At 45.0% G+C, this 72,089-nt stretch overlaps 3 long non-coding RNA genes across 4 annotated transcripts; 2 read left to right on the top strand and 1 right to left on the bottom strand.

Annotated features, from left to right (window-relative positions):
- Positions 1–7,581: 7,581 nt before the first annotated feature.
- On the top strand, positions 7,582–8,841 carry LOC121139741. The gene is made up of 3 exons (XR_005876655.1): positions 7,582–7,689; positions 7,995–8,332; positions 8,438–8,841. It is a non-coding gene; the product is annotated as an uncharacterized LOC121139741 (long non-coding RNA).
- A 13,564-nt stretch (positions 8,842–22,405) lies between these two features.
- LOC110341401 lies at positions 22,406–41,778 on the bottom strand. Its single transcript, XR_002383334.1, has 3 exons — positions 41,662–41,778; positions 24,168–24,268; positions 22,406–23,133 (listed from the first exon to the last, which is right to left on the bottom strand). It is a non-coding gene; the product is annotated as an uncharacterized LOC110341401 (long non-coding RNA).
- Positions 41,779–57,734: 15,956 nt separating this feature from the next.
- LOC110341402 lies at positions 57,735–61,418 on the top strand. 2 transcript variants are annotated; one of them, XR_002383337.2, is made up of 3 exons: positions 57,735–57,902; positions 60,046–60,161; positions 60,887–61,418. It is a non-coding gene; the product is annotated as an uncharacterized LOC110341402 (long non-coding RNA). The 2 variants fall into 2 exon arrangements; XR_002383336.1 differs by lacking the exon at positions 57,735–57,902 and having other exon boundaries at positions 59,505–60,161.
- The last annotated feature ends 10,671 nt before the right edge of the window (positions 61,419–72,089 follow it).

Raw genomic sequence — 72,089 nt, forward strand, 5'->3', positions numbered from 1 at the left:
AAAACCACCCAGGCAGAGGAAGCAGGTCACAGGGGGGGTTACATCTTTCTCTGGTTTCTTCTGGTATGCCTTCTTCTTTGTTTCCTGTCCCCTGTGATGTGAATGGCATCTACCACCCACTCCTGAAACTGTGACATTAATGTCTCAGAATGTGCCCAGGAACACAGAGCAAAGTGAATATGAGCTGTTACAGTGTCCTTTCTGTTACTGAGATAAATGCAGCAACCAATGGCACCTCAGAAGGGAAAGGGTCTGTTTCAGGCTACAGTTTATGGAGGGGAGTCAGCGCAGGAACTCAAGGCAGGAACCTAGAGACAGGAACTGAGGCAGGAGCCATGAAGGATGCTACTTTCTGGCTTGCTTCCCACAGCTTACACAGCCTACTTGATTATAACATCCAGAACCACCTGCCCAGGGGCAGCATCACCCACAGTGAGCTGAACCCTCCAACGCCAATTATCAGTCAAGAAAATGCCCTATAGACCTACCTAAAGACAGTCTGATGGGGACATTTTCTCAACTGAGGTTTCTTTCCAGGTCATTCTGGCTTTGTGTTAAGTTGATAAAAAAAAAAAAGAGGAAAGGAAAAGAACTCTCTGAAACTGTAAATCTTCGCTCTTTAGGTTTTCCATTAATTTTTTTCAAAGCACCATAAAAAGTAACTAATATAATATCCATGTGCAAAAGAGCTAAGTTGTAGTTCTGCACCATCCATCATACACAAAAAAACTAATTCAGCAAGTAAAGACTCTTACTGCGCAAGCCTGGTGACCTGAGGTCATCTCTCAGAGCTCAAAGGTGAAAGGGGGTAACTCCATAAAGCTGTCCTCTCACTCCCCATGCACACAGTGTGTTGTATGGCACTACCAAGGTGACAAAGACACACGTCTACTCACTCCAGATAGGGAACTGATGACAGTTCCAAGTAACAACACTACCAAAGTCCACCTTGGTGGACCAATGAGTTTACTGAGGTTACTAAGAAGAGCAACTGTGGAGGGTTACTTATCAGAGTAGAGGTGATTCAAAGGCATCTGTATCACCAAAGCCCACCCCAGCTTGGGTGATGACTCACAAAAGCTAGAATTCTAGAGCTCCCTGCAACACTTGCAGATCTGAGAGTCTGCTCTTCTGAGAAGTTCTCACTGTTTTTATAAAAGAAAAGCAGGAGCCTTGTGAATATAGTAAGTTTCAGGAACTTCTGAGACTTGTGAGTTGTTTACTGCTTAAAAAGACTCTCTTTAGAAGTTCCTGAGTCTTAAGGAGCTTCCCTGGGGGATGTCATATCTCAGTTTTGAGGAAATCATTATACATATACAACTCTAATGCACACGCCTACAGACTCACACACTAACAATATTTTTTTTTAATGGTGGTTTACTACTTCAGTCTCTGCACTCTATAAAGATAAGTGTTCAAGGCCACTCTGAGCTATATAGTGAGTTCTGCAACAGGCTTGGCTGCATAGTAAGATTTAGTTTCAAGAACAAATTGTGTGTGTGTGTGTGTGTATGTGTGTGTATGTGTGTGTGTGTGTGTATGTGTGTGTATGAGACAGGGTTTCTCATTGAAACAGTCCTGGAGTCCTGGCTGCCTAGCTGGCCTGGAACTCACTCTGTAAACCAACCTGACCTTGAACTCATAGAGATCTGCCTCCCTCTGCCTTCCAAGTGCTGCACTTAAAGGCATGTGCCACCACTGCCAGGTAAAATAATAATTTATAGACCATCCATCTAATAAAGGGTTAGTAGTTAAATATATAAGGAACTTAAACAATTTAATAATAAATTAACTTGAAAAATAGTCAAAGAACCTAAGTGACATTTGTCAAAGAAAGCATAAGTGTTCAAAAGATATTAAGAAAATACTCAGCATCATAAGTAGGGAACTGCAAGCTAAAACCACAATGTGATATCACCTCATACCCATTAGGAGATCTGTACTCCAACGAGAAAAGATAATGTGCAGAGATGTACAGAAACAGGAGCCCTGATGGGAATGTGGGTTACTGCAGATACCATGGGAAAGAGTATGGAAACTCCCTAGAGAGTCAAGAATACAGCACTCACAGGAGGTAGACATGGTGTACTCCCACAATGTCAGCATGCAGGAGGCAGAGATTTTCTCTGAGTTTACAGTCAGCCTTATTCTGGGCAGGCCAGGATACGTTTAATGATACCTTCCCTCAAAGAAGATCACATAGAACGGCCGTGTGTTCTAGCAATCCTGTTGTGGGTTACTGATCTGAAGGAAGCCCGTCAGAGTAGGAAAGCACTCCTGTGCTCACAGAAGCGCACAGTACCCTAGCCTTAGTCTAAGTGACCCGTAGGAGATGAACAGATGTGGTGACACTTTGTTTATAATCTACCAAAGCTCACCTGAAGCTCAGAGTGCAGAGCTAAGCATCTAGTTAGCCACAGAGGCCAGGCATTGGTGGCCACACCTTTAATCCCAGCACTTGGGAGGCAGAGGCAGAAGGATCTCTGTTAGTTCAAGGCCACCCTGGGCTACACGAGATTGAGCCAGTCTAAAGGAGAAACAAAGTAAGGCAGTGGTGGCTCATACCTTTAATCTCAGTACTTGGGAGCCACACGCCTTTAATCCCAGCGCTAGGGAGGTGGAGACAGGAGTGATATAGCTGGGCAGAGAAAGGAAGATAAGGCAGGAGGAGACAGGAGCTCAGAGCATTCAGTCTGAGGATTTAGGTAGAGGTAAGAACTAGTGGCTGGCTGCTTTGCTTCTCTGATCTTTCAGCATTTACCCCTATACATGGCTTGGCGTTTTTATTAAGACCAATTAGAATTCATGCTACAAACAGGTAATAAAATGTGCCACATATACACCACAGCATAGTCTTCATTCTTTTCAAAGTAAATAGGTGCTGTGTACATAGCACAAAGGATAGAGCATAGCCTAGCATACCAGAGGCCCCTAGTTCGCTCCCATCACTGCCTTAAATGGGTTGATGAAGACTCCAGAGTGATGGAGGATCAGGACATCAGCCTCATGCTTGACCTCAGCCCACTAGAGGCGTACCTGGGTGACATCAGACCCAGAAGGGAAGTTGGATCCTTCTTCTTTCAGGGTTGGAGAGAAGCTGCTCCAGAGGACCTGAGTTCAGTTCCCAGAACCCGTATTAGGCAGCTCATAGTACCTTGCAACTCCAGCTCCATGGGATCTAGCATCTTCTTCTAACCTCTGCAGGCAATTTCACTGTTGATGTACACATACACACACACACACACACACACACACACACACACACACACCATATATATATGGACTAGAGCTATGTCTCAGTGTTAACAGTATGCACTGCTTTCACAGAGGACCTCAGTTGTCTCCCAGGACCTACAATAGACAGCTCACGGTTGCATATAACTCAAGCTTCAGGAGCTGTGAGCTCTCTTCTGAATCCCAAAGGCTCCTGCACTCATGTGCACATACCCACACTCACATACACAAACATGAGTAATGCACATGCCTACACATGTGCCCATAATTAAAAGCTAATCTTAAAAATATTTTAAGGGAAATTTATATGTGTGTGAGATAATAAACATGCTAATTACTTTAACTTAGCCATTCCACATGTATGCATACTCCTAAGTATCATGTTGACACCATCAACACAGATCATTTTTACTGACAATTTAAAGAACACTAGCAACAATACAGTAAAAATGACAAGAGCAATAACACAAATATTAATAACAATGAATCACCAATGGCTTTGCAAAAACAGAACAGAACAAAACTGAATCAAAGGCATAAATGTCAGAGTTACAAATACAAACTCCGAGAATAAAACATAAAAGTAAAACCTTGTGGCCTCATCCTAGACAAGGGCTTCCTGGATACAAAGCTAAAAAGCATGAGGAACAGCAGCACAAATGAGCAAACTGTGCCTCATCAAATTTGAAAGGCTTGGCTCTGGGAGTGTGGCTTAGTGGTAGAGTTTATCTAGCACAGACAACGTCCCTGGTTCTGTGGTTCTGCCGCTAGCACCATAGAAATTGTTTTCCATATTTTTGTTTGTTTTGTTTTCCAAGACAGGGTTTATCTGTGTAGCCTTGGCTGTCCTGGAACTAGCTCTGTAGATCAGACTGGCCTCAAACTCACAGAGACTCTTCTGCCTCTGCCTCCCAAGTTCTGACATTAAAGGTGTGCGCAACCACTGCCTGGCATTTTTTAAAATTTTTAATTGGAGGTTTTCATGCTTCAAAGGCTACTATAAAGAAAACTTAAAAGTTAGCTCACATGATGGAAGAAAAAAATGCAGCTCATACATTTGAAAAAGGATTTTTCAGTTCATCTCTGCTATCGTAACAAAATACTTCAGACTGGACGGCTATAGTAGAAATTTATTTCTCACAGTTCTGGCATCTCAGAGTCCAATATCAAGGTGCCTATAGCTTTGATGTCTAGTAAAGGCTGGCCTTAAACTCTCCATGATGACCAGGCTGGCCATAAGCTACTTATCTTCCTGCCCTCACCATCCAAGGGCCAGGATAGCAGGTGGGCATGCCCATATCTGGCTTTACGCTTTGCTTTTGAAGTACCTCCTTATTAATGTGTCTTCACATGGTAAAAGACAGAAAGTATGAAAGGACTCACTCTCTCCCTTACACCCTGATATGAACACTAACCCCTTTCATGAATACAGAGTCCTCATGCTAAACCAATTATCTTCCAGGGGCCCAAAGTCTTTCAATATCATCATCTGTCCAGGTCATCCTATAAATGTCCCTGGTCACTTTCTATCTGCAGTGTGTTTTAAGACCAAGAATGACTTTGGATGTTTGTAGAAATTAGATTTTTAAAGTTACCCTTTCCATTTTTCGTTCGTCTGTTTGTTTCTGACCATTCCTTTTGTTTGCCAAATCCCAAATCTCTGGCCAACAGTTATTTCACAGACATTTACTATGGAGTGGTAAATGGCTGTTAACATCCCCAGTTTCAGATGCTGGTGAACGCTCATGATAAATGGGGGAACAGAACAAAGCTTGTTCTGTCAAGGCGCTGCTACCAAGGACCATGTCTGGCATGGCCTCCATGGCAGCAAGGCCCTCAGACACCTGTTTATTATAGCTCCAAATTGGAACTACCCAAATGCCCACTAGTAGGCAGAATGGATATAAACAGGTATTGTATTCTATTTCATTGCCAAAGGTGAAAGAAATACTTCAAAATACAAAATGGCATGAGAAAAAACAAAAGTGTTCCAATATCTACCAAAGTTTTTCAATATCACATAGGTTCACACGTACATAGCTTAGTAAGGAACTCATATTCAAAATACATGAAGAATGCTTATAATGTCTGCCTTAGTGAGGGTTTCTATTGCTGTGAAGAGACACCATGACCACAGCCACTCTTATAGAGGAAAAAATTAATTGGAGTTAGCTTACAGCTTCAGACATTTAGTCCATTATCATCATGGAGAGAAGCATGGCAGCATGCAGGCAGACATGGTGCTGGAGAAGAAGCTAAGAGTTCAACATCTTGATCTGCAGGCAGTAGAAGGAGATGGTATGTCACACCGGAAGCATCTTGAGCATAGAAGACCTCAAAGCCTGTCCCCCACAGTGACACACTTCCACCAACAAGCTCACACCTACTCCAATAAGGCCACATCTCCTAATAGTGTCACTCCCTATGGGCCAAGCATTCAAACACATGATTCTACTGGGGGCCGTATCTATTCAAACCACCACAAGATCATAATAAATGACAACTCCATGGAAACACAATTCAAGGATTTAAACTGACATTAAAGAGGATGCATGCGATGAGTAAGTATGTAAGACATCAGCATCATTTCATATCATGGAACGGCAAAACAAATTCACAGTGAGATGCCACTTACCACATACCGGGGTTGAAAAAAGAAATCAAAACAGGAGGCGATTATGGAGAATTTGGACTCCTCATGCCCTACTACTGGGAGTACAAAATGGTGCAGCCACGTTGTATCGGGGAGCTCAGCTGGTAAAGGTGGATGCCTGCAAACTTGATGGCCGAGTTCAGTCTAAGAAGCTATATGATGAAGAGGAGAACTAACTCCCTAAAGCTGTCCGTTGACCTCCACACACACACTGTCTGTGCATACACACACCTACACACACACAGAGCAAATACAAAACAGAACAAATGTAAAGGAATAGAGCTCTCATGTGACCCAGAAATTCTACTCCTCAGTTAAAATCAAGAAAAGTTAAAAGTATGTCTTAGAGATGACTTGCATATGAATACTCACAGCTTTCATTTTTATAGCCAACACGTCAGATTGCTCCAAATGCCCCCCAACAGACAAGAAGCTCCATAAGGTGGGGTATGATTCAGCTGCACAAGAACGGGGTACGGAGGCCGGCTACAAGGATGAACCCAATGCCACAGAACACAGACACTAAAGCCACACATTTTATGCTTGCACTTGCATGGACTACCTCAAACAGTGGAAAGCAGACACAGAGACAGATAGAAAGCAGGTCACTGGTTGCCAGAAACAAGGTAAAATGAGGGACAAAGAGTGGTTGCTAACAGAGTGGTTTTTATTTTTGGTTTTTGAGGTATGGTGAATGTGTTTTAAGGGTAGGTCCTGGTAGCAACTGCACAAGTGAACACGGTAAGAACCACTGGAGTGATTTAAAAGGGTGAAGTTTATGACATATGAGCGACATCCCAACAAAGCTGTTACTTTCAGAAGTGTATTGTCTGAGGGGACAGATCCATGTGTGCCACACCTCAAATTAATCCTCTCTCTCTGTCTCTCTGTCTCTCTGTCTCTCTCTCTGTCTCTGTCTCTCTCTCTGTCTCTCTCTGTCTCTCTGTCTCTGTCTCTGTCTCTCTGTCTCTCTCTCTCTCTCTCTGTCTCTCTCTCTCTGTCTCTCTCTCTGTCTCTCTCTCTCTCTCTGTCTCTCTCTGTCTCTCTGTCTCTCTCTCTCTCTGTCTCTCTCTGTCTCTGTCTCTCTCTCATTTCCCCCCCCAAACTTATTTTTGTAGATTTATGCATCTTTGGACTGGAAATGGCTTTAGCCGTCTTATTTTTATTCTGAGTTGATAAAGGCCAGCCAGCAAAGTTACTTTGACTAATGAAATATGTCACATGGACTGCTTTAACCTTCCTGTGAAGCTCAGAGGGAGCGACAGAGGCGATGTGCCGAGGCAAGAACCAGCCTTGTAAATACAGCCTTTTATACTGATGTCATTTTTTACAGGGTTACAGGCCATACAAAGCACAAGTGTGTACCCTTTCTCTCCAGCCCCTCCTCTAGCTCTCCATGCAACTTTAACAGAATTGAATTCCGTTTCTCCCTTCACCAATTTAACTCACTCCGGTAAGAGTGCCGTCGCCCTCTCTTCTCTAAGGGGATGAGATAATTGTCTGATAAAACCTTAAAGTGTGTGTGGAAAGCCTTGCTTCCTGCTATGGTCTGAACAGGACGCAACCCCCACTGTCCCACCCACACTGGGCTGCTTCGTTGCTTTTGGTGAGCCTTTAGGAGGTGGTGCAAGCAGAGAATTTGGGGCGTGGCCCAAGCCTTTATAACCCAGCCCACTTCCTGTCTGCTCTTTGCTTCCTGTTCCGCCTACACCAGAGGAAGTGCACTGGTCTACAACTGCACGTCAGCCTGCCGCCGTGCCTCCCCCGTCATAATGAAGGCTGCCTTCAGGCTGTGAGCCAAAGTAAGCCCTTCCTCCATTAAACCACCTCTTGTCCAGTATTTGCCTGACACAGCAACAAGACAAATCACACTCCTTCGTTGACTTAACTCACTTCTGTAGAGCCCTGTTGGCTTCGTCCTTCATCCTCGAATCTCCTTCCAGAACCTGGGGTGGAAAGAAATCTGGGGCTTATTTATTCATTTACTGGTTGTCTTATTTATTTATTATTTATTTAATGCTCTCCAAGGCCAGCTGAGCAGCTAAAGTCCATGCAAATGGTTAAAACTCATTACTATCAAAGCACTAACTTGGCTTTCTCCTTTCAGGAGCTTCTAATGAAAAAGCAAGCCGCACTTTCCAGTGAGGATTTTCAAAGGAGTCCACAGTATTGGAAAAAATATTAAAATTGAGAAGAAAAATCCACGGAAATAGATGTACATGTTCCAAGAGCAATGAAAGAAGGGAAATGAGAACACAGAAGGAAACACTCCATTCTTGGAGGAGAAAAAAAAAAACACATCACATTTCTTTACCACTCTGGTCAAATTGTCATTGAATTCTGGCAAAATTAGCAAAGAAAAGAGCTGGACCTACCCGGCTTCTCACATGCCATCTAAAAGAACTTGTAAGATAGCTGCCATAACCCATATCTAACAGAAGTGAGGTCAGAGGCATTCATGTTTCTTATTCTTTATCGTAGTCTGTCCCTTCTATTATAACAAAATACCTCAGGCCTGGTAATTTACAAAAAAATAAAATGTTTTCCCAGGTCCCGAAGCTGTAAACAATCTTGGTGTCTGCTGAGGATTCATTCTGCACTTCAGAGATGGTGCCTTCAGGGGAATCGGCCCTGTGCAGAACAGCCTCATGTGGTGGAAGAATGGGAAGGAGAAGGCTTAGTGCCCCACTGTCTCTTTCTGAGAGCATCTGATCCAAGGTCCTGATTATTCCCAAAGGATCACTGAACACTACTGTAATATTAAAAAACAACAGCAACAACAACAACCCTCAGCTCTCTCATTCTTAAAGAGAATAAGAGACAGTATATTCCAGAGCCATTTTGAGTGACCACAGTCCAGGAACTCAAAATTCCATGTTCCAACATGGAAACAATTTTGTGGCATTTTTATTGTTTTATAGAGCAAAGAGTGACATAAATGAAGGCAAGTTTAAATTGCATTGGTAGGTATATCAGAGAGGCAGGTACAGCCAGATGGGGGAAGCTTTTCTGTAACCCCAAGATGCTATCTGATGACAGCATTAGCTTTGGGGTTAGCAGGAGCTAGTGATCTGCTCAGTTAGTAGATTCAGAAAGGTTTTTAATCTGTTAGTCACAAGATGTTAGTTCTGACACAGAGGTGAACAAGGAGTAGCTGTTCCAGAGGGCAAACTAGCCCAAGACTAGGTAACTGGACATGCAATACCCCAGTCTACCCACAGTTCTGGAATTCTAATCCATCAGCCTCCGCAGACACAACTTCTTCCCTGGAGTTTTCATTCATGATTTGTGGAAGGGACACAAACATTCAAGCCACAGCAGACTTCTTCTTTTACTCTCAAGATAAGATGCCAGAAAACTGCATGCGCAGAGTTGTGATCTTAACACTGTAGCTGACTTGAACACTCTAGAAGGGATAATCGGTTTGTGATGTAAGTACAGTACAGTGTGCCTTACCACCTATAAAATGTTGTAATCAGTCCCATCGCTGGAAGTTGTAGCTAGTGTTCCCAAAAGGCTGAGGGGCTGTTTCCCAGAGAAATTAACTTTTGTCTCTGTTGGTGGTTGTTGGTTGGTTGACAGGGTCTCATGTAGCCCAGGCTACCCTCCAGCTCTATGTAGCTGAGGGTGACCCACAACACTGGGATTGCAAGCATGTGACACCATGCCGGGTTTACCTAAGTATGTGCATGCTAGGCATGTACTCTACCAACTGAGTTGTATTGCAGCCCAGGAAAAGATAGGATCTGGCTAGGTAAAGAAACAGATCTGAGAAGCAAAGAAAACAGAATTACCAGGTGGAGCCAAACCCTGCAGAGCCAAACTCTGGGCAAAGCCATCTAGATCTAATTTTGCAAAAGGCACAGTGCAGAGCCATTGGAGAGTTTACCACTAGGGAAGACTAATTACATAGTAACACCTTTTCTGCAATTTCAGCCAGAATATGAGCTTTTTTCAATTGAGCTAATTCTCACATTTAAAAGCATGACTCCCTGTAAGCCACTGCTCTGTGGCATGTTGCATTTAACATGAGTTGAGTGCTATTTATAGATGTTCATTTGTTATCTGCATGGATATGTTTATCAGTCTAAAGGTACCCTCTGTTGCAACATTTATAAAAATCAATTTGGGGGAGGGGTGTCCTGAAAGAATGAATGTTCAGCAGTTAAGAGTGGATACTACTCTTCCAAAGGACACAAATTCATTTCCCAACAGTCATGCCCACTGGCTCACAATCATCTGCAACTCCAGCTGCAGGGGTCCCAGGCCCTCTTCTGGATCCCAAGGCCCCCTGTGTCCATACCCATCCACAGAAACACACACATATACAGGTAATTTTAAAATAGTGAAACAAAATCTTAAAAGTAAAACGAGGCTAGAGAGATGTCTCAGTAGTCAACAGCTCTAGTTGTTCTTCCAAAGGACCCAGGTTCAATTCCCAACACCCACGTGATGGCTTACAACTGTCCCGAACTCAAATTCCGGGTCTCCAGTGCCCTCTACTGGCCTCTCTGACACCAGGCACCTATGCAGTGCACAGGTTTTCCTGCATGCAAAACCCCCGTACACATAAAATAACAATAAAATAATAATAAATTCAATAAGTGATCATCAGACTCCAGTTATCTTGCTTCTGTTCTAACCAAATATTTATCAGGCACACGTGATTTTTTTTTTATGGAAATAAAATCTAGCCAGACCCAAGCCAGGGTTAAGTGATTTGTCTTCTATACACAGATGAGATTCTGACGTCAAGGAAAACAGCAAAGGCAACTTCCTTAATTAAAAGAGTCAGAAAGTGGTGACAGCACGGCTATGCCGCTCTGAATCTGCCAATCTGCGTTCCCAGGTCGAAGGGCAATGCTGGCCCAACGTTTACTTAGGAGAATGGTAAATCATCCACCACGCATGGCTCAGCCTCTTTCCAGGATAGTTTTCATGGGATTTAGAAAGCCTGGTCCTGGGCTCTGGTTATGGGAACTGAGTATGTGGGCTCAGGGGACTGCTGCAGATAGTTTTCATCAGGTAAAGCGCTCCTTCATTGTTTTCATGGTGTAATATGAACTTCCGGCGACTTCTCAAAGCTGCTGCGAGGGGAAAAGCCGGGGCTGGATCGCAGGTGATCTGGCGGAGTGCCCGCCCAGTATCAAGCAGTCGTTGGTTCTGCTCCTATAACTTGGGTGTGGCGGTACACACCTGTAATCCCCGTTCTGGGAAGTAGAGGAAGGAAGATCAGGAGTTCAAGGCCATCCTCGAGCTGTATATCAAATTCCAGTTCTGGTTGGGAATCATGAGACCCTGTGTGCTAACGGGGATGGGGGGTCATTGAAAGCTCTCCTCGTTAATGAAAGGGAGAACATCTTTACTACCTGAACATTTTAGTTTATTTTAATTGAAAGGCAAGAGGAGGAGGAAGAGGAGGAGGAGGAGGAGGAGGAGGAGGAGGAGGAGGAGGAGGAGGAGGAGGAGGAGGAGGAGGAGGAAAGAAAGAAAAGGGCCAAAGGTTTGCTCTTTTGAAAGCACTTTGTGTTGAACTGCCCTTAAGGTCACGGAACAATCCACCCCCACACTGCTTCAAAAACTGGGATAGGGCAGCAAGGACCTTCTTTTGCACTCATAACCTCAGAATCAGTGCGCCTCAGGGGAATACAGGAACACCAGGCATGTTTCCTTGCCAGCTAGAAGCAAACTCTAAGACAACTAAACAGACAAAAGTCTTGGTATTTTCACCAAGAAATAAATACTGTTCCAGGGAAGAAACTTCTGGTCTCATCCTCTTTTAACTGAATTGCATTTTAGTCCCAATTAACTCATAATTACATTAGACATTAGAGAGAAAGACTTCAAAACAAAACTTCCGACAGTTTTAAATACACTGCACTTACAAAGCCTTCAGCCTGGCCCCTGCCCCTTGCGAGTCGGCCTCCTATTTATAGTCCAGCAAAATTAAGTTAGGCTCCCGGTGCCTGGCTGCCCTGTAGACTATTAGTTTGCAAATGCGTTCATTAAATGGCAACATTCGTTTGGGGGTGGAAAACCTTCTGTTTCATCTTTACAGGAGAGTCCACTGGGTAGATTTAAAAATAAAACCAGGAGAGCAAATAAGATAGCTCAGAAGCAAAGCTTACTGTCTTGTGGTTATTGAGTGACAAGCCCACTGTGACAGCGAGGATCGCTTGGTTTGGCTCTTTTGAACCAGCACTGAAGGGCCCACGCAGTAGATGACTCCAAAGGTCCCTTAACTGGGGACACTGCTGTGAATTCCGAGTGCTGCTTGCCTTCTGCCTCGGAGGACAGTCAGGGCAGTCACTAAAGAAAAGAAGCTCTTGTCCGAATCACAGGAAACCTGAAGCTGATGTCAACACATCTGTTCTCAGCTGCGTGTTTGTTATTGCCAGTTCTGGAGCGGGTGGATAGCGGGCGGGGGTGCAGGGGTGTCAGGTCCGCTATGGTCAGTTTCCCATTCTTCCAGCCTGAAGTTTAAGCGTCTTCCTAAAACTCCTCAGAGACACTGAGCCCAGCAAATGCTGTAAAATCAATTTACTCTCCATCCGACTCCGTTTCCCTTTCAAATGTATTTTGGCATTTTCTCTGAAGCACTGTGAAGAATTTCTGACTGCCTTCTTCTTTGCAGATTAGGGGGAAAACCGTAAAGAAATCTTATTTGAGGTGGTGTGATTATCAAGCTGTTCTGGGATTATTTAGTCTAGCCAGTATGGAAAACAAGGAAGAGGGGCCGGAAGGATGTCTCAGCGGTTGAGGGCACTTGAGGAGCATCCAGAAGACTGGGGTTTTGTTCCCAGCACCCCATCGGGCTGCTCACAAACTCTTGTAACTCCAGCTCCAGGGAATCTGACGCCCTCCTGTGTCCTCAAGGCACTGTACGTGTGGCATACACTCACATGTACATGGATACACATAAATTAAACATAATAATAACATAATTTTCAGGGTATTTTTTCCTTTAAAAACAAAGCTAAGCAAAGATATTCATCCTTTGAATATAATTGTGTTTAACCCCAAAATTTCACCCTTTGTTCTAAAAATACTTTTGCCAATATTTTTTTATTCCATTAAGAGATTGCATGAGCCCTTTTACACATTTCTCTCTGAGTAACCTGTCTTGACCTTTCCCCTCAGGGCTTAGACTTAATGAATATTTTCCCATAATTTCCCTTCACAAAACCTCTTAGACTTGTTAAAAGGGCCCTTAGAAGCACAAGTCGGTACTTCAGAAGTAGTGATATGCCCTCAGAGTCCCACATTCAGGGAAGAATTGTGTCAAATGCATCAATTCTTAGTTATTTCAAGTACACGAAAGAAAAGTTGGCCATTATTATCCTAAAACAAACCAATCCCTAGCAAAATTCAGCCATCCTGCCTTTCTTCCTTTGTTTTTGTTTCCTTTGTTGTTGCCTGCTTTTGTGCTTTCACATGGGATCCCCGTTAGCCCAGACTGACCTTAACTGCCGATTCTCTTGCTGCTACCTCCAACTGTGACATGACAGTTGAGGGCCACCAAGTCCAGCTTAAACCTGCAATTCTAATTCTACCCTGTCAGCAGCTAACTCATAAATAAACAAATATACCCATAATACAGTCTTGATCATGCACAATGGTACACACTTGTAATTTCAACTACTCAAGAGGCTGAAGCAGGAAGACTCCAAGTTCAAGGCCAGCCTAGACTACACAGCAAGCCTTTGTCTCAAAAAAAAAAATCAGTTGGGGATAATAATAGCTAATAGACTGTTTTCAATCTTATAAGATTGTAAGAGATGCAGTTTACATGTGTGTCAAGTTACTAGAGTGGTTTGGGTCAGTTTGTGTGTGTGTGTGTGTGTGTGTGTGTGTGTATGTGTATATATATATATATATATATATATATATATATATATATATATGTCATTGGCTCTGAGTCTGTCTCCCTATATAGCCCACGTTGGCCTTAAACCTGATGTCCTTTGCTGGGGCTGTTTTCTGCACTTTGGGTTACATAGATGAACCACGTTATCCAGCTTATTCTGATTTGTTATAGAGACAAGGTCTCTCATTCTGGGGACCAGGACGGCTTGGAACTTATTACAGAGTCCATCTGGCCTCAAACTCATGGTAGTCCCCCATCCTCAGTATCCCAAATGCTGGGATTACAAGTGTATGCCACCATGGCTGTTCAGAGATTGGGTTTGTTTGCTTTTTAAAATCTCTTATTGACTGTGTAGTAGAGTTTTTCAGAATTATTTAATCGCTGGTCCTCTGTGATTTCTTTCTGTCTGGTTTTAGAGGTAAGTAATGTTTCGTCCCTTTGACCACTTGGTTCTTCTGTGAATGGACAACAGTTTCTAGAGAAGTCAGCCATGGCTGTCCCCATGGGTACCATTTCTAACCCAGCCATGGACCACAAATGACCCTCAAAGATGTTCAGCTTGCTCTGCCTTAAGACTGGCCCAACCCAGAATAACCAATCTGCAGTTATTTTCAAGTTTGCTCCAAAAGACAGCTGCCAAGCCAGAACCACAGAGAAGCATCCTGCTGTGCTGGGCTACTCTGACATTTTAGCAGGTTTCTTAAGAATTTCAAAGCCATCCCAGCCTCCAAGTGTTACTGTTACCCACCACTTTCCGGAACCCAGCACAACAGCTTCCCATAGTTGTCTGCTGCTTCACTGTTTGCAAAGCTCAGTTAGCTGTTCTCGTTTTAATTATCTTATTCTGATCCAATAAAATTCATTCATTCATCCACCATTCACTCAGAATTCCATTTTAATTCCAGCCTTCCATGAACAACTAATTTTCACTTGCTGTTACAGTACAGAGGGAAAAGCATGAGGCTGGGCAAGAAGACGTGTATACTGCATAGAACCCACACCGAACTCAACAGCAAGGAGCTAATGAAGCCAAAGTTACATATTAACATATTAACTTCATTTAGACAAAGCCACCATCCAAAAAATTCAGTTTAAACTTCTAAACCCAGTCAGCCATGAAGAAAGCATGGCAGTGAGCTCGTGGGATACTAGCAGAAGTGTGGGTAGCTCAGGGAACATCACCACTACCGCCTCAAGAAAAGGGGAAACTTAATGAGTCACTCTTTTCGTAATAGACATCTCACAGGTGCAGAATGCTGAACAAGGTTCTAAGAGAAGGATGGACAGAAAGAAAGGGTAAGAGGGGCCATTTACAGTCTGACATCGTATTCTAGGAGCTACCTTCCCTGACAAAGAAATAGAACCTACTATTACAGTTGAGACGTGTCGAAACAAAAAGCTGTAATGTAAGTAAGTACATAATGCTCTGTGATAAGCATTGTGAAGTTGAGAAAACAAAATGTATTACAGACTCTCTTCCTTGCTGTGACCAAATAGCTCATAGGGTGGTATTACAGTCCATCAGGGTGGGAACACATGGCAGTAGGAACATAAGATACTGGTCACATTGCCTCAATAGTTAGGAAGCAGACAATAGGTAGGGAAGGGAGCTAAACCCAGCAACCCACTTCCTCCAGTGAGGCTCTCTCCAGTCATCTAAAACACAGTCATCGACTGGGAATCAAATATTCAATCACATAGGCCTAGGAAAACATTTCACATTCAAACTACAACATACCAAAAAATTTCACTTTTCAGCTGATGTGATCAAAAATCATGTTATGGGGAAAAATGAGATTTAGTTGGAAATTTAGAGAGGAGAAATGAGAGAAACTATAAAATATAGATCAAGCTAAATAATTCAAGGTCTTGAAAATTAAATAAAAATTTTAATTTAATCTTAAAAATTATTATTAAAAAATTTCAGATGCAGTGGTGGATGATTTAATTAGAACTCTCAGAAATTTAAGCTTACAGCAGCATGTATGATAAATTAGAAACTGGAGAGTCATGAGTCAGTCCACTTTCTACTGCTGCTACTACAAAATGTCTGAAGTAAGCGAGGGTATGGAGGTGACTTCTTTGGGCTCCAGGTCAAGAGGGGTCAACCCCTCATCACCTGCTCCACAGCATTCTGGCCTACAGAAAATCAGAACAGCCACGCACTAGTGGAGGGCAGCTGCTTCCCTGGGGGCAGCCAGGAAGCAGAGACCGGGGAACAAAGAGGCCAGAGACCTGGTTTACCATTCAAGTGAACGCCTCCGTGATCTTCTTCCACCAAATCTGCCCCATGTGCTAACACTCTATTCACTATGGTTACAAGAGGAGATGTGTCCACGGTGTGGAATGTCACAGAAGGATGGGGAAAGAAGAAGAAAAGGGGAAAAAAATCGAATTTGTATTACACTAGTTTTTGCAGATATTCTCCCTTCTTCTTTGCTGGATACCTGGTGGCTTTACATTTCCTCATCTAGCCCCACTGAGTACATGGGTCTGTTTGACGAGCTCTGACCAGGGAGTCTGAGAAGAGGCACTACAGTTCTAGGCCAGGAATATGTGGGTTTTGTTGATGTAAAACCCGTTAGATTTCTCATTTGCTTTGCCAAGGTGACCTGCTGTGTTTTAAATAAGCATAGCTTCTTCAGTCTGGGTCTCATTGTAACTCGAATAAATAAATGACCCAGAGACTGATATTGGGGTTCAAGCTTCAAGCTAAATATCAGAAAAGCAAAGCAGCTGCCACTAGCTCTCACCTCAGCTCAGACTGACACATACATGAGATCTTCATCAAGCTTCAAACTGTTTCCTCTTCTCAGTGTGTCTGGAGACTGAATTCTCCTATCCTCAGTGTGGCTGAAGAATGAATCTCTCTACTGAGACCTTGCTTCTGTCTTATATACTTGCCTAATGTTGGGATAAAAGATGTGAGCTATAATTCCCTCTTAGAATGATTCACTCTTGTGTAGACCTGGGTGACCTTGAACTCACAGACATCTGTCTATCTCTTAATCCTGAGTCCTAGGATTAAAGGTGTGCACCACAACCTCCTGGCTTCTGACTGCTGGGACTGAAGATATGTATCTGGCTTCTAAGGTTTGTTTGTGGCTGACTTTGCTTTTCTGAATCCTCAGTCAAGCTTTAATAAATCATATATAATATATTACTACATCTCATAGTGAAGACGGCAAGAACCAGACATCCCCATTTCAGCTGCAATATTGCAGGGGCACGAATAAGAAGCTAAACTTTGTGACTTTTAAAATAAACTGTATTTTGTATATATGTGGTATATACCTATTTATACATATCTGTGCCGGGGTGGCTATACCCTTGCATGTGCCTATACAAACCAGAGTTCAGGGCCCATGACTTCCTCTGCTGATCTTCACCTTCATTTCTGAGACAGAGCGTCTTGTTGATCCTAGAGCTCACCAATTTGTTTAGATGGGCCAGCCAGATGGAGTCAGAGCCCACCTGTCTCCACCTCTAACACTGAGATCGCAGGAACGGGCCACCACATCCAGCTTTTTACGTGGGTGTTGGGACATGAATTCGGTCCTCTGGCCAGAACAACAAGTACTTTTCCCACCGAACCCGTCTCCCCATCCCATCTTTATGAGATCTTTTTTTAACTGTTTTAATTGAAAAAATTTTTCATACGATGTATTTCTCCTCACCGAGCCCTTCCCAGATCCTCTCCAGCTCTCTCCTCACACAACTTTGTGTTCTGTCTCTCTCTGAAAAACAAAACAAAAATAATAACACAAAATAATACATGAAATGAAAATCAAAATAAACAAGCAAAAGACCAGAAATACCAAAAAAAAAAAAATGCCCAAGCAAAACAAAATGAGATTGAAAGCCTGCAAAAACACCATTGGTGGTTTGTTTTTTGTTTGTTTTGTTTGTTTGTTTGTTTTTGTGCCACTCCTAGGCATGGACATTTTATTGCTATGTTCCTTTAGCAGACTAATACTATTAGATTTTCCTAGGCCCGTGACCTGTCTAGTCTGAGGTTCTTGGCCATTTTAGCAGAGTCAGGTATGGGTTCCGACTCTTACATCCATTGGAAAAGTGGTTGGTTGATCCCACAACATCCGTGCCGCTATTGCTCCAGTACCTCATGCCAGCAGGCGGCTGTTGTATGTATGTTTCACAGACTGTACCTGAAAGATGCTGACGATTACCTTTCCCCTCCGGCAGCATGTGCCGTACCTTCCAGCACCACGGATGCTAGTCAGTAGGGTTGAAGCTTCTAGTCAGGTACCAGCTCGACTTCTCAGTGGTTGGTGACATAGGATGGCAAATGTGGGCTTCAGCAATGGGGCCTTGCCATCGATTTGTGGGACGCAGTCTTGGCAATAGGCTGTGATGTTTGGGGATTTCCACGAGGCCTCCTTGGCTAGTGACTGGACTAGATGTAGCCCATTCCTGGCACCGGAGGTTTTCACTTGGTAGAGTAAGATGTCCAGGCACGGCATTGTCTTCTCTATCCTTTGGCGACTCTAGTCAGATTCCTTTCATTCGTGTATATATTTTGGGTAGCTTCTATGGTAGTTGCTTCCATGCAGCCTTTCAAATGTTCTCTACTGTTAGCTGTCCCCTCCCCATATTCCTGCTTTACACTTCTCTTCCAACCCCTTCTCATTTAATCCTCCTATTTGAGTACCCCTTTGTCTCTCAGTAACAATATGTTCCATTTCCCCTTCCTTGGGAGAACCTCCCCACCCCTGCCCAGCCCTGTCTCCTCACCCCACCCCTAGCCCTTACTAGGTATCTAATCTCCAGTGATTATTCAGACTTACACAACACACACACACACACACACACACACACACACATACACACACTCTGAAGACCTGAAAACTAACAGCCACATATAAGAAGAAAAAAAAAAATACATACAATATTTGTCTTTGGAAGGCTGGGTTACTTCATCCAGAATGATTTTTTTTAGCACCATTCCTTTACCTGTGGATTTTATAATTTCATTTTTCTTAACCACTGGATAATATTCCACTGTGTAAATATATCACGTTCTCATTATCCACTTATCAGTTGATGGACACCTTGGCTATTTCTAGTTTCAGGCTATTAAAAATAGAGTAAGTGTCTCTATAGTAGGGTGAAGCATCCTTTGGGTATATGCCCAAGAGAAGTGTAGTAGGATCTTGAGGTAGCTCTATTCCTAGTTCCTCGAGGAACCACGACACTGATTTCCATAGTGACTGTACAATCTTGCTTTTTCACACAGCAATGGATGAGTGTTCAGGCCCCTTCCCCCCACACTCTTTGAGCTATCACTTGTGTTATTGACCTTGGCCATTCTGACAGGTGTAGGATGGAATCTCAGAGTAGTTTTTGCTGCATTTCCTGACAGCTAAAGATACTGAGCATTTCTGTAAGTGTTTTCCAGCAACTTGTGTTTTGTCTTTTGAGAACTCTGATTAGTTCTGTAACCCACTTTTAATTGGGTTATTTGTTTTCTGGATCTTTAGAGGGTTTTTTTTATTATTACCATTTCTTTACGTCTTTGTGGCTTTAAATGGTTAAGATGTTGACCAGGATCAAGGCCATGCTGATGGATAGCAGAGAATTTTTCATCAAGCAGCTTTACTTAAGAAGTAAGGAAAATGTCTCTTTCAAGGGTTAAGTGATAGGGTTGGGAAAAGGTCAAAGTTCAACTGGAAACTTACTATTAATCAGGTCATGAAAAGATAAAAATAACCCAGCAGCCTTGACAGTAAGAAGAGAAACAGATTTTGTTGTTTTGATGCAGAAAAGCAGTAGCATGAGAAAAAGATTACAGGAGGGAGAAGACTAACAGAATAAAGGTCAAGGGTTAGCTCTAGAAGAAGAGTCCCACTCCTGCCTGTAGCAGGAGTGGTGGTGAGAAGGATTAATTAGCTTTCAGGAGTGAGGCTGGGAAAGGAAGAAGCTGAAGGAGCTCATGTCAGACGGCTTCAGCCTGTCGACAGTGTCATCTCTCTTTTCAAAGGCTGTCATGGTTTAACATGACCCAGGATTAAATCTCTACTCATGAAATGCTAAACAAGGGCAAAGCCTTTCATCAAATCCATCCTCCTCTCTTCCTCCTCTCTGTATCTGCTGAACTACAGTGTTCTGCACACAGCGCTGCTCAGCGAGGGACGCGGGTATCTAGGGCATGCAGAGGAAGCTTGTCAGTACACTCAGACTCCTCAAGAAGGGGCGGGACTTAATGGATATTTGATCGTAGTGAACAGTAAAACCCGAGCGCTGTGTAGCACTCAAGTGTCAAGGACAGAGGAGAAAGTGATAATTACGGTCTAGGAAAGTCTCTTTGAGGCAATGCCACTTGAAAATATTTAAACATTGAAACGAGAGGTATTCCAAACGATTAGAAAGACATGGGCCAGGTCGCCCAGAATGTGTGCCGGAGATCTGGGTCAGAAGTCTTACCTTGGTGACACAGAAAACAACTTGGGCTATCCTTACTTACTTGATTTATTGATAAGACCTTACATTTTTGAAAGTGAGTAGCCAGTCACTGACCAAAACCACACACAGCACAGAGCCGATCTAGCTAGATGGGACTCAGCTGGTAGAATGCTTACCTAGTGTGTATAAAGCTCTCGAATCCACCCCCAGCACTGCATAAGCCAGGAGTAATGGCTCACCCTGTCAAGGTCATCCTCAACTACTTAAAGAGTTCAAGGCCAGCCTGGGATTCATGAGCCCCTGTGTTGCCATTCTGAATGTTTTACAATGACATTGATGGGCATAAACACCTGAGTTTGCACTGCTGACCATGAACTCTATCCCTGCTGCCTCTGGAAACTGGGTAGCTGCAGCCACTGGCAATCACCTGAATTTGCATTCAGTGGGGGTTCTTGTCTCTCTGTGACTCTGCTCAGGGTCTGAGAGACAGATGTCCAAAGCAGATCTGAGATCATGACTGACAGCACAGAAAGGGAAGCAGCCTGGACAGAAGATGCGTGAGTCAGCTGCAGACCAGAAGGGGCTCTGTGGCTGAAGTGACATCAGAGGGGAAACTGCTTCCCTTACACCCAAGAGGGCCTGAACTCATGTTGTCAGCACTGTCCTCCAAGCAGAACAACCGTCCTGTCTGCAAGACCTGTTGTGTCTTTTTTGCAAACAGTTCTAAACAGGACTTGTTGACTGCTGTCATTCCCCTGTAGAAGGAGGGGACGAGAAACATCATTGCACCCACCCGAGGATCCAAGCATTCCTCCCAGGAACTTCCGTGCAAGTCTGCCCTGACTGCCTGTGATCAAGAAATGTCAGGGAAGGGCTAAATAGGGTGTTCATTGGGAGGGACTCCATCTACACAACATTTCGGAAGACATCATCCATGCCAGGTGAAGACTTTCCGGTACATCTATGTTGGGGTCACCCATACTCCTGTCAGTAACCCCTCACCTATGTTCTTAAGTAAGCCCAATAAACTCCTGGGTGAACTGTGGTCTTGGTTTTGTCATTGGGATCTTAGTGGGAGGAGACAGACATTGTTCACATGTCCTCTAGGGAAGGAATTTTAGCAACAACTTGATTCAGAACCCATGAAAGAAAAAGGAGATAGTGGTGCATGTCTGTAATTCTAAGGAAGAGGCAGACAGTTTCCTAGGGCACAGCTCACTGGCCAACCATCCCAACCTACTAGGTACGCAGCCAATCAGTAAGAGACCCCATCTCAAAACAAAGGATGGATGGAGCCTGAGGAACAATACATGCGGTTGAACTCTGAACTCTACACGCACATGAATATATATGCACCTACACTCCCCACACACATGTGTACCTGCAAACACAAATATTAATGTGTGTATGAGAGAGAGAGCGCTCTGTTGTTGGGTGGCCTGAAGTTCACCAGAGCTTCTGACAAATAGACGTAAGAGCAGAACAGTCGCAGGGAGTAAAGGAAATGACTATAGAGGATCATGAGCCCAGGCGGCAGAATCTGGCTTCCTACCAAAGGAAAGCTGCAAGGACCCAATGTCTCAGAGCAGAGCAGAGAGCTGCATCAGGAAGAGGGTCAGGCCAGCAGGCCAGCAGGATGGGAAGACTAATTGAAAGAACTGGAGATGGGGACTGGCAGGCTGCACCAGTCACACCAGTGAAATCGGAAGGAGAACGGAGTTGGAGAGAAAAGTCGTCTTGCAAAAAAAGAACTGTCTTGAATAGAAGAGCCATAGGTCCCCAAGGCTGGTAGTAGATACTCTCTGAAGTGATTTCACAATCATGAGCCTGCCTCCCTAAGGTAATTTAGATCAGCACAGATGGGGGGAAGGGTAAATTTTCTTCCTAAGGGCATGCAACTGTTTTCAGCCATCTCCAATCTCCTTAAGATGATCTGGAATTTTCTAAGCAGTCATTCAGTACCAGTTCTATAATTTCAGAGGCACAGAGTTGTGTGTGTGTACAGGTGTGTGTGTGGTGGGGGTTTGCTTGCTGTGTAGTTAAAATTTCTCTGTCGATTTGCATCTTATCTGGTCTAGTTACAATCATATTTTGCAAGTGTCACAAACCTGCAGTCCCAGCTGCTTAGAAGGTGGAGATAGGAGAATCATTTGAGTCGGATGACAGCAGGATTCTGTTTAAAATTCTAGGATTTAGTTCAGTGGTAAAGTGCTTGCCTAGCACACATAAGGACCTGAGCTTGCAGTCCAACAACACACACACACACACACACACACACACGCACACACACACCATATCTTTATTTCAGCCTTTCCAAGGATCTGTGATAGTCATGTAAAGTCTTTGCTAAACTCAACAAACAGGCTATTCGGGCACTGTCTTCTACTAAATTTTTGTGTGATTCTGTACCATATTATTTTACTTTTCTAAAGTGCGTAATAGTTTTTTGTGACATTGGACACTATGAATAAATTATTTTTAAAAATTTGGATTTGTTGTCTTCATTGGATGAATTGGTTCATTTTCGAATGCATCACAATTACTTCCACTGTTGGTTGGCTTGGTTTGGTTTAGGCGTTTTGGTTTTTGAAGACAGCGTCCCACTATGAGCTCTGGTTGTGCTGGAAGTTGCTGTGCAGACCAGGGTGGCCTCAAACTCTCGGCGATCCTCACACTTCAGTCTCCCAAGCGCTGAGATTTGCACCTGGGTCTGGAACTCTTCACAAAGCAAAACTCTTGTGTAGTAAGTGTCACACGGGATGACATGCAGGCCGGCCACGGGCCTCCCCCCCCCATGTGTTCTCCTTCTTTCCAGGGTCGCTGGCCTACAAAGCTTCTTATCAAAATCCTGAAAAACATCACTGTGTGTATTCTGTCCAGTCCGTGGTTGTCACATGAAGCTAGCTTTGTACTAGTAATGCCATCATAGCCAGAAACAGACTATAGACATAAGGAGTCCCTGAAATGACAAAGTGGCAATGATTTAACTTCTGAGCTGATCTCTGCTCCCTCCTCTGCAAGCTCCCAAGTGCTGGCTTCAGCTGAGCCTCCCTCGGGCATTCATCCAACTTATTGCCAAGTGGACATCCAACCTCTTTCTCAGACCTTTCCATTGGTTCCTATTGGGTAGGGAAGAGGGGGCAGGGCCTTCGTCCCTAGCTCTAAATTTTTGTCACCCTTGAAACAGAGGAGTAGGCTATGGACTAGCTTTTTCTAAAAGTAATGTATTTAGAACATTCAATATAAAAACAGTCTTTAAAAGGGGTCCATGTGGCTTTCAGAGTCTGCCTCCCTTTGGCCTTTTCCTTAGGGTGAGGCCTGGCCACATTTGGACTCCGTAGTAGCAGAGTTCTGTGACGCATCATCCTCTTTTCTTGCCGCATCCCTACCCCCTCACCTGCACAAAAAGAGAAATCACATAGGCAAGCACGGTGGTGCACGCCTGCAATCCCAGCACTCCGCTCAGGAGGCGAAGCAGGGAGTCTTGTGCGTTCAAAGCCAGCCCTAACTAGTGGCCTTGGGAGAAGTGCCGTGCATTCTAGGTGACCTGTCCTTGGCTTGAGTTGCTTTTTTGTTTTGTTTTGGTTTGGTTTGGTTTGGTTTTGATTTTTGTTTTTTGGTTTTGTTTTGTGTGACAGCACTGGCTATCCTGTAACTAACTCTGTAGACCAGGCTGGCCTCAGACTCAGAGATCCGCCTGCCTCTGCCTCCTGAGTGCTGGGATTAAAGGCGTGTGCCATCACAGCTTGAGCTGTTTTACAAGGAGCCTAGCAGCACTGTCCCCTCCATAATGTGTCCCCAGGGCCTCTGCAAGTCATACGTCCCGTCACCTGGATTCAGAGAGAGAGTAAACAGGCAGGAAGGTCCTGAAGCCTCGGGCACCAGACACATTCCACGTTAGGTAAACTGAGGCAGAGTGAGAGGCTGTGTGATTCTTGTCCCTTTGGTACCAATGGTGCCCAGTGTGGAAACCGCTTCTGTTGACGCACTCACTGTTTCCCTTGACTCTGAAACGCAGATCCTGGCTTCTGCAAGCTGCTTCATTTTCCTCGAATCTGCCTCTACGAAATGGAACGCTTATGCCGTCACCATCCCTATGGGACAAGAGATGGGGATTCCAAGGACAGCGGAACTAAGTATGAAGCTGACCCATTCTGACAGTTTAAATTAGTTTGCTTTCCTAGGGCTCTAATTTCTCACTAATGATGACAAAATGTATGACAAGTTAGATTCTCAATCTGTGCCAGGAATACTGGAGCACGCCTTTAGTCCCAGCACTCATGAGACAGAGGCAGGCGGGTCTCTGTCTCTGAGTTCCAGGCCAGCCTGGTCTACAAAGTGAGTTCCAAGACAGACAGGGCTGTCTAAAAAAAAAAAATCTAATCCTGCTACATATTGCAATTCAAGTTGGAAGTACAGACAGCAGCTAGACATTTAGAACTTATATTCTTTTTTAATTTAGTTTCTTTTATATTAGTTTTCCAATAATCTTTCTACAGTCTAAAATTGTTTGAGGAAAACAAATACTCATTTCTGCTATACTCAGAGGAGGTTTGTATGACAGAGTGCACATGTTCCAGTGTGTGCAGGTACATATGTGTGAGAGTGTGGAAGCCAGAGACAACCTCACATGCCCAAGAGCTACCTGACTTTTCTTTTCTTTCTTTCTTTTTTTTTCTTTTTTTTGAGACAGCATCTCACTGGGACCTAGAGCTCATGGATTTGGTCATTCCAACTAACCAAGAAGCCCCAAGGATCCTCCAGTCTCTGCTTTTCCAGCACAGAGATTACAAGAAATGCCACCACACCCGACCTCTTACATAGGCTCTGAAAACTAAACACAGGTCCTTGTGCACATTACTGACTGAGGTACCTTCCAAGACCCACACCCCCTCTTTTTTAAAGATTCATTTTACTTTTAACTATGTGTATGTGATGTCTGTCCATGTGGAGTATATCCCTGTGTGTGCAGGTACCCACAGAGGCTAACAAACTGTGTCAGATCTCCTGGAGCTGGAGTTACAGGCAATCATGAGCCACCCAACACTAACGGTGAAAGCAGGACAAGTTTGCATTCTTAACTGCTGAGCGTCCCTCAGCCCACCCTCCCTTTTGTTTTGTTTTGTTTTTTCTGGTCCTGATGATCAAACCCAGGGCCGCATGCACTTTTAGGCAAGCTCGCCACTGAACTACATTCCTAGTCCTCCAAAGTCCTCTCTGAACAAGCATTTAAGACCTCAGAAATCTGCTCCTGGAAGGCTGATCCTGGAAGACAGATGGTCTCGTTAGCCAAGTGTGGGGTAAGGAACTAGGGACCAAAAACCCCCTTTTAACTCATAAAATAATATAAAATTATTCTTCCCCTCGGGGTACATCCTATGCTTTTGACATCTCAGAATAATTTTTAAAAACGCATACGCAAAACAAAAATAATTACACAGTCTTAGGTTTGTTTTCTTAAATGATACATACATGCATACATACATACATTCCCTTCCTAACCTTATGTGAATGATTAAGCCTCCTGTCAAGACATATGTATATGTACCACCCAGGCCTTTGTGCATCTGAAGAGCAGAGGATAAACTGTCAGAGTGGGCTCTCTCCTTCTCGCATGTGGGTCCTGGGACTTGATCTCGGGTGACCAGACTTGGCAGTAAGCACCTTTACCCACTGAGTCATCTCTACAGCCAACTAAAGAATTCCGGCACCAACTATCTTACAGAAAATCTTCAGTCTGTAGGCGTGGCTCAACAACGGACCATAACAATTTCAAGGCTCTTGGCTTCCCTCTCCAACGCTGTAAAGCAAACAAACCAACCAGCGAAAGAAAGGAAAAGGACCGTCTCCCCGTGTGTGAAAACATTGTAAACTGAGTACCCTGTTTGCTCTCGATGCACTTGGGGTTATAACCCAGACCAGCTTTTAAATGTATTCTCTCATGCAAGATACTGCTCCTGCCCGGGCCTTTAGGAAGTGCCTCAGCTGCTCATTCGCTCCTTAATGGACTGCACTGAGGCTCCATTTCCCCTCCGATCTTCTAACACCAATAACTAACTCCCTTATGGTGCCTAATGGGCCTTATCCAGCACTCATCCGCTTGAACTTCAAAGACACACTGGTTTCAGTAGCAGCCTTCTGCATGTGTCCGTCTTTTCTTTCTTCGTGGAGTGATGGCTCAATGCATGCTTCACCCACGAGCACGGGGCACTCTAGCCCTGACCACGCCCCAGCCCGCCGGTGCGGTAACCCTGTGCGGTCCCTCCACCCCCTAACCGGCTGAGCATCTGTGTCTGTGTCCGCCTCCTTCTTCCCCACTTCCCTTCAAAACACCACCCGACGGTAGGGGTTCAGGATCCATCAGCATCTGGATGTCACCAGCTCTCCATCCAACCCGGAACACCCTCTTCATCACCAGACCCTAGCATTCTCATGGACACCCTATTCCTCCGACACTGTTCCTTCTCTCATTTGGCTCCATTATTTCTCCTCTGAGGAACTTCACAGCCTGCCCCGACACCAACTCTGCACACTCTGTTTCCAGTACCAACACCCTAGTACTGGCGACACTGACCTTCAAGACGACCTGACCATAAAAGTATGACAGTTGCTTTAATTCCTCCTCTAACCTTGACCGTACCTTAAATCCATCAAGCCCACATCCTTCAAATCTCTACCTCCTTTCACGGGGCTGTTCCTAACGTGGGCAGATTAAGAAGGGCTTCTCTTTCTGATGCTATTTTAGCTGAGTTGTTGTAATGCCTTTTCTTTCTTCAAAAGTGCATCCTCCAAAAGGGAAAGGGTCGGGGCTTTGTGTGCTCAGGATAATCCTTTGTCTGTGGCATTAAATGCTGGGAGCCTGGGAAGCAGTGGGCTCCAAACGTCTCTAAAGATGGGGTCTAGAGGTGGACTCAGCTGCTGGGCAGGTGAGGAAGGGAAGAAGGTGGTGTCTGTTTGAAGTGGCGCTTGCATGGTGGGCACACTCTATTCCAGTTAGGCTGCTTAGATGGCTCAGGGAGATTTTGAGGGCCATAAAAAGCCCTGTGATCTTTTAGTGCTGACTCAGCTGGTAAGAACATTGCCCCCAAATGAATTGCATTAAGGGGAGATCATCGGGGATAAAGGCAGCTTCCAGCAATGGTAAAAACAGCCCCCTGCCTTCTCCTACTGACTAGACAAGTCCTCTTGAGCACAACTCAGAGGAATGTGAAGCATTCTCTCCAGGTGTCCTCTCTTCCTCATGCTCTTGCTCCAAGGCTCTTGCCCTGGTTTCCCCCATCTGCCTCTCCCCTGACCATTGTCTGTGTAGGAAGAAGGAACAAAGGGTACCGCCTCCCAGGTCAGAGGCAATGAAGCATGATGTTGTCTAGTTCAAATGCATAGTCTAAGGAAGTCTTTTGTTTTTTCTCCATTTCATCCATTTCCATTTTCTGGATTAAGACAGAAGCCCAGAAAGACAGTGTTAAGAGTTTCACACAGGAAAAGTGAAAATTTAAAACCCTGTGCTGTCATTCACATAGTCCCACAAAATCCACACTGTAGCTAGCACAAATCAATATTAGAAAGCAAACTAATAAATTTCTCATCTGTGGAGATTTGTAAATGAAATGGATGTCGTCTAAAAACCAAACATACTAAATTCTAATTAATGTGTAACGCTTTATAAAGTACAGTGAAAGAATTTAATCCCTTTTCCCCTTGAATTAGTGGTGCCTCTCTAATGAATCTAGGCTGTCGATGAATTTGGCTCAGCTCTAGTAAAATCAATGAAGCATTCCTATCAAATCAGTATTCAGAGTATGTGTGCACCCACTCCCGCACAATGCTTAATGTGTGAGCTAGGAGCTACCCAAACACAGTCCCTTACCACCCAGGGTTCAAAGACTCCCCCACTTTAAAAGACAAAGAAAAAAATGCTGATGTTACAGCGATGCCCAAAGCAGAGTTTCAGAGGGCAGCAATTGCACATTTTGGTAAGTCATATTCTGTATTTCCAATAAAGAAGCCAACTGGTATAAATGTTAGACAGTGAAGACCGCATGTGTTTGGTTGGCAACACTAACTGACGCCTCCCCAGCCCGGCTTCAGAAGTCATTTGGAGAAGCCAGATGGAAAATGGAGATAGGAGGAAAAAAAGGATGATGTAAGAAGGATGTCTGGGTCCAGAGAAGAACAAATCCAAAGGGTCGTGCATTTGCCCCAGAGACAAGGCTGGATCATCCCCAGGGAGGGAACTGCAGAGGCTGTTTACATAGGCAGCAGCATGAGATGGGGCCCAGGCTAAAAGTGCTCCAGGCAGAGCTGGCCAAAGGGCATTCGTCGTTTCTGGACACAACCAGGCATGACTCCAGTGCCACGGTGAAAATGGAAAGGAATCTGGTCTGGCTGGATCTGCTAATTTGGAAATGCTGCAGCCTTGAAGACACTGTCAGGAAGTATGCTGCACAGTGAGGTAGGTTTTCCTCAGAGGAAACAGCAGCCAGCAGGCAGTAGCCAACAGTTCCCAACCATGAGGCTTAACTGGAAAAGCACTGCATCTATGTGAGCCCGTGTCAAGAGTGGCTGGGCATTTTAAAGGCTGTTCAACAGGGAACCAACAAAACGAAGCTATAGGCTGTCATGGTCTCGTTTGTAACCAACACCAATGAAATGTGAGGATGTTTGGAACAGTCGTGGCTTGCAAATTTTTTGTTCTTTTCCTCAACGTTAACTTTTTCTGGGAGTGCATGAGTGCATGTGTGCATTTGTGTGTGTGTGTGTGGACTAGAGGACAACATTTGGGAATTGAATCTCTCCTTCTATCATGCAGACCCCAGGATTCTCAGGTTTGGCAACAATGCCTTTACTCACTGGGCAGCCAATTTCTGATCTCACTAGCTCATTCTCTCCTTCTCAGGGACCTCAATTTGTCTTTTGCTGCGTGCATCTTTTTGACAGGCAATGTCTACAATCTCCAAAATTATCTAGTAGATGACCACTCTGTGCATAGTTCTGCTAACTGGTATTTTCATAATGAAAGCAACTCTCTGGCCAAATATGGAAATGCATACAAATTTGCATTAGTGTGTGAGCACTAGACATGCTTTACTACTCTGGAACATGCTGAATTCAGTCCTGTGGGCATTTAAACATCCTGTAGGAAATACAGCTGCAGGAACGTACCCCTTAACCTATGTGGAACAGAAACAGAACCTTCCATTAAGTGGTAGAATAGGTCAGATGAAATCTTTGACCTGAGTACTTACTTCCTCAAAGAGTTTTGGGTTGGTGGACATCCAAATTCTAATTAAATCATAACACAATGATGCAATACTGTGTTTATGCAACTTTTATAGAGGTATCTACACATCATTTCTAGTTAATAAACACATCTTAACTACCACATATCTTAGCCACAAAAAAAGGTACTTTTCTCCAAGGCAGCACAATGCAATGATAAAGAATCCAGGCCTGGATAAAGATGATCAAGGTAGTTAGGCATGTATGAAAACGTCCAATGAAGCTATAATTTGTTCCTATTGCTCTGATAAAAAAAATGCCCTGACAAAACCAAAAGCAACCGAATAGAGAAATAGTTTAACTCCCAGTTCCAGACTATAGTCTGTTATCATGGGAGATCACAGAGATAGGAGCTCCGGGGAAATGGTCATGTCACATCCGTAGTCAGGAATGGATGGCAGTGGGTGTATTGGTGTTAGAGCTCAGTTCTGTTTCTGCCCTGTCCGCTCACAGTGCTGCGTGGGTCTTCCCACTTCAAGTAATGTAATAAAGACAACTCCGCAGACACACCCACAGGCCACCCTGATCTAGACAATCCCTCACTGGGACTCCTTCCCCCAGGTGACTCCAGGACAGGGAGAAGGCACAAGCCAGGAAGCCTGGCCACCTGAGTTTGGTCCCCAAGGAGATCTGTGACCTTCAAATGTATGCAGCTCTGTGTTGTTCCTCGAAACAGTCTTCCTTATCCCAGGCTAGCCTCGAATTATTGGCCATACCAAAGGTATCACAATGGGCAAAATTCTGCTACCCAGTCAGAAAACTTCAAGGAAACCAATACATTTCTTGAGAGGAAATTTCCCAGAAATCCCTTCATGGCGTAGGAATGGGAACAATTTCTTAGGCTGGACTCAGAAAGACTCAAACCCAAGTATAAAAAATAAATCAGACCTCAGCAACAACAAAATACCGCTTAGCTATTTGAAAGGCATTGTGAAAAAAGAAAAAACGAAAAACAAACAAGCTACAGATTGGGGAAAGGGCTCACAAAGCCTTATGCCGGAAAGCCAACTTTCACCATGAGTGCCACATGCAACTACCCAGGCCCAGAACCAGGATTATATGTTGGCCCAGTCCATCTGTGGTCTCCTAGAGCACAGTGTGTGGTGGGGGTGTCAGCTCTGTGGACCCAGGGCTGCAGGATCTCCATGAGACAGGGCAGCAAAGGGATGTCCAGGAAGAGTCCAGTGAGGGTCCAGCATCAGTGGCGTAGCAGAGAACAGGGACCTCCAACCAGACCAGTGATCCCTTGGCATGAATGCCTGCGTGTAAAATTGTATGGCTAAAGGGGTTTATTGTGTGACTCACTATATCCCACTGCAGCTTCCATGATGAGAGTCTCCCTTTCTTCCTTTTCCACCTCCTTTCTTCTCTTAAATTACATTTGGTTTTATTTGGTGGGGAGGGAGATGGGTGAGATCAGAAGGCATAAAACACCAAGAATAAATAAAAAGGAAGTTTAAAAAGAACGTAACTCGGATTGAATATAAAGGAAAGTGTTTACCAAGGGAGACCATGGAAAGACTCCTCACATCACTGGCACCCCCTTCTGCCGTCCCTCTGTCTCTTGAAAGCTCTCCTAACACATGACACCTTCCAGCCTGGGATGGATGATCCAGCACAGAGAGCCTCCGCACACATAACTCCTCTTGATGGTGAGCTTCCCAGCCTCTGGAGCTATAATAGACCTCTGTGCTTTGTAAATTACACAGGCTCAGGTCATCTAACAAAGCTGACTAAGACAGTGATTTTTCTTTCTTTTCTTTTTCTTTAAAACACTGATACCTCCCAGTAGCTACAGAGGATTCAATAGGTTTTAACCCCGCTGAACTTTTATCAAAAAAGTATGACCAATACTACGTACTTAACTGTCCTGGGAAGAGAATTGTTTTAAATAATTCATAAGGACCACTTAACACAATGCGTGGCTCATAGTAAGAATAATAACATAAACTCACTGACTGCTGAGAAGGTTAAAGGTTAACATGGATGATGCCATCCATTAAGACTCCCTGAGATAGTCTGAGACAGCAATTGGGAAAAGATATGAATTATTTGGGAGAACATTCATGTAAGAAATGCCAGACAAAACACTGAGGTAAAATTATTCAGATAAACACGGTCACCAGGCATATATTATACCAGCCCTCCCTAGTCAAATATAATGACAGTCAAGAAGCAGACAAGAAAGAGAGAGAAGAGAGGGTGTGAGGAGCCTGAACGTGTCTGGCCTGCAGAGTGACAGGACACGTCTGAATCAAGCAGAGACACGATACATAGAAATCAGAGTTTTGAGAAGGCTGTTCTGAAGATGATACACAGAAATGAAATGAAACAGGGCATGATGTAAGACAATGAAACGAAGGTGAGATCTATCACTCTGCCAGGCAAGAAGAGACAAGGCCTAGACTCAAAAGGAGGAAAAAAACAAAACAAAACAAAACAATGCAAGATCTCTTGTAGGGGAGCCTTTTGGGAAATGGGACAAGGGCATGTCAACCTGTGGCCCGTTGGCTATCCCAGGATAGCTCTTAATGTGGCCCCAGACAATTGGAAATGATGAGGTCATATTCTAATGACTGGTGGAGGACAATGCTCTTGTACACTGTAAAGATTTGTCACTTGTGTTGGTTTCATAACACTGTTTGTCCAGTAGACAGGCTGGAAGGGTAGGTGGAGCTACCAGACTAGGAGAATTTTGGGAAGAGGAAGGAAGAGATAGAGTTGCCAGCCAGATCCAGAGGAAGCAAGATGAGAATGCCTCACTGAGAAGAGGTACCAAGCCATGTGGCTAAACATAGCTAAGAATTATGGGTAAATTTAAGTTCTAGGAGCTCTTTAGTAATAAGCCTGAGCAATAGGTCAAACAGGTTGCAATTAATATAAACCTCTGTGTATTTATTTAAATGGCTGCAGGACCAGGCAGGACAGAAACTTCTGTCTACAAATGACACCCTGATAGAAGCAAATAAGGAAGGGAAGGAAAGGGGAGGGCAGGGCAGGGCAGGGCAGGGCAGGGCAGGGCAGGGCAAGGCCAGGAAACACCGTTTCCAATCTTGACCTGGAAAAGTGAGTTGCTCCTTTTTGGAGGAAATGCCCAAGTGTACAATGTGTATGGGATGAGAGCAGGAAGTAAAGAGGAACTGAGACGGTTACTTTAAAATGAAAGCAGGGGCTGGGGCAATGTCTCGGTCGGTAAAATGCTCACCACGCAAACATGAGGGTGTGCACTTGACCCCGGAAGCCACATAAACCAGGTACTGAGGATGTGTGCCTGTAATCCCCGCACTGATCTGAGACAGGAGCATCCTGGGACTTGCTGAAGGTTTAAAGGGCAGCACATGATTCACCCATTCTCTCCCTTCTGCTGGGGCCCCTGGGAAGATGCAGGATGGTAAACCCACCATCCCATGTCACTAGGAGACCACAGGGAGTGAGGTCCTCCTTTCTCCCGTGCACAGGAACGCCGCAGCTTTGTGCTTCGAGATCATTAAACTTGGGGCCTTTGTTACTGCTAGAAACTCAGCCTATCACAAAGAGGGGAGTTATCAGCATGTGGCAGCACAGGGCTGTGATCCCAGAACTTGGAAGGTAGAAGCAAAAGGATCAAGTAATATAGAGTCATCCTTGAACATATTAAGTTCAAGACCAGCTCGAAATAAAAGATGTCTGTCTCTCACAATTAATCAACTAACTAATTAATACCGAGATGACTGAAGACAACTGCTTTTTCTCAAGGGAGTCCTGATTAGGGATGTGGCCATCTACAAGGGCTAACCATCTCTTCATACTTCAGGAAAGAAAAACTATGTATCCTGCTCTCTCTTCACCCACATCCTCTTCTCCTTTGTTTTCATCTCCCAATTCCCCAATCCCCATCTGTCTGCCCTGTTTCAGCCTCTCTCCTAGCCAGACCCAGTCTGCTGCCCATGGTCAGTAGACCGCTTTCTCTCTCTGCTCTGGATTCTTCCAAACGCCTCTGGCTGTTTTCCCCTATATCTACAACAGAAACATTCCATTTAACTATAAAAAATGAACAAACACTAGAGACTAGAGATATAGTACAGTTTATAGGGCACTTGCTCAACGTGCACAAAGCCCTGGGTTTGGCCCCCAACATCACATAAAAGCAGATGTGGTGACATATGCCTGTAACCCAGCACTCAAGAGATGGATCCAAGAGGGTCAGGAGCTCAAGGTCATCCTCACCTACAGCTCTAAGGCCAGCCTAGCCTACATGCCATCCCGCTTCAAGCAAACAAAAACTGAAAAGGGGGTAAAGAGCATTGTTGTCTATCTTGAGAGAAGGTGACTTTTTGTACTTTGAGACTCTCCTAATGAACTATACCTCCCCAGGAAATCCCTTCTGACCCTGGTTTTGGGATTGGCTACTTGACTGATATTTCCCCTAGAATACAGGTAGCAGGAACTTAGTGACCATGTTGTAAGAAGCCGAAGCATAACAGTGTGAGGAAGCCACCCAGAAGACTGTAGACACCCTGGTTGACAGCCCAGCAGAGTCCAGGAAGCACTAACTTGCCAGCTGTGGGAGTGAGTATCCTTGGAACTGGATGCTTCTACTGTAAGCAGCCTTCCAGAACTAACGCTGTGGGGAGCAGAAACCAACTGTCCATCCAAGCTATATTCAACTGTGGACAGGAGCAAATAAATTATAGTTGGCACTTGAAGGCTCTATGCTGAGGAATATTTGTTTAACTAAGCAAAGATACGTTGTATTTGTTTAACTAGTAAAAATGTGTTGCATTTTTTTTTAATTGTGTAAAGATATGTTGCTGTTTTTCTTTGCCTGCCTATGGCACCTGATTGGACCAAGAGAAAGCTGGATGGCCAATAGCAAGGGACAAGTTTAGGCTTGAAAAAAAAAGAACAAGAAAAGGAGACATCAGGGAGGCTCCAGGAGGCCAAACAGACACCGAGGAAGCAGGAGAGAAGGACATACCGAATGAATGAAAGGTAAAAGGCCCCAAGGCAAAATGTAGCTGAATAGAAAAAGGTTAAATTAAGTTGAAAGAGCTGGTGGAACAAGCCTAAGCCAAGGCTGAGCATCCAGATTGATATTCCGTTTCTGTGTCTTTATTTGGGAGCTGGTTGGTGAAACAAAGAAAATTCTAACTACACAGCACTTGCTAGACAGTCAAGGGTGACCGTCGTGCCTCTGCCTCTAGGGGTACTGGAATTGCAAATTCCTGCTTATGATGTGCTAGGAATAGAAGCCAGGGCTTCATGCATGCTACACAAGTACTGTGCATCATCAAACCCAAGGCTGTTCTCGGGCCTGTGGCTGTTGATTGGTGACGCAGTGGTGCATGAAAACGGTAAGTGGTTTTTATGATTATTCATCTGTAGTGATTTGGATGGGGAATATCCCCCATAGCTCCGATATTCAAACATATCATCCCCGGGTGGTGGCGGTTTGGGGAGGTTTGGGTTGATTTAGGGAAATTTGGGAGGCGTGGCCTTCAGGAGGGAGTACATCACTGGGGGGGTGAGATATGAGAGAGTAAAGCCCCTGTCCATTTTCTCTCTGTGTGCCTCACCTCTAGTTGAGCATGTGAGAACCAGCCTCCTGCTCCTGTCACTATGCAGCCATGCCTGCCCTTCCTGACGGGTTCTCTGGAACCCTAACGCAAAATAGACTCCCTCTTCCATAAGCTGCTTTGTGTCATGCTATTTCATGAGAGCAACAGAAAAATGATTAATACATGCTTGCCGTTCGGAGATGTGAGCCTTCATTTTCCTGCTCCTGTCACCATGGACTCTAACCCCCCTGCAAGCCTAAATAAGCCCTTCCCTCTATAAGTTGCATAGGTCATGGTGTTTTATTACAGCACAGAAAAGTAACTGATACACGTTTCATTCGTTTTTAGGTCTTATTTGTTTTGGGGAGAGGGGTGCTCTTGTTGTTGGTTGACTGGTTTGGTTGATTATTCAGAGAAAGGTTTGACTCTGGGTTTTGTTATGTAATCCAGGTTGGCCTTGAACTCATGCTCCTCCTGTTTCTGCTACCAATGTTTGGGGATGACAGGCACATATCATCCATACTCCAAAAGTCTGTGGGTTTTTATTAACAGGTAACCCAGAACCCATGTCCTAGGAGGCTAGACATACTAGGGCACGACCTTAGTGTTACTATCTACTAGTTTAATGTAAAATTTTGTCTTGAAAGGTTAAACCAGGCATGGTGGTGCACACCTTTAATCCCAGCAATTGGGAGACAAAGGCATGCGGATCCCTGAGTTCAAGGCCAGCTAGTTCCAGGACATCCAGGGCTATGCAGAGAAACTCTGTCTTAAAAAAGCAAAAAAAATGAAAAGAAAGTAAGTAACAGTTAATGGTCCATTAAACAGTAAATTCTAAAGGCTAACCCACAGATTCATGTCATACTATGAATAACAAATTTTAGCATTTAGAGGTGAAATGAAAACAATAGGAATAAGGCAGACAGCTGCTAATACTCATAAATCCAATTCTGAATTTTATTACTATGTCCTATATCAAACAATAATATTTTATGAGATGTTAGTGATGACAGTTGATTTTATTTTCTTTGTCCTCACCTAGAAAAAACAAAAGGCAAATTACTGTATTAAATCCCCAAAGTAGTTATTTATCTAACTTTGGGGTATCGCTTTATAGTCTATAAAATCCATGGGCTTTGTAGATAACAGTACTATAGACTCTCCTATATCCTCCAGCCAGACTGCTGAAATCTTTTTAGAAAAATGTTTGCTTATTTAAAAAAAATCAGGGGTTATAGACTCATACTCACAAATGGAATATTCTCTATGTAGACAATGCATTGAGGAAAGAGAACTGTAATTTCCCCAAGAAATGTAAATGCCAAGCTCATGTATAATTTATTCATCATAAAAACCAGCAGACCATGTCATTTTGGTGCTGTTTGACTGTGGCCCCTTGCTCCTTCCTCATGAGTGTCATTAATCAGTCCAATCAGCATCTGAAATGTCCCATCTCTGTCGACAAACAAACACCTAAAAGCAGGTGCTAAACTTAATTGAAATACGCTTTTGTACAAAGCATTTCTTGGCCTAGCTCTGTCACCCAGCTACAATAAAAGGAACCCAGAAACAAATAAACACAATAATTCTCTACAATTGTTAAAAGACATGCAGACAAAAATGTTTTTAAATTATTAATTTTTGATTTTTTTCTTCTCTTGAAATGGGTCTCATTATGTAGCTTTCTAGCTACACTGGTCTAGATCTTGCTTCCTAGCCCAGTCTGACCTCAAATTAGCAGTGGCTTTCATGCCCCTGCCTCCCTGGCCCTGGAATTGTGGGCACATGCCACCATGTCTAGCTTGTGCGGTTCATTTTTTAAAGAAAAATCTCTGAAGTTTTTTCTTTTAAAAGTATCTATTTTACTTATCTGTTTGTTGCTTGTTTGGGGGGGAGGCATCCGAGTTACATGGGTGGAGATCAGAGGACAACTTAGGGGAGTCAGTTCTCTCTACCATGTGGCTCCCAGGAATCGAACTCTGGTTCTCAAACTTGGCAGCGAGCAACTTCACCCAGTCACCCGCCCTGAAATCGCTTCCTTAGCCTGACAATTTGGAAGGGGTCTGCATGCTTTAATTTAGAAGGGTCTGCATGCTTTAATATGATTTCATTTCATTTCTATGGACAGCTAAAGGGCAGAGCAACCCCTCAGTGCTTACTTCTGTGCCTTCAAAGAAAAAACATAAGAGACAAGACAGGCTGTCAGCAGGGGGACCTGGATCCTGTTTTCCCTGTATCTTCACTACAGCAGAGCACTTTCAAACAGCTCTGGTGACATTTTCCACAGAGGCCATCAACTTTTATGAATATTATCTACTAGTTTCACTAAAGGTAGGATAGAATCCTGGATTTGGGATGCTCCCAACACACCCAAAGCAGTCTTGTCACTTGCTAGACTGTGTCACTGTCCCCAGTAGCAGAAAGAGTCCAGCCACGGGCTCTCCTCCAAGCCTGCCCATCTCCTCCTTCATGGCAGAAAACCTCCCGAGAATAGTTCAGCAGTCTCCATCGTGTCCTTATTGAGGAACCCTCCGTCCTTGTGGCACACAGTACTCAGATGCTTGATTCCAAGTGACTTGGCAAATGTCATCTGGTAATCTCACTCCTAATGTGCTTCAAATGTGAATTCGCTTAGAAAATGTCAACAAAAGCTGTGACTACTGCTGTACTTTAGCTAGGGTGTGTCGGGCACTTTTCTCTTTGCCATAAACCAACATCTGACAAACGGCAGCTTTTGACTTATGGTTTGGGGGGATACAGTCCATTGTGGTCAGGAAGTCCGTGACGATAGCAGCAGGAGCATGCAGCGGCTGCCCTTATTACCTCCATGGCTGGGAAGCTGAGAGCCGCAGGAAGTGGGACCCAGATACCAAACCTCGAGGCTCTCCTCCAGACCAGTGACTCTCTTCCTCCAGTGAGGCTCCACCCCTTAAAGATTGTACAAGCTTCTAAAATAGTGCCACATACTGGGGACCAAATGTTCAAACCCCTGAGCCGTTGGAAGAGGGTTCCCCTTTAAACCGTCACAGAAGCAGAAACTACCCCGGAAGCAGAGGGTGCTCATGGGAAAAGCCTCTTTAAACGTAAATGAGAAGAAGACCATGCCGTGGGAGAAGGCGGAAGGAAATGGTGGCTGGACAGGAAAATGCTCGGCAGATTCGCAGCACGGAAGGGTGTTCAGGGTCTAGAAGGACACCGGGGTAGGACAGAGTGATGCCTATACGGAAAGCTTCAGAAGCCAGAAAAACCCAGCCTTCGAGGACAGCGGGAGAAAAGTCCATCGTCCTTTAAGTTCAATGGAAAACACTGAGGGGGTTTATGGAAGAGAAATAATTTTATTTCTGACTCCAGGAAATGCCCCCTGGCTATCAGGTGATAGTTTGGATGAAAGACGGAAATGGGTGGGAAACACCGAGGCTATTACAAGTAGTCCAAGCAGGCAATGATGGAGACTTGGAGTTAGTGGCAGGGGGTCTAGAGAGAAGTAAAAGTCTAAAATACTTTGGAGAGATAGAAAAACCAAACCTCATTAGGGGGGGTGAGCATGAGTTTTCCCTGTGTGTGGTTACTCCCTGTAACTCTTGACAGTCAGCCTTTGGGTTTACCTAAAGTGGGGGGGCGTAGTCAAGCAATTTAGAAAAGAAAAGAAGAGAAAGCTCCCAAAATGAAGTCCTGGCTTGCCTGGAACTCTGTACAGACCAGTCTTGCCTTGAACTAATAGAAACGTACCTGCCTGCTTCTCGCTCCTGACTGCTAGTTATTAAAAGTGTACACCACCATGCCTGGCCGTTTGGAGATGTTGGTCTGTTCCCCAGATCTGCAGCAAGGCTTAGGGAAGCAGAAATGTCTTGTCGTCAGGAGGCCCACGCTCTTTAGTGCCCTGCTGTGTAACTAGTTACTCTTCTCCTCCCTGAGGCCAAATGCCTGACCTAAGGAAGGCAGGGCCTATGTTGGTCCACGGTGTGAGGGGACAGTTCTCCATGGTGGAAACCATGGCAGTGAGGAGGACCACAGAGAGTGAGCCTGCGGCAGCAGAATCATGAAACTGCTCGCTCCTGTAGGGGCAGATGGGGAAGAAAGCAGGTAGAAGGAAGGGGAGGGGCTGTTGTCAGCCAGGCCGTGACATTTCGGAAGGCCACTCCGTTTTGCTTAGGCAATGATAATTACCGAAACTACATGATTGGCATTCCCAGAACTAAAGTAATGTTTTCCTAGATTCCCGCCTTCTTGATCCCCAGTAACGGCCAGCACAGAGAGATTGTTTCGTCCAACATACCCTCATCAGTCCTAGCAATGGTCAGTCTCCAGCCAAAAAGAAAAAAAGAAGTTTTTCCAACCCTCTTCCTCCCCCACCTCCTCCTGTCTAGTCTGCAAATGACAACAAGCTAAATGGCTCCCCTCGGCAGGTCCTTCTCCCTTCCCCCATTGAACCTGTTCTGCTGTCAAGTTGTTCTTTCCGTCTTTCCTTGTCTGTGTCTCCTTCCCACCCACCCCCAAGTGACCAGCTTCCTTCAGCTGGGCCCCACCATGCATCTGAAGTTACCGTCACCTCCCCAGACAGCACCATCGGCTGAGGACCAAGTGTGGAAACCCACGAGCCTGTGAAGGGTATCCCACCTCCAGCTGGATTCTAATAACACCTGAGGACTTACGCCAATCCCACCTGTGTTCGTTACTGGACATCCTAGGAGAAACCTGCCTTCCACCTTACCCCAAAAGCTTCAAGGATCCTTATATAATGCACCACAAGTTTTTCAAAGTTAATTTTCTATTGCAAACGCATATGCGATTGTGCTCAGTCCCTTGTAAATAATACTGGCAGATGGCACCGAGGATTTGGTTGCATAGCGATTAAGGATGAGTGTGGTGAGAATGCAAAGACTGAGGTTATTCTTAGAAAAGCAAGATATTTGCTGACAGGACTTCACAATGGAACACCTAAAGCTGTCCACACCGTAACCTGCAGATCCAAAATTGTTATGTATGCCTGGAGCTGGAGAAATGGCTCAGTGGTTAAGATTAAGAACACTTGCTGCTTTTCCAGAGGACTTGAGTTCAGTTTTCAGCACCCACATCAAGAATTTCACAAACACCTTTGTAACTCCAGCTACAGGGACTCCCGTGCCCTCTTCTGGCCTCTTCGTCACCTGCACACAGGTGAACACACACACACACACAAATACAAATAAAATTAATCTTTCTAAAAACAAATATCTGGAATAAGAATTCATGTCCATTCACCCATCTCACTACCTCAGTACCATGGAATATATGAGTGGCCCCATCCTTCCTTGTAATCAATCTCCATCAATGTTTATGCATAAGAACCATCAAAATTGGTCCACAAGTTACACAGTACATTAGGAGCATTTTTTGTGGAATTTTTTACACTTTTTTATTATATATTTAAATTAGAAACAAGCTTGCTTCCCATGTCAGTCTCAAGTCTCTCCCTCCCCTCCACACCCACTCCCTCCCCCCAGCTCCCAGAGCCTGCCACCCAATCCCCATTCCATTCCCCAGGGAGAGTAAGGCCCTCCATGGGAGATCTCCAGTCTGTCATTTCATTCTGGGGAGGGCCCAGGCCCTTCCCAAAGTGTCCAGATTGAGAAAGCATCCCTCACTGTGGGATGGGTCCCCAAAGTCCATTTGTGTGCCAGGGATAAATACTGATCTACTACCCAAAAACTCCATAGACTGCCTGAGTCTCTTCACTGACACCCACATTCAGGGGGTCTGGATCAGTCCCATGCTGGCCTCTCAGCCATCACTCTGGGGTCCAAGATCTCCCCATTGTTCAGGTCATCTGTTTCTCTGGGATTCACCAACCCAGTCTTGACCCTTTGCTCATCACTCCTCCCTCTCTGTCACTGGGTTCCAGGAGTTTAGTTCAATGTTTAGCTGTGGGTGTCTGCCTCTGCTTCCATCTGTCACTGGATAGAGGTTCTAGGATGATATGTAAGATAGTCGTCAAAATCATTGTTAGGGAGAGCATTTAAGGTAGTCTCTCCACTACTGTTTAGTTTGCCAGTTGGTGTCATCATTGTACATCTCTGGAGTTCTCACTAGTGCCAGATCTCCCCTCAAACCTAGAATGGCTCCCTCTATTATGGTGTCTCTCATCCTGCTCTCCTCTATTCTTCACCCAACTCCACCTTCCTGGGAGCACAGGGTGGGGGAGGGGAAAGGGAGCCAGGAAAAAGAGAGGGAGACAAGAAGAAGGGAGACGAATTTTTTTTAATAAGCTAGACAATGTAGTTCTAAAGATTCTATGTGCAAAACGTGCTAATTGGGAAGGGGGTGATTCATAGAGTTTTAAAGGGCAATTTCAATGCACATAAGCCCGGCCTCTGTGTTTTTGTGCATGTGTGTGTGCGTGTGTTGTGCACACAGACAGCCATGTGGGTCGGTTCTCTCCCTCCACCACATGAATTTTAGAGGCCGAGCTGATCATCAGACTTGGTGGCAGGAACCTGTCTAACCTACGGTTACTATGATGAACCACTGTGTGGAAAATCAACTTGGGGAAGAGAGATTTTCGTCTCAGTCACACTTCCATGCAACAGTTCATCAACAGGGAGGGCACTGTCATAGTTATGGTCTCTATTGCTGGGAAGAGACACCATGGCCCCAGCACCTCTTATAAAGGAAACGTTTAATCAGTTACTCACAGTTCATAGATTCAGTCCATGGCCATCATGGCGGGTAGCGCGTCAGCACGCAAGCACACTCGGTGCTGGAGAAGGAGCTGAGAGTCCCACCTCTTGATACACAGACAATAGGAAGTGAACTGAGACACTGGGCGTGACTTGAGCGTAGATCAGACCTCAAGTCCCACCCCCACAGTGACACACTTCCTCCAGTGAGGCCACACCTACTCCATAAAATCCAAATCTCCTACTAGTGCCACTCCCTATGAGCTTATGGAGGACCAACCGCATTCAAACCACCCCCAGCAGGGACTCATGCAGGGCTGACATAGATGCCCTGTAGAGTGCTTTTGACTGGATGGCTCCTTGTGGCTTGCTCAGCCTGCGTTCTGACAGAACCCAGGACCACAGTCTAGGAGCAGCACCAGCTGCAATGGGCTGGGCCCGCCTACATCAGTCAGTGATTAGGGAAATGCCCTGCAGGCTTGCCCATAGCTGTGTCTTATGAAGACGCTCTCTCAGCTGAGGGTCCCTCCTCTCAAATGACTCCAGCTTGTGTCAAGTTGTCAGCACAGCGCCTTTAGCTGCTAAGGCATCTCACTGGCCCCTTATTTTTAATTCCCAGCACTCAGTAATGTAGGTCAGTATTTTATAAATAAGATATTATATACCATGCCTAAGTCTCCTCAACTTCTAATTGACAGACCCAGATTTTTATTTTGTCTCCGAAGACCAGAACTGCACTGGTGAACTGTTTAACCTTTATAATTATATACATGTTCTCAACTAAAACCCCTCTCTGCTTCAACAAAAGCACATTTTTTTTTCAAAATTTGATTAGGTTTTAAATTCTAGAGTTTAGAGATTCCCCAGTCCTAAGCTGAATTTGAGATGGGTTTTACTTGAAAAGAAGACGGAATTGGCATATTGTGTTAGGCGTGGTGCTTTGTTTCATTGACTTCTTTTCTTCTTTCTTTATTACTTTTATCTCTTCTTTTTTAGCATATTTTCAGAAACACAGCAGAGTAATCAGGTTCAGGGCAATCCTCATGGTAAGAGCCACGTGACACAAAATAGCTGAATTATGGGTAAAAGTATCAGGCAATCCAAAAGAAACTACATATCTGCACCGAGTCATCTGCAGCAGGAAATAAAAGCAGGGAAATTATGGGGACTTGTGAAGGGAAGGAGCCCCTCACCCTGCATTCTGATTAAAGTTTCTTGCCAAACGAAAAGCAAGAATTACAAGACGTTTGCTGAGAATGTTGCTACTGTGGAGGTAATAGTCTTCTAGTATTTAGATAGCTTATGTGAAAAGTTGATGGTGGAAGTCCTTCTGTGTATATGTTTGTCTTATTGGTTGATAAATAAAGCACTGTTGGCAGATAGGGAAGCAAGATAGGTGGGACTAGGAGTCAAGGAGGATTCTGGGAAATGTAGTAAGAGGGTCGCCATGTGATCCCAGGAAGAGAGGGCACATGAGGCTGGCGTCCTCAGTAAAATAAGGCCTTATAGAAATATGTATATTAGTAGTTATGGGTTAACACTTAAGACAGAACTAGTCATTAAGAAACCATAGCCAAATGTCAACAGTTTTACAATTAATATAGCGTCTCCTGTGTTATTTGGGGTTAACGAAACATTGAGACCAGGTTGGTGGGAAGAGTTATCGTTAAAAAAAACTAGTCATGACTCAGAAGACCTGAACAGTATAAACCTGAATAGGTCTTCATTCTGTTCTACATATGTTCCTAAGAATCTCGAGTAAGATTACCAACTTGGTTTACAGTAAAGACAGGTTGGCTTCCCACACCCCTGTGATCTAGACTCCTACCTGATCAATTATAACCCTATCAAGTGTCCCGGGGACTACCTTGTGATTTCCTCTGGGTTTCTTAGCAACACCTTGAAGACAGTAGTTTCAAAACCACCAAAATCCCATCCTGGCTGTTGTATAGACAATAAACATTGGTCTCAGAGAAACCACACCCCTAGCTCTCTCTCTCTCTCTCTCTCTCTCTCTCTCTCTCTCTCTCTCTCTCTCTCTCTCTGTGTGTGTGTGTGTGTGTATGTGTGTGTGTGCACACGCACCTTTCTCTGGCTCACCCCTCATGATAACATCTGTGCTAGAGTATCTCTACTAAACTTCAATTCTGCTTCATACTGGATAGTCCTAAATGCTGTTCCGGGACAGAGCTATAAATTCCTTTTTATTCCAAGTCAAAGTTCCTAGACAGAGCCGGGCGGTGGTGGCGCATGCCTTTAATCCCAGCACTTGGGAGGCAGAGGCAGGTGGATCTCTGTGAGTTCAAGGCCAGGCTGGACCGACAGCCTCCAAAACAATACAGAGATACAGAGAAACCCTGTCTCGTAAAAAACAAAACAAAGTCCCTAGACAGGGGCCCTCCTCTGACTGCTGTGGGTGACAGGGTGGAGCCTCTGTCCCCTATGTGGCTAACATCCCCCTTACAAAGAAAATGCATATACTGGCAACTGTTCTGTGTGTTCGCCACCTTCTTTTAGCAAGAGCCTGATGGGGAATATTTTTCTATATATTTGTTTCTCTTATTGGTTAATGAATAAAACACTGATTAGCTGATGGGCCAGACAGGAAGTGACGCAGCTGGGCAGAATCAAAATATAAGCAGGGACAAACAGGAAATGATCTCTTCTCTGAGCAGACTCTGAACAGTCACCATGTAGCAGGCAAAGGAGTTGTTGGTCCAGCATTGTCCCGGTAAGCCAATACCATGTGGAAATACATGGATTAATAGAAACAGGTTGAGTAATTAAGACAGAACTAGCTAAATTACAAACTCAAGCCACCGGCCAACAGTTTCATAACTAATATAGCATCCATGTGCTTCTTTGGGGCTGAAATGGCAGCAGGACCTGCCAGGCCAGAAAGCTAAGGTTACAAGAGCCCCTCCCTGAGTTGTAGGTAGATTTGGTCAGTGAGATGGTGTGATTTCCAGGCTGCTTTACAGCTCCATTCCACCCTGTGTAACTTCTGGTTTGAATCTGTGTTACATTACTTTTCCTGGAAACATTTTTAAAATGTCTGTTCATCCCAGATACGGCACTGACAAACCAAAGAAATGATTTCAACCAAATCCAGCTCGGTAACCTAATGTGTTTATTGTTGTGGAACAATCTTTTTATACACTGTGAGGATGTGTTGCTCTCATTGGTTTAATAAAAACCTAAATGGCCAATAGCTCAGCAGGTAGAGGCTAGGCAAGACTTGAGGACAGGGAGAGAGCTCTCTGGGATGAAGAAAAGCAGAGTCACCAGAAGATGAGGGGAGAATCCTGGCAGATTCGGACTGAGTTAGACACACAAAATAGGATAGAGGAAATAGAGCCATGATGCAGAAAGTAAATTAACAGGAATGGATTATTTAAGTTATAAGAGCTATTTAAAAGCAAGCCTAAGCTATTGGCTGAGCTTTAATAATTAACAAGAAGTCTCCATGTGGTTATTGGGAGCTGGCTGGCAGGGCAGAAAATTCCATCTACAGTTTATTGCAGTTTATTTACTGGAACATGAGTGAGTGGTTCCATATGAGCACGGGTGACTCAAGCCTGCTGCACCAAAGAAAACCTGACCCTACTGTCAGGGACACCTTCAGAAAAGCTGTGTCACTAGAATTCTCCCTGCAGTGATTCTTTTTATCTCTCTCTTTCTCTTTTTTTTTTTTAATTTTCTATCTCTTAATGCTTGAGCACCCATTCAAGACTGTGTGCAACTCAAGGGCATCTGGACTCTCAAGGGAGGATCTAGTGACACGCCCCTCCCCTAAGATGGATGTGGACAGTACCATTACTATCACTAACTACTACAAGAGTTATTGCCCTAGTCATCACTGTATTATTTTTGCTTAGTCTGCTGTCACAACTGCCTGGCCAAGGTATTGTGTAGGTCATAATGGCCATGCTAGGGGCAGAGGAAGAACTTCGGCTAAAACAAATGGGCATATTAAACAAACAAAAGAAATACCTGGACTTTATCAACGAGGAATACTGCAAAGGGTGGGGAGGCATTGGCTGCCAGAGGGAGGACACTGTGATCCTAAATTCTTAAGAAAAAAGAGTTTGTGGGGGTTTTGTTTTCCCCACAGGGAGAAGTAAGCAAAACTAGGAAGAATCAGGTATGCAGGAGTGGCATGAGAAGGGCAAGCTTGTAAGGGGCTAGGGAAGGCAGAGTCAAGACTGACATATGAGAAAAAACCAGTTGGCAAAGAACTGGGAACCCTTCCCCACCTGGGCTACACTCAACAAACAGATCATGCTCAAGAATAACCCTCCACGTACAAATGCCAGAGCAAAGCCCTCGGTATGCAAATGCTAGAGAAAAAGAAGGTTGTGAAAAAAGCCTCTAAACTGTCCTCAAGACCTTGTGCTCACTGGTGTATCCCTTGTCCCAACTCACTAGCCTGTTGCTGGACATTTGTTTAGCTATGCAAAGATGTGTCGCATCCGTTTATATTGTGGAATGTTTGTTTAATTATGTAAAGATGTGCTGCCGTTTTACCTTGCCTGCCTAGGGCACCTGATTGGCCTAATAAAAAGATGGATGGCCAATAGTGAGGGAGGAGGCACAGGCAGAACTTCCATGCAGGGAGAGTGAACAGGAGGAGGGATTTAGGCCCAGTGAGAAAGAAGAGATGACAGGGAGACGCCACAGCCCAGACAGACAGACACAGAGGAGGCAGGAAAGTGGGACGCTGAATGAAAGGAAGGTAAAGAGCCCTGAGGCAAAACATAAATGAATGGAAGCAGATTAAATTAAGACAGCTAGTAGGACAAGCCTAAGGTAAGGCTGAGCATTCGTAATCAATAATAAGTTTCCATGTCTTTATCTGGGAGCTGTCTGGTGGCCCAAAGAAAACATTAACTACACTCTCTCACTTCCATCTTCACGAGTGCCTTTCTCTTGGGGCTTGGCTCAGCAGTTAGAGCTCTAGCTGTTCTTCCAGAGGACTGGGATTCAGTTCCCAGCATCCACATGGAGGCTACAAACACCTGCCACTCCAGCCCACCTAATTTGGCGCCCTCTTTCGGCCTCTGAGGGCACTGCATACCTGTGGTACACAGACATACTTGCAGGCTAAAGAACCATACACATAAAATAAAAAAATGAATGAAGTGAAATTATTTTAAATAAATAACACTTTAAAATAAATGATATCAATTTCTGTTCCCTTGCTACGAGCCCATGATGCAATTCTTTGTCACAGAACACCAAGAATTGCATAGAACCTGGAATTCTCTGCAGGACTGTCACACTTCCGAGAAAGTTTCATACATACTTAAGTATAGGGTTCGTATGCTGGCTCAGAGAGCGCCAATGTCAGGGTTGAGATGCCGGAGAAAAACCTAACCAAAGTTTGTTGGTGCTCATTTTCTTCCTATTGACGTTGGCAGGATGTTCTGTAACAGTGTGGAGGGGGTATATAGTGGGTCAGGGGTTTCAGTGACCACTGATAAGGCAAAGATGAGGGTTTGGAAGTCTACATAAGAAGGCAGTATCTCTACTAATTGATGCTTCCACGTATTCAGACAATTGGCAAACTCTTAAATTGTCTTAATGTTAGGAGGACAGCGCTTGGTTCATTCTTCTTTTCCCTTCTTGTGGTTGGAATTTTTGCCTGCCCATCATGAGACATTCTAAGGGTTGGTGCTTCCAGGAACTTGGTATGTCTGAAACTCCCCCCTCCATGACCTGTGAGTCATAGCTGTTTACTTGCCCTGGACAACTCGCTGACCTCTGAAGTATTAGAGAAAGAGAGAAACCAACTTTTATTTACTTTGTAGTATTTTACTTTGAGGCTTCCAAGGCGTGATCACTTAGCTTTTACTCTGCCAAAGACTCCCTACAGACAAGGAAAGCTGCTCTGTGTCTGGGGTGTCATGGTCATCCCATCAAGCATCATCTTCAAATAAGAGACCCATATTAGATGCAGAAGCTACGGGGCAAGAATTCACATTCTCATTAATCTGTGGCCGCCTGCAGCATGGAAAGCTCAATTTTCTTTTCTTCGTATCATGCAGAAAAATAACTGTTTTGGCTCCTATGATGCATTAAAATTTTTCCACTCACCTAGCACAAGAGAATAAATACAGGGAATCGTGTAAATACATGTACTCATTTCTGGCTAAGTCATACATGTTTACGTGTGTAGTTAGATGCGGTGTCACTGGGGCTTTTAAAAGGTTGCTAAAGTGGTGGGAACTTCTACAATTTGGTGAAAACACTATTAATTCGATAGTAGGTTTCTTGCAGTTGGGGAGGTGATCGCTTAGTGTTAGAGTTTGCCTAACATGCATGAGGCCCTAGATTCAATCCATAGCACTGCCAAGAATGGATGAATGAGGGAGTGAGTAACAGATGGGGGATGGATAATGGATGGGTGGGTGAGCAAACGAGTAACGGCCTTCTCTCTCAGTGACAGGGTTTAAGGCACACTGGCATTGTGACATTTGGGGACACAGAGTAGTCACACAGCACTTTCTCCTACCCCATGCCATTGGAGAGAGGAGTTCCTTGAGTTCACTCTAAAGCAGGTTTTAACATAATGAAGACCATTACTTAGTATGCTAAGTTAAGATATAAGAAGTAAATAAACTTATAGATGCTCATTTCAGATGCCTCTCTCCTATGCCCAAAGCAAAGCAATCCTCATCTTCAAAGACAAGAGCCTCCAGGGAGCTGAACCTTAGATCTCTCTGCATTTCTCCATTTATTACCATGAAGTTACCTTTAGTCCTCCAACCCCGCAGACACACACACACACACACACACACACACACACACACACACACACACACACACACCACTGTGGACATCTGTACTGTTTTCCCTGTATCTTTGAGCCTTCTCCTCTGAAGCATTCGTGCGTCACTTCTTCCTTGGTTAGTTTACCTTGTAATAGGCGTCTTAGGAGGAAACCAGTCTTTCCTAGGGCTTGAGAGATGGCTCAGGGGGGTTGGAGGGGCTTTTTCAGAGGGCTGGAGTTCAATCCCCAGCACCCACGTCATCGGACAGTTCACAATGCCTGGAACTCCAGCTCTGAGGGATCTGAAGTCTTTTACTACCTTCTGCAGGCACCTGCACTCCTGTATATGTGCACACGCACGCACACACACATGTACATACGTGTGCGGGCACATACACATACACACTTGAGAGAAATTGGTTTAAAAAAAAGTCACACAAACACATAAATAAAAACTTAAAAAGAAAATTTTAAATTAAAGAAGAGAGAGAGAGCACGAAAGAAATCATTTCCCTACACTGCAACTGTGGATTTGAAGAGATAAGGGAGTTTAGCCAGGAGTAATAATAAAAGCACCGACTTCATCAGCCAGTGTTTTAAAGGCCTTTGTCAGACACTGGGATGTAGCCATCAGGTCCCCCCCCCGCTAGCATGTGGTGCGCTTGACCAAATGAGCAGCTACACGGATGTCTATTGTGTCAAACCCTTTTAAATTCCAAAGATCTTTCTTCCAATTATTTACATTTCTCAACAGTCTTAATAAGTTAAACAAGAGGCATCGATTAGTGCGTGTTCCTCCAGCGGAGAAGGCTCGATATCAGCCTCAGAAGGCTGTTCATTCAACTTAATCTAAACAAAGAATTGGTTAAAAAATGATCACTACAGCCTCTTTGAGTCGCCGCATCATTGAATTGAATTTGCTTTCTTGGTTTAGTTCTTAATGATTTTCAGACATATGCTGGAGAAATTACACATCCTAAGAAAAAAGTACTGGCTTCTATCAGCGGTAGTTCCCTTTATAACCTGCCATGGATTTCCTGTGACTTGAATAGGTCGTGAAGTTACCCTAAATCTCTGCTGCATACTTCCCTTTTGTTTTATTATTTCTCTGTATTTATTTCCATTTTGAAAAAACATTTATTTAGGGCCAGAGAGATGACTCAGCAGTTAAGAGCACTTCCCGCTCCTGCTGAGAATCTGAGTACAGTTCCCAAAAATTCACAGGGTGACTCACAACCATCTGCAACTCCAGTTCCAGGGAATCCCGTGCCGGCTTCTGGCCTCTGAGGGCACCAGGACGACATGCATACAGGAAAAAACAGTCACACACATAGAATAGATCTTTATAAGCAAGAAGAAATAGCCGGGCGGTGGTGGCGCACGCCTTTAATCCCAGCACTCAGGAGGCAGAGGCAGGCGGATCTCTGTGAGTTCAAGACCAAGCCTGGTCTACCGAGTGAGTTCCAGGACAGCCTCCTAAACAATACAAAGAAACCCTGTCTCGAAACCCCCCCCCAAAAAAAGAAAGAAGAAATAATAATATAAATAATAATATGTCTTTATTTGTGTGCACATATGTGTGGGCACAGGTGCCAGAGTACACATGTGTGAAAATCAGAGAACAACTCATGGGAGTCATTTTTCTTCCACCATATGGACTCTGGGGAGGGGACCCAAATCGTCAGGCTTCCTCAGCAAATGCATTTGTCCACTGAAAGCCATCTTTCCTATCTATCTATCTATCTATCTATCATCTATCAATCATATATATATATATATATATATATATATATATATATATTTGTACCAGCTATCTATCTATCATCTATTCAGACAAGGCCTTGCTCTGCCCACTAATAGTCCCAGGACTTCCTGTAGCCCAGGTTAGCTTCGAACTTGTGTTGATCACCCCAGGGCCACAGATGTCTACCTCTACACATTAATTACCCCCTTTAGTGAGCAAGTGCCAAAAGAGACATATGAACAAATAATCTCTCTCCCTTTAAAAATAATCTTTGCTTTATTTAAATTTTTTTAGTTTTGTGTGCATTTCCTGTGGCCCTGTTTGTTTGTGTTTATGAGGCAAGATCTGCGTGACTCAGTCTGGCTTCAGGCTGACTTGCTGTGTTCCCTAGATTGACCTCCAACTTGGACCCTCCCTGCCTCAGACTTCAGGGTGATGATGTATCTATAGGAGTGTGCCATCTCTTCTGACTAGAGCACCATTTTTCAGCTGTTAAATACTCAGAGTTTTAAAGGCATTGGTTTCTCTTCTGAACCCGCCCACCACTACTCCCTGGGGATAGTTGCTGAAATGCTATCCTTTTTTTTTTTTTTTTTTTTTTTTTTTTGGTTTTTCGAGACAGGGTTTCTCTGTGGCTTTGGATGCTGTCCTGGAACTCACTTTGTAGACCAAGCTGGCCTCGAACTCACAGAGATCCGCCTGCCTCTGCCTCCTGAGTGCTGGGATTAAAGGTGTGCGCCACCGCCCGGCTGAAATGCTATCCTTAAAAAGACAAGTCTCCTGTGGGGCTTGTGATCCATCAGGCACTCCCGCCACTCCAGCCCTCCCAGCCTCTGCAGTATTCAAAAGCCTTTTCATATTAAAAGTGAGGAACTTCCTTAAGACTCGGTGCTTCTTGATGACACAAAGGATCCTTAAGAAAGGTTGTCTGCTTTGTATCATGGTAGCGGACAAGGAAAACAAACATTAGCAAAGATGTGAGAAATTCATCAAAATCCCCCCCCCCGTGCAAACTTGCTCTTTCTATTCAGTGTGTAACGAATGTATTGAAAGGGTCCAGACTGTGTCACAATGACACCAGGGTTATTTTGACTCTGAAACTAACAGAAGGCTAGAGAGAGCTATTGCCTTGGTAAGTCACTTCTGAAAAAAAAAATGTCAGTTTCAGGACCGTGGTTATAGCTTAGCTGATAAGAGTGGTTGTCTCACAAACCTGAAGCCCTGTATTCGATCCCCAGCACTGTATAAACCAGGCATCCAGTACTCAAGAGGCAGAGACTGAAAGATCAGAAGTTCAAAGGTCATCCTTGGCTATGTTGCAAGTTCAAAGACAGTCTTGGATACATGACACCTTCCCTTTATAACACCAAGAACAGAGTCTGGAGAGATGGCTCAGTGGTTAAGAGCACTTGCCGCTCTTCCAGAGGACCTGAGTTTGATTCTCAGGACCCACCCCAGGTGGCCCAAAGCTACCTGTAACCCCAGCTCCTAGGGATCTGATGTCTCTGGTCTTTGCAGGCACCTGCACGCAGGTACACATACCAACACACATACATAAATTAAAAATAATAAAAAGAAATCTAAAAACAGCAACTAAAAGGACATAGGAACCATTCTGCCTTAGTGGGTGAAAACACTTGCTACATTTGCACAACCTGATGGCCTGGGTTTGATCCTCAGAACCCACTGAGGAAAGAGAGAACCAACTCTAGCCTCCATGTGCAAGCTGTCTTAGTTAGGGTTCCTATGGCTTCGTAGGTTCTACAAAGAGACACAATGATCATGGCAACTCTTACAAAGGAAACCATTTAATTGAAGCTGTCTTACGGTTTCAGAGGTTTAGACCACTACTGTCGTGGCAAGAAGCATGGTAGCATGCACGCAGACATGGAGCTGGAAAAGGAGCTGAGAGTCCTACATCTTGATCCACAGGCAACAGGAAGTGAACTGCATCACTGGGCATAGCTTGAGCATAGAAGACCTCAAAGCAAACCCCCTCCCCACAGTGACACACTTCCTCCAACAAGGCCACACCTAGTCCAACAAAGCCATACCTCCTAACAGTACCCTATGGGGCCATTTTCTTTCAAACCACAATACATGCTATGGCACGTGCCATCATCATCATCATTAGATTTTCTTATTTTAAAAATCAGTAGCTGAAGGAAGAGGTCATTTATCAAACTCAACCGCTTTAATCTCTTCTCCCCACCAGAAGATTTCCTTGAAGCCTGGGAAGATCAACTATGATGACCAAGTGATACTCAGTGCTGAGACAGTCTTGCCCAAGTAAGAAGTCTCCTGAACAGGCATTTTCTTACACAGCCACCATCATCTCTCCCTGTTAACCTGAAAATCATCTGCTCTCCCAGAAACCACCTCTGTTTGTTAAAACGATGGCTAAGCTACAAATTCTATTTTCGTTTTTCGAGAGAGGGTTTCTCTGTGTAGCTTTGGAACCTGTCCTAGAACTTACTGTGTAGGCCAGACTGGCCTGGAACTCACAGAGATCCACCTGTCTCTGCCTCCCAAATGCTGGGATTAAAGGTGTGGCCCACCACAGTCTGCCTAGGCTCAAATTTTAACCTCGTGTGGAGTCATTATGTTGTATGAAACTATTTCGGGGGAGACTTAAACAAACATCTATTCACCTCAAATGGGGAACTAGGACGAATCAATATACAGACAGGTATCATCCAAGTTCCAACTTGATGGACTAGTGAGTCCATTGATTGCTTACAGGAATTTGGGTGAGGGGTCAGTTGCAAGAGCAGAAATGACTCAGAGACAGCTGTGTCACCAAAGCCCACCCCAGCATGAATGACAATTTATAAGAGCTGAAGCTATGGTCACTTAACTGATAGTTGCTTCTCTCTGGTACTGACTGGTATGAATCCCATCTAGGAAGCTCAGCTTGTCTGAAGCTGTCTCTCAGCTGTCCTTACTGTGTATTTATACTTGGGGAGCTGAGTAAGTCCAGTCAGTTTCAGGGACTTCCTGAAGCTATTGAGCAGTTTATTTGCTGAGCTTAAGGAGCCTCTCTGCAGGGTGAATGTTCTACCTCCCCTTAGAACCTCCTGTTTCTAATGGAGCTTCCCTCCAATATGGAGAGTATGAGCTCAGTGGAAATTGCTCCACAACACATGAACACTTGTATAGTTAAGCCGGTTTGTTTGCCTGCTTGCTTGTCAATCTGGCTTTTTAGTCAGGACTCCAGGAGGAAACTGTAAAAGCACATAGAGAAGGTTGGCTTCTCAAGAATGCTTTTCATTTTCAATAGAGATCAATTTCCTGCCATAATGGTTTGATTTTCATTCTAGTAAATGTCAGGAAAAAGTTTATGGAAGAATAGATACAATCTGAACTAAACACATATCAACACTTTCCTCAGATGTTCTGATTCTTGCACATTCTGGGTTGAGATTATGATATGAAGTACAATTGGGAAATGATAATTTAAAGATCTTTTGTATGTATTGTTCAAAAAGCATGTAAAGTCAAATGCCAATGTGTAATGTATAATGCAACATTTTTTTTCAGGACTATGTAACAAAATCATAAGGTGTACAAGCTATTTTTGCTACTGCAACCCCAGATATGCTAGACAAGGACCTACCACTAAGCCTACCAGCTCTCACTGTTACACCATCAAGACTTGTTTTAATAGATCTGAACACAATAGACTCTCTGTAGAGAGAAGACTTTTCCTTGTCTGCCACTTTGGTTTTTCACTCCCTGCCAGTCACCTAGGCTCTGCTGCGTAGTAGTCCCCAAATAACACACAAGACGCTGTATTAATTATGAAGCTGTTGGCCTTGCTTGTTTCTTACTGGCTAGCTCTGATGTAAGTATTTATCCCATAATTGTTAATCTAAGTATTTCTCTTACCAGAGAAAAGTTTCCGGGCTTCTTACCCCTATGGCAGTTACATCTTGACTCCCTGTGTTTCTCCTACCCAGAGTCCTCCTCGACTCCTAGTCCCACCTATCTTGCTTTCCTATTGGCCAACAGTGCTTTATTGACATATACACAGGACTTTCCCCATCAACTATCAATAATTATAGTACTGCTATATGAACAAAAATGTTGGCCTGTATGTATGACATACATATATTTGGCTTCTGTCCCTGGAACGTATCACTCTTGGGATTTCCTAAGTGAAAGATGGCCTTTTGTTAAACAGCCCCTTTTGATCACACCCAATAAAGGAGACCCCCACCCCTCCCCACCCCCAACAGTGCGAGCTTCCTCCCAGACCCAGGACTGGGCACAAACCACATCCAAATACCCATGTCCACAAAGAGATCTTTTATTAATCAGGAAGAAAAGTTAAAGTGACCACTTTCTGACTCAGGCAGAAAAACAGCAGCCAATGACCCTTTGGGTGTCATTCTTAAGAAGAGAAAAAGGGGAGGCCTGTGTTAGAATGGGCTAGAATGTGGTAATAAAGGAGATAGGGGATGAAGGAGAAAGGGACGGGGACCAGGGAAAGGGGGCAGGGATATTTGTCCCAAGGGACAAAGGACGGCCTCTGGATAGAGAAGAGACAGATGTGGCTCACAGGCAAATGGCAGTTTATAACGGTAAAGGGGAGGTGTTTAATTTTAATTGGACATGTCAATCAGGTGAACCATTGCTGGACTTTGGTGGTCAGCCTCAGGAGGAGGATGTAGACAAATAAGGGACCAGGCCTTGGTGACAGCTTCAGGGACATAATCTAATGGTTTTTAGCAAGTCAGAGGGAATGGGGAGAGGGGGAAGGCCTGTGAGAGCCGCATGTTTGAGTGGGCTAAAGTCTCTTCACCCAAGTTTACACTAAGGAGATGATCTGGATGGGGGCCTTAGGCAGCCTCAGGACTGGTACGCCCCAGCTCTTTCTCTCTGAGTTATACTCAGCATCTCTAAAAATATTTTAACATTTTATACACACACACACACACACACACACACACACACACACACACACACACACGCATGCACGCACATCATGTTTAGTTCATTTAGTGTGGCTTATATGTACACAATTACAGAGTTGGCCATTTGGAATTGGATAGCCAATTAGGTGGCTCATTCTTGAGAAAGACTCTTTCTTCTTTAGAAGACAGAAATACTGACACTGGGAGACAGCTCAGGCAATGAAATGCTTGCCAGGTAAGCAGGAACAGCTTAAACTGATGTCCAGAGCCCACGTTGTCATTCCATTATTTCCAAGACAGAGGCAGGTAGATCCCAGGGCTCACTGGCCATCTAGCCTAACCAAATTGGCAAGTTCCAAATCAGTGAGAAACTCTGTCTCAAAAAAGAAAAAGAAAAAAAACAAAACAAACAAACAAAAAAAACCAAGGTAATCTGCCTGGCAAGATGGCTCAGTGGGTAAAAGCACCTTTGCTTCCAAGCCTGATGACCTGAGATCTAGCCCAAGGGCCCACATGGTGGAAGGAGAAAACAGGCTCCTGCCAGCTGTTCTCTGACCCCCCCACAAGAGCTCCACGGCACGTGCAGGTACACATGCATGTACACACACACACACACACACACACACACACACACACGATTTTAAAATGAACAAACCAAGGTGAAGAGCTGAAGACACTGCTCTGTGGTTAAGAAAGTATACTTCTGTTGCACAGGCTGGAGACCTATTCCCTTGTGTGTGTCACACACAATAAAATAAAATGATTTAGAAAATGAACCAAGGTGGATGGAATCCTGAGACACAACGGAAACAACCTCTGGCTTCCATGTGCACATGTATACACACACAAACGTGTACACATACACAATGGTGATGCTATGGATTGCAAAGATTAAGTCAAGCAGCACACATACTGTGCTTACATCATACCAAGCACACAGTGGGTCCCATCATACCAAGCACACAGTGGGTCCCATCATACCAAGCACACAGTGGGTCCCATTATACTGAACACACAGAGGGTCCCATCATACCAAGCACAAAGTGGGTCTCACCGTACTAAACACACAGTTAGTCACATCATACAAAACCAAACACACAATGGGTCCCATCATACCAAGCACACAGGGAATTCCTTTAGACAGCAGTGATTCTTCACCTTACCTATGAGAGAAGGTTTCTTTACCTTCAGACAACAGACTGATCCTGATGGAAAGTGGCTTCCTTTTAATAGCATGAGTGAATGTGTTAGCCGAGGTTCTCTAAAGGAGCAGAACTGATCGAATGAATCTATACATGAAGAGAATTTATTAGAGTAACTTACAGGTTGTGATCCACTGATGGGGGTGTCCTTGTGTGTATATATTTATTGGTTGATGAATAAAGAAAGCACCGTTGGCCAATAGGGAAGCAAGATAGGTGGGACTAGGAGAGGTGGAGGATTCTGGGAAACAGAGGCACAGTCAGTCACCATGTAGGATACAAGAGGAGTGAGAGGTCCAGACCCTTTCTCCAGATTAGCAGTTATGGGTTAATAATTAAGTCAGAGCTAACCGACAAGAAACCATAGCCAACGGCCAACAGTTTCATAATTAATATAGCGTCCTGCGTGTTTGTTTGGGACTGATGCGGCTCTGCGACCAGGCTGGTGGGAAGAATGCTTGTTACAGTCCAGCTAGGCCAGCAATAGCCATCTACCAGTGGAAAGTCAGTTGTTCAGGCCACCAGGCTGAACCTCATCTGTTCTTCAGTATATTCCGGAATCCCCAAGAAGTAGGCTGTAATGCTGGTGGCGGAATGGGCTTGCCGTGGCGGAATGGGCTTGCGGGGAGAGCTAGAATGACCGCAAGCAAGCAGAGTCAGGTCTTCCCTCTTCCCCGCCCTTTAAATGTGTGGCCAAGGTTTAAGGTGGATCTTCCCACCTCAGAGGAGCCAGATTAAAGGTCTGGATCCACTCCAAATGATTTGATTAAGAAGGACCCCTGACAGGTGTACCCAGCCAGTAGGGCTTTGGTCCAGATGGGTCAGGGTGACAACCAAGAATGGCCGTGACCGTGAACTTTCCATCTTCTACATAACCTCTCCTTCCCCTCTGTCTTAGAAACCCAGATAAAGGGACACGAACATGTTGGGGAAGTCCTGTTATTTGCCTGTTATTTGTCAATAAAGCACTGTCTGGCCTATAGGAAATCTAGATAGGAGGGACTAGGAGTCCAGGAGGACTCTGGGAAGGAGAAACACAAAAGAGTTCGACATGTAACCGCCATGGGGTAGGAAGTCTGGAACTATTCTCCGGTAAGAGACATACTTAGATTAACAATTATGGGGTAATTACTTAAGTCAGAGCTAGCCTATAAGAAACAAGCAAAGGCCAACAGCTTCATAATTAATACAACGTCTTGTGTGTTTATTTGGGACTGATGCGGATCTAGAACCAGGCTGGCGGGAATGCATTCTCTCAAAGGAAAAGGTTTCCCTTAACACGAACACCTGCCTAGAAAGCAGGTGTGTGTGCTTTGAATGAATGTCCCCGTACTCTCTGGCATTTGGATACCTGGTCCCAGTAGGCCACACTATTTGGGGAGGTTTAGGAGGTGTGGCCTTACTGGAGGCAAACTTTGAAGGCTTAGTGACTGTAACCATTTCTAGTGTGGTGTACTCTCTCTGCTCTCTGCTTGCGGGAAGTTGGGGAAGTGGACTCTTAAGGGCTGACACTGTCATGTCTGCCTCCTGCTGCCACAATTCCCTGCCACGATGGACCCTTTGCCCTCCAGAACTGTACGTCATGTACGTGTGCACAGGGAAACCACAGGACGGCTCAAAGGGTAGGAAAAACTGTTTGCTGGGGGACAAACTGTTGGGCTGTCTGTTGAGTACAGAGGGAAGCACAGCTGGGAGAGTAGATGGCTTTTATGGGGTCCTCAAGGCCTTAGATATCCCTTCTGCTAGAGAGACTTTTTTCTCCTGTCTTGGATGAAACAGGCCTGAGGGAAGGGGGCTGAGCCTGGGGCATTCAAGTCAGTTTCCGGGTAGCAGATGTCCTTTTGCCTGTGGCAGATGGCCATTTAGGGAGGAATGAGGAAACTGCAGTTATCTGATAAACAAGGTCCCAGAGTTACAGGGTCCCTGAGAAATGCCTGGGGTTAGGTTTCTGTTTCCTCGTGGGTCTAACCTGGCTAGGGTCCAGTAGCCAATCTAGGGTAGCCACAGCTGGGCTGCCATCTTAGGGATTCGCTTGGTGACCTAACACTTCTATAAGTAAGGCCAAACAGAGACCAGTTACATTAGTTACTTTGATGCCTGCTGTGGTCTTTGCTGAAGAAAAACGTAATTAAACTCCACCACCCCCAAGCAGCAGCGAACTTACAGCGGGCAACTTTCTCACAGGGTAGATCAAATAGGACCAGTGTGACAGCAAGTGTGCTCCCCGTCCACTTGTGTGTGTGTCCCAGGGAGCCTCAGATTGTGGCTCCTTCAGTAAAGCTCCTCCCCCTCTCCCAGGTTGGAGCCGCCCTGTCTGTCCACACATCACCATCTGCACAAATAAACTCTTTAAAAAATGTTGCCATGTCTTGGGCACAGGGATCTTGATTCTGCTTGGCTTTTGTTTTTCCATCCCCTTGATACAGTCTAGGGACCGTGAAATGATACAGTATAGAGGGTCTTGATCAGCCTCTCTCTCTCTCTCTCTCTCTCTCTCTCTCTCTCTCTCTCTCTCTCTCTCTCTCCCAATTAAAGAATTAAGAAGCTGGAAAAAAAACCTGAAACTCAACAGGTAGCAGCAGAAAGATCCCAAGCACTGAAAACAGAATCAGCCGTTGAGGAAGATATTTTTGGGGGTGGGGGTGGGGAAACCATGCACACAACAGACACACTCAGAAAAAGACCTGCAAAGCAAAGGAGACTTAGAAGGCCAAGAAGTGAACCTCTTCTTAGGGACTTGGGGTTTTAAAGTCCTGAAGAGCTCCCCCACCACACACACTTTAGGGTTTGTCACTTTGAAGACAGGTTGGTTGGTCCGCAGCTGTTGTTGTGAGGCCTGAAAAGTTTCTACACCTGGGTAAGCCTCTCTGCCAACGCAGCAATTCAAATGAGATCAAATCAAACAGAATTAAAAGAAGCCCACATTTAATGGATACAAGGCTCCCAGGTGAACTTCCAGTCCCCCAAAGAGGAGACCAGAAAACCACAAGAGTCTGTTCTCTGGGGGACAGTTTTTTTGTTTTTTGTTTTTGTTTTTGTTTTGTTTTGTTTTTGGTTTTTCGAGACAGGGTTTCTCTGTGGCTTTGGAGGCTGTCCTGGAACTCGCTCGGTAGACCAGGCTGGTCTCGAACTCACAGTGATCCGCCTGCCTCTGCTGGGATTAAAGGCTTGCGCCACCAACGCCCGGGGAGGGACAGTTTAAATATCCTGTGGGAGTGGTCTTGAGCATCTCTGAGCGAGGGGTCATCATTGGGCAGGCCTTCTGAGATGCAGCAGGGTTTGGAAGAAGACAGGGGAGGGGGACTTGGGTGGAACCTCCACCATAACTTTGCAGATTATTTGGGTGTAAGGATGCCAGAGGCCGGGGTGATGGCGGAGAGGCTTATCGGGGTGCAGAAACTTTTCAAGGCCAAGTGCGTCTTCCTGGGTCTTCACACTGGAAACATACTCATCCTCACGTTGTGTGACAGACTTGTCCTGATCTAGCCCTGAGCTTGTTGAGCCAGTCCCTCAGTAAGAGACTGCTGGTGGGGGATTGAAGAAGCAGCCTCGCATCTTGGAATTTTACCGCCTCTAGCCATGGCCCCTCCCCGTCTGCCTACAAGGAGCCATCTCCCTAATTCCTGGTCTCACACTGAATCCCCCTTCCAGCAGGAGCAGGAGGAGATTTCCGAAATCCAAACCAAACTTCAGGTGCGCAGCGACAAAAAGGACGCAGGGGAACTTCCCGGGTTCACTTCTGACCAATAAAATCATTCTTTACAGGGTGCTGTACTGAGTCCATCGTTTTCCTTTCGCAGGATGAGGACTTGAGTTTCGTCTCTCAGGAAAAACTCCTAGGCGAGAGAAACTAAGGCCAGCAAAGGCCGCTGCCGGTGAAGGTGAGAGGCTCCGGTGGGGAAGGAGGGCTAGAGGCGGGGTAGGAAGAGAGAGAGAAGCCGGAAGCACAGCTTTGGCCTCCTGTTCTGTGCTGGAGTAACAATTAATCAAAAACACACTGGGCGTCCATTTTCCCGTGATTATTATTCACCCAGCCACGAGGCCTCGTTCCAGGATGATCCTGAATGGAGATATTGTACCAGCCCTGCTGGGGGAGAAACTGGTTGCTATCAACTTTAACCACAACAGATGTAAAATAACGGACTCCGATATTCTTTGGGAAACTTTTGAGTTCTTTTTCCTGGAAACTAGAAAAAAAGGCATCTTCTTTTCATTGCTGTGCTTCTCTTTGCTCAGGGGGGTGGTGCGGTTTCCTTTCAGCCCGGTCTAGAGAGAAAAGCTTTCTCCTGGGCGACTGTTAGCAATGCAAAGGAAAGGGAGGTCTCAGGAGCAACATAAAGGAATTCTATGGCGCGCCTGCCATATAAGTTGCCTTTGTGCCTGCTTCCTAGGGTGAATTCACTCCTAACCCTTGAAAAGATTAGGAGGAAGATACCAGGATTAATAAGGAATCTTAGAGCTGCTTGAATTCAATAACTCACGAATAACTTTAAAAGAGGAAAACAATTAAATATGAAAAAGATGGAATTGTTCCCTTAAACAAATAAACTAATTTATTAAGGATCTGCCGCAATAAAATGGTTGACAGCTTGCCCTCCTCTCCTAGGCTCTGGCACCAGCAACAAAGAAGAGGCCAGGTTTGCACAGCTGTTGCCTTAAGAACTGAATAACAAAAGACTGAGACTTCAACCCAGACTTGGAGGGGAGGAGAGAGAAAAATCACTAAAATCCAGGAAGTAAAGACAGTGTCAGAAGTCTTCACAGAGTCAGGGGGAAAAAAGGGTTTCCAAAAGGCCGACGTCTGTGTTTCTGAGGGGAATCAGGGCTCTGGAAGTGCCCGCCCAAACAGCTGCTGGAGGGAGGGAGAAACTAGAGGTCTGGACTGGGGGCGGGGGTGAAGGGTCCGTTTCTTCAGAGCTCAGAGACTGGAGAGCTCTTGGTTCTTGCTTTGAATGCCTGGGGTCAAGCGAAGGATAACTTAAAGAGCTTGCCCGCTGCTCTCCCTGACTTCTGGAGTTCACAGTACAATGAATCTTCCTAGTAGGAGAAGACTGGGCTCTGAGAAGGCAGAAGAGAGATATCCATCCTTGCTTTGCAAATGTTTCTCCGGGTTTAAAAATAAAAATCAGTAATGACAAGTCTCTTCAAAAAGAAAGGGAGAGAGGGAGAGGAGTGAAGAAGGGAGAGGGAGGGAGGGAAGGAGGGAGGGAAGGGGAGAGAGGGAGGGAAGGAGGAAGGGAGGGAGGGAAGGGGAGAGAGGGAGGGAAGGAAGGAGGGAGGGAGGGAAGGGGAGAGAGGGAGGGAGGGAAGGAGGAAGGGAGGGAGGGAAGGGGAGAGAGGGAGAAGGGGGTAATGAGTGTTTTAAACACAAAGCCTCCTGGGAAATACATAAAAGCTACTTTAGGGTATTGATTATTTATAAACCTAAAGACATCAAGGCATCCAGACAACAGACGCTAAGAGAACAAAGAATTAGAACATTAAATCAGAAGTGGAGGAAGAAGATGGCAGGAAGCTCAGCTCGGCGACAGCAAACGCTCTTGGGGGCAGAGATGGACAATGTGCCCTCCCTTCAGCGCTGGCAGCTGTCCCCTCCTGCCATCCACTAGGGGCTTGAAGAGCTGAAACCGAAATCCAGTCTCTGTGGCTCACGCCTTTTTCCCATCTGCCCTTGAGCTGCCATACATAAGAACTGTAGCAGTTTCAGGGTGTCCCAGTGGCACTAATGTAAGAAATATCCTTGGGATGCCGCCTAGGTACAGGGTCCTTCTGACAGTCTCAGAATTTAAAGAGAAAGAGAAATACGGTCTCCTTGCAATACAGTAGATCCCAATAGCATTTCTTTCTTAGAAAAATAAACTAGCTGGGCAGTGGTGGCACATGCCTTTAATCCCAGGATTTGGGAGGCAGAGGCAGGCCTGTGAGTTTGAGGCCAGCCTGGTCTAAAGAGAGAGTGTCAGGAAAGGCTCCAAAGCTGCACAGAGAAACCCTTTCTTGAAAAAGGAGGAGGAGGAGGAGAATGAAGAGGAAGAGGAGGAGGAGAAGGAGGAGGAGGGAGAAGGGAAAGGCGGCAGCCAACCCTAGTTCATGTAAGAGTCACACTTGGCCGAGTTGTAATGGGGAGGAACAATGTCCCACAGAAAAGAAGGAATCCCCGAAGAAGTCACGCATGAAAGAGAACAGAAAGACAAAGCACCGTGTACCCAGGAGAACGATACCATCACCAAGGAGAAGAATAATTTAGGAGGGACTGGGAAACGGCTCCGTGGGTAAAAGGACTGTCGTGTGAACATTCTGGTCCAACTTCAGCACCTCAGAACACATGTGAAAGCTGAGTATTGAGGCTGGAGAGATAGGCCAGCAGTTAGGAGTGCTGGCTGCTCTCCCACAGGACCCAGGTTCAGTTCCCAGCACCCACATGGTGGGTCACAAGCATCTATATCTCTAGTTCCAAGGGATCCATCCAGTGTCCCCTCCGGCCCCTCGGGCACTGCATGCACATGGTACACAAACACGCACTCAGGCACATACACTAGCATTCAATTTAAAAACTGAGTGTTGTGGCTTGCAATTATACTTCAGGAAGACAGGGCGCAAGAGGCAAGAGAGTGGCTGGAAGTTCACAGGTTCTCATATCAGGTCAGACACTGTCTCAACTGAGGCAGGGGTCTTACATATATATACACACATGCATCGCTGTCTCACTCCCCCTACCCTCCCCCTCCCTCCCTCCCTCCCTCCCTCTCTCTCTCTCTCTCTCTCACACACACACACACACAGAGAGACAGAGACCACACACACACACACACACACACAGAGAGAGAGAGAGAGAGAGAGAGAGAGAGAGAGAGAGAGAGAGAGAGAGAGGAGTTTAGAAATGCAAAAGACCTCAAAGGCACTGAAGGTCTTTAGCAGTGACATCCTACTGGAGATAGAAGACAACTGAATGACCTAATGTGGAGAGCAAATTAAATTAAAGCTGAAATGGGAAGGAAGCTGTCATAATCAGAATACAGGGGCCTCAGGCATCTCAGTCAGTACAGCATCAGGACTGAAGTCCCTGTTTACATGCATACTGTACTCAAAGCTAAGCTCCTATCAGGGTATGCTAGCACTGTATGAGGGAAAAACCAAGGCACCCTCAGAAGCATGCAGAACGATGTTGAGCAACTATTTGGACATCGTGTGACTCAGCTGAGTTACCACATGAAATTTAGCATCTCAGAAAATCGCTAGTGTCTGCTGAGGGGATTAAATAGGCCTGGATTAAGCCCAGAGCAATGAGGGGAGTGAGGTTAGGAAATAATTAAAAATGAAGCTGAGAAAGATGAGTGTGAGAACATCACAGGGTTGAGTTTGAGCAACCGCTTAGCAGAGAAAAGACCCTCAGTTGGCAGGGGACGTCAATCAGCCCCGGCGGGTAAGGGGCTGGCATCTTCCCATTCTACTTCAGAACAGCAGAGTCAGACAGAGCATCCAAAGGTCTGTCCCTGGTAAGCCAAAGGAAGGCCTAAAGTAACATTAGTGAGTCCTGCCATGAACCCCAGGGAGAAGGAGAAACAAGGTGCCTATGAAGGGGGTATTCAAGCGGTAAAAAAGCTGGACTATGGAATGAAAATGGGCTGTAAGAAGAAACAATTAAACATCTAAAAGCCTTCCCCGCGTGCCACTGGCTACACCTGCCCCTCTACCGCCACCAGCAGCAGCACCGGGAGCCCAACAGAAGATTAGTTTTTCTTTTGAAGAAACCAAAACAGGAGAATCTGGAGTTAGGCACAAAAGTGCACAATTGAGGGCCTACACAGCACCCGGAAAGATACCAAGCAAGTTCAAAACCACACAAAGATAAACTGAGAGGCCGAGCGTTGGTGGTGCACGCCTTTAATCCCAGCACTCGGGAGGCAGAGGTAGACGAGTCCCTGTGAGTTCGAAGCCAGCTGGTCTACAGAGAGAGTTCCAGGACAGGCTCCAAAGCTACACAGAGAAACCCTGTCTCGAAAAACCAATAAATAAAAATAAATAAATAAAATAAACTGAGAACATCCACAAGAAAATTCGATCTTCAAATAACAGACCATTCCAGGATGAGAGAATTGAGAAGATGAACACAAAGAGATTGTTAAAGAAAGCTCCCGGAATCCACAGAGGTGAATTTCAGGCTGAAGGAGTCTGAGTGAGGAGTATCGTCTTAGGGGTTTTACCGCTGCCAGTCGACACCATGACTCCGGCAACACCCTGTAGGCTTGCGGTTTCGGAGCTTTAGTCCATTATCATCACCGTGGTGTGCAGGCAGACATGGTGCCAGAGGCGTAACTGAGAGTCCCACATCCTCAGGCAACAACGAGCCCACTGAAAGCCTGAGGAAAGCCTGAGTATAAGACACCTCAAAGCCCACGCCCACAATGGCACGCTTCCTCCAACAAGGCCACACCTCCCGATAGTGGGCCATGTTATTTCCAACCACCACAAGTACCAACACCAGCCCCTCCGGGGTTCTTGTCACAAAGAAAAATGTTGGCCTTTGTCCGGAAGGGTTATTTACCTCATCCCCATCACCCTCCTCACCTCTTCACCCTCCTCACCCCCCTCCAACACAGACAGTTTAGCCAAGTCCACCATGGTCCCAAAGGATCATTAATATGGCAGAACCAGAGCTGGAAGTGACAAATTCTTGGCCAATTTTGAGTCATAGTCTAGATGTAAACGACAAATTTAGAAGCAACGCCTGTGCTGAGGTCATTCTATGTGATCAGCGGACCTAGTGCCTGCTCTGAAGTGGCTTCCTTGTCATATTTATGTCCCTAACCCCAGCTGGGTAGCTCCAGCTTCCTTCTGCTGCAATGTCCCCTTATTTTAATTAAATGCAAGCTTATTTTTCCCTCCTGAGTTGAGTAGAAGGGAAATCACACAGGAGCACAGTGTCAGGAGACACTGCAGAGAGGGCCCAGGCCTTCTGACGCTTTGCCTCCATTTTCTGTGGCTGGAAACAAAGAGCTGTCAGCATCAGGTCAGAGCGGAGATCTAGGCAGCCCTCCCTCCAGGACCTTTAGAAGGTACAACTTGCAACATCTCCAAGTACGTCTGGCAGGAGAGAGGCAAGAGAAAGGATTGTTGGGATGCTGAGAACAGAGGAAGACTGAGGCAAGACAAACCCGCTGACCAGAACTGTTTGAGAGACCGGCTATAACCTAAGGCTTCGTTAGCTACCTAAATCACAGGCTGAAACACCAGGTCCAGTGAGCTGGCACTCAAACCAGGAAGACGGTCACTGGGAATGACTACTGGAGGCCATCAGGGGAAAGGCACAGACCTTAGGTCATCCATGCTTCCATTAGTACTAGAAGCTTTTGCATTGGTGCAGTGATTGTTAGACAGAGTCTCATTATGGAAACTAGTAGAATACAAGATGCCTTATGTAATGAAATAAAATGTGAAATCAGTCAGGCCTGGAATCTGTACTCTGAAGGAAAGCAAGGACCTGAGTTTGACCTTGAGTAAACTTGAGTCTGCTCGTAGAGTCTGGAGGACTGAAACTTAAGGGGCTGAAATTGCCCATAATTGACTAATATTATATCTACTACCCCAAGAAGAATAGGTTCTCCTAGAGGGTATTGAGCTGGAGCTTGGGTTCTGAGAAACGTACACTTTCCCGATTCCATGTAAGGAAGGCAACTTTGTGTCTCTCTCAGTTTAATCTCAGAGATCCTTTAAGACTTGAGACCACCTGGGTCACATTTCCCCCTTCAGACACTCTTCGGGAGTGACCTCTTTGTCCCCAGGCTTTTCTTAGTGATCCGAAGTCCAGTCTGAAAATCAAGAGATGGGCATTGATGTCCTGCTGCAAGGACTTTTGCTGTAGGAAAAGCCCCACTTCCAGCGTCAGATATGTGCACTTTTCCCATACCAAGCAATAACCCAGTTCTCTGCACAGACACCTACTGGTGTCACACGATTTAACTCAGTTCTGACACTGCCCACCTGGAGACAGCATCAGGCCTCATATGACCCCACCACTGCATGTGTCTACCAAAAACCTAAGTTATTGCCTGTGTTGTAGCCAACTGACTGTGAACAGGGGTTCCCTCCTTGGCTTGGCCCTCTGCTAGAGAAGCTCAGAGCACATAGGGAAGTACTTTTCACACGAGTTGTTGCCTACTATAAAAAGGCACAACTCAGGGGCAGGAGAACACAAAAGATGGGCAGGATTGAGCGGAGGGCAAAGGACACAGAGCTGCAAGCCAGAGCCAGGGATGCCACTCTCTGAGAAAAAGCTCTGAGATTCCAGAGTGCTAGCCGATATGCCACAGAGCCTCTTAGCAAACAGAAACTCTCGAAACCCTGCCCTTGGGGCACTTGTGAAGGCTTCATTACATAGGAGTAGTTGATTAAATCATTAATCACTAGTGATTAATTCAGCACCCCCAGTCTTTCTTCTCCCCATATGGTAGGGGGCTTGGTGAGGGGGGGGCTGAAAGTTCCAGCCCTTTAGTCACTAACTGGTTCCCATGGCAACCATCATGAGGTTACCCAGGCATCCCCAGCCATCAGTCATCTCTCTGTCATATGAAAAGATTCATCAATGTAGAGACTCCAGGTTCTTAGGATCTGTGTGCCAGAAAGCAAGGACAGACTATATTTGTAACAATTATTACAAAGTACAGTATCACACTCTTCAAATCGGGAGAAAAGATAGTATCTGAAATATGTAGGTGTACTTTGCAATGGGGAAGAGGTAGTTTGTCACTTTGAAACTTTATGTTGAATCTTCAAGTTGAATTTTATTTTCTAAGATAAGCTGATAAAATCATCTGACATTCAGGAAATACCTAACTATCAGCCAGACATGGTGTGGAGAAGGCACTCATTTCTCCACAGTGAAATATTGTCTGGTGTCAACACGGGGAGGCAGACAATACCACGTGCCCAGTGCACTGCCTGTGCAGACAGGTGCAGATCTGAAAATTTTTCCAGAGAATCTTCATTCAAAATAGTACTAACATCATCCAGGAGGGAATGGCCTTTCCAGGCAGTGTGAAAGAATGAAGGAGCATGGATTATTAAAGGATGTAAGACGTCCAAAGTGAAGAGATGCCTAACACTGTCAGATGCTAAACAAATGTGGACACCTTCCTAAGGAGAGCAGCCTGTAGGAGGTGAGCCATTCTATCTACCACACAATCCTGAAGATTCCATAGTGCTGTCCTATGAAATTTCAGTGCTGGGGTTTGAACGTGTCCCCCAAAACTTCTAAAACTTTGCCTTTGGTTGCTTTATTGACTTTATGACGAGAGGAAGAGCCCCGGGCTAGGGCACAAGGTCTGTCTCTATACATGGTTTCTTCTGCCCTGTTACAATGCATCAAGTGCCAGGCAGTGGTGGCGCACACCTTTAACCCCAGCACTCAGGAGGCAGAGGCAGGTGAATCTTTGTGAGTTCAAGGCCAGCCTGGTCTAAAGAGGGAGTTCCAGGATAGCCAGGGCAACACAGAGAAGTCCTACCTCAGAAAACAAACAAACAAACAAACAAACAGTGCATCAGCTTCCAGAGCCATGACTAATCAAAACCCTGTTCTTTACACATCACCAAATACTTTGTTAAGGCGTAGGGGATGGGTCAAAATGTCAGGGTACTGCCTATTACCCACCTTTCTTACCTCATTCTATCTTATATGCTTCCAATTTCCCTCTCTTTTCTATGTTTGCCTTGCAAGAAGGACCCAGTTGTTATGTTTTCCAGTTTTAAAATCATTTATAAAAGCCACCAAGACTCAGTCACAGAAGCTCTTTAATGAAGGAAAGTCGATGACCCTATCTATGTTTTAGGAAGTTGACTCTGGTTCGAAAGTAAGACAAGGAGTAAGGGAAGAAGACATAGAACAGGGCGGGGATTTGCTGAGCCGATAAAGGGACCCTATCGTAAAGAGCCTAAGATGGTGAGAGTTGAGGTGTGGACAGAGAGGGAGAGGTAAGACAGTCAATGTGTCCCCCATTGACTCATATTTGAATGCTTTATCTCTAATTAGTGGAATTCTTTGGGAAGGGTTAGGAGGTATGGCCTTGTTGGAGAAGGTGTGTCACTTAGGGCAGGCTTTGTGGGTTCAAAGGTTTCAGCTTTCTCTCTCTCTCTCTCTCTCTCTCTCTCTCTCTCTCTCTCTCTCTCTCTCTCTCTATCTATCTATCTATCTCTATCTCTCTCTCTCTCTCTCTCTTTCTCTGCTCCTGAGCTGTGACTGGCTGCCTGGTACCACATTCCCTGCTGTGATTGTCATCAACTAACCCTGAGACTGTAAGCAAACCCCCAAATGAACGCCTTTCTTTTTAAGTGGTCTTGGTCATGGTGTTGTATCACAACAGAAGAGTAACTAGAGCAACAGTCAAGAGCTCGACTCACAGCCAATCTAAAAGTGCAGCCATTTCCACGGGGGGCCTTCAGCAGTTAATAATAGCCGCTTCCCTTCAACCATGGTTACTGTGGTTACCATGACGCCATGAGACAGGGCTTCTTGTAACAGTCCCAAGCTTCTAGGGTGTGGAGGGTAATAGTTTGTTTGACTAAGGAGATCTTATAGAAGAGTGTATTGAATTTAATAACTTGACCATGACTTATCATTTCCAGAAGACTGGTATATTGTCTTATCTTTTTGTAGTCTCATATCAGGAGGCTGAGGAAGGAGGAATTTGAGTTCAAGATTTGCTTGGGCTACTGGGTAAGTTTAAAGCCGGCCAGGGCAATTTGGTGAGACGGTTTCAAAATAAAAAGTAAAGAAAAGGTTAGAAGGGGCAGCAGGGGGACTAAGGCATGTTGGTCCGGCATGCTTGAGCTCCTAGGTTCAAATTCTAATTAGACGTAAAAATAAGTAACTTGGAAAAAGTGAATTTAGTGGAAAATGAATTGAATGGGCCACAGACACTAGCATTACTCTTCCATGACATCATTTTTACTATTTTGTGTGACACATTCTTTGCTAAGACAGTGTCTGACACTGCACCGTCTTGAGAGGACAGAGTTGACTCCTGACTGACTCCATTACTATCTAGGACATATTCCATCCTTTGCAAAATATCTCATGATCATGAGGTACCAAGGAGGCAAAATGTGACTTAATGGGACCTGAGCCTGGTAAAGCTCTCATTCTTAGACAAGGAGACTATTATCTGAGAGCTGTATTTTTATCCGTTTTATTGGTGAGAGTGCCACACATTAATGTGCAAGTCAAAGAACAACTTACAGAGAAGTCAGTCCTGGGTACCTAACTCGGGTCATCCAGCTTGGCAGTAGGTGCATTTAATCACGGAGCCATCCCACGGGCTTTGCGCACTCTTGATCATAATAGCTTTGAAGATGAAAAGAGAGTTACAGGAAAGCACGAGACAGGTGCGTCCCGCCCAGATGCTGCGGCACGAGGTCGTCACTTCTGACTGTGTGCTGACAGTCTCCTGCCTCTGTAAACAATTCTGACCTGTGTGCTGACAGCCTCTGTAAACAAATGGAGTAGAGAGATGCGGGCAGAAGCCAGGGGAAGCAGGTGCGCAGGCTCCGTACAGCTTCACAAACTGCGACTGGAGGGCAGAAACGGCTAGCCGGAGAAGGCCGGGGCCGCCATATGAAGATGGACCGGCATGGCGAGGGTTGGGTATTGTTTCAAGGCTGAAAGAACGCTGTTGAGAGTGCTTAAACAGGAAGCAAACCGTCAGAGTTACATTTCTTTTTAAAATAGTCTCTAACAGCGTATATTAACTATACGTAGAAATGGAGTCCACTGACTTTTCATGATGGATACAATGTATTTTGAACGCATTCATTGCGGTCCCCCCCTCTAGGTCCCTTCTGCTCCCGCCGACCCTTTCTTCCAACTCACCCTCAGCCGCTGCCACTTTCATGCCATTTTATTTCACTTACTTTGCTTTTATGTGTGACCCAGTCGGTTTCCTTAGAGTTGCTTACAGCAGCGGGGCCACCCTGTGAGTGGCTGCACCCCTGCAGGAAGTGTCTCCCCTCCCCCAGCTGCCATTAGCTGCCTTACAGATCCTCAGGGAGGGCCGGAACCTTGTGGATTCCTCCCCATCCACAACGGCGTACTGACGGTCCCAATCTCGTTCAGGTCTTGAGCAGTTAGTCCACAGGTTCAAGACTAACAGGGGTGAGGTTAGGGGTCACCTTTAACTCCCACACTCAGAAAGCAGAGACAGGCAGATCTCTGTGAGTTCCAGGTCAGCCTGGCCTACTATATTCCAGGCTAGGTAAAGTCACATAGTCAGACCCTGCCTAAAAAACAAACAAACAAACAAACAAACAGATGTTGCCATATTGAGTACATTATAGTCATGGGATTACATTGAGTCTTAGCAAAATAAACAAATAGGAATAGGGCAGAGACAGATTGAGAGGAACCATATGAACCACACTAGAGTTATCAAAAACTTCACACACTCTCTCAATTGCAGATTCTCATACACACGATTTAAATCAAGGGGCAAACCTAACCGAACAGGTTCTATTCACAGCTTTGCTTGGACATCCAAGGCAGCACGTTTAGCTTCACGCTCCAGGTCCCAGGTCCCAGGCCAGTGCCTGGTGTGTCGAGATCACAAGACCAGTACCTCTCCTGCACTGCAGCCATGCTGACTAGCTCTCTGCATGTTCCTCGACCCATTTTCTGAAGCCCACTTCCCTCAGCCTCACAGGTCCAGGCCCTAAACGCTGCAACCTTCATCACACAGCAGCTGAGCCTCTAAGACAGCAGTCTCGCCTCTGCCTCTCACTCCTTGGCTTTTCTTTCATTTGTTGCTTTGTTTTGTTTGGGGTTTGAGGTTTTGGGTTTTTTTTTTTTTTTTTTTTTTTTGGTTTTTGAGACAGGGTTTCTCTGTACAGCACTGGCTGTCCTGGAACTCACTCTGTAGACCAGGCTGGCCTCAGACGCAGAGATCTCCCTGAGTGCTGGGATTAAAGACATGTACCATAACTGCCAACTCATATTTTTAAATAAACTTTGTTATTTAATAAAAATTTGCAAATTAAAAAAAAAACACCAGACTGGACAGATGGTTCAGTGGTTAAAGAGCTCTGACTGCTCTTCCAGAGGACCCGGGGTTCAATTCCCAGCATCTATACATGGTAGCTCACAGCTGTCTGTAACTCTAGCTCCAGGGGACCCAACACCCATGGCAAAACACCAGTGCACACAAAATAAAAATAAGCAAATCAAAACAAACCACCAGAATTAACCAGACCCAGAGTCTGCGCATCTCAGTGCACTTCTATGCTACATTCTGACTTACCCCGTCCTTCCTACTGTATTCCAACTGTATCCCCACTTACCCCGTCCTTCCTACTGTATTCCAACCATAAACTAACTGTGGTCTCCTACCTACCAACCGTTTTCATTGTAGAAATTGATTCACTCCCTGGATTCAGCCTGAAGGCTCCTCTTCTACACACTCCAAAAACACACCTAAGCTGAGGCTGCTGACATCACAAAACGAAGGCAGGAGAAGGAGTTTCCCAAGGTGTCTACACAAGGGATCTTCCCCTCAGTAGAAGGGAGCACTCTTGTTTTCCCTTAACATTATTTTTTCTCTTTAGACGGGAAGTGTGTGTGTGTGTGTGTGTGTGTGTGTGTGTGTGTGTGTGTGTGTGCGCGCGCGCGCATGTGTGTGTGTACAAGAGTGCAGACATCTGCAGAGCCCAGAAGAGGGTGTGGGAAACCCTGGAGCTGGAGTTACAGGAGGCTGGGAGCTGCCTGATACAAGGGCTGGGAGCTCTGGACTCAGATCCCCCGAAAGAGCTGTGTGTGCTCTTCACCACTCTTC

Source organism: Mesocricetus auratus, unplaced genomic scaffold, assembly GCF_017639785.1.
Source record: "Mesocricetus auratus isolate SY011 unplaced genomic scaffold, BCM_Maur_2.0 Super-Scaffold_100001, whole genome shotgun sequence".
Classification (NCBI taxonomy): domain Eukaryota; kingdom Metazoa; phylum Chordata; class Mammalia; order Rodentia; family Cricetidae; genus Mesocricetus; species Mesocricetus auratus.